The following is a 60948-nucleotide window of genomic DNA, read 5'->3' as shown; positions in this document are numbered from 1 at the left end:
CGGGGCCAGAAATACGGGGGCGGAGCAGGCCTAGGGAGCGAGGCGGGGCCTGCGTTCTGGGGCGGGGCCAGTGGACGGGGGCGGGGCAAAAAGAGAGAGAGAAGCCGGACCTGGAATGATCAGGGCTCGGGGTGGGACCAGATCACGAGGGCGGGGCGAAAAGAACGAGGGGTGGTCCTTGAGAGGACTAGCTGATTGGGGGCGGGGCCAATGCCCGGGGCGGGACCGGCGCGCGCAAGCACGTGACGGCGGTTGCCGGGGTGAAAGGTCGGCGCGCCGGCGGCACTCCCAACATGGCGGCAGCCCGGGCTGTGGCGCGCTGCCCCGAAGCTGAAGCGCGGCGGCCGCCCCCTTTCCGGGCCGCGCGGCTGCTCCTGCTGCTGGCGGCGGTGGCGGCGGTGGGGCCCCGGGAGGGCGGCGCGGCGCGGCTGTACCGCGTGGGCGTGGACGCCGTGTGGTTGCTGGACAGCGGCAGCGTGCGCTCGGCCACAGGCAACAGCTCGGCCGCGTGGCTCGTGCAGTTCCATTCGTCATGGTGCGGCCACTGCATCGGCTACGCGCCCACCTGGCGGGCGCTGGCGGCGGACGTGCGAGGTGAGGGTCCCGCGCGCCGGACAACGTCCCTTCCGCGCAACAGCTGTGCGGGTCGCAGCCTCCGCGGGGGCCGATGGCTTTGCTGAGGTCGCCAGCTCTCAGAACGCCGACTTCATCCTGTCCGCAGCCTCTTATGCTGGCCCCTCCCTGGCCAGCCTTGACCTTCCCCGTCCCCAGCAATTGCAGAGCCTGCCACCTTCTCCACTCTGGAAGGGTCCCCGATCTTGTCAAACCCCAACCTGGTTTGCTAGGTAACCGGCCATATGGTGGGCTTCGGGCCGAGAAACTTAGAAACCCAGACACTCTGGGGACTGCTCTGCAGAAGCAGAAAGTTTGCAAAGCGTCTTCTTGCTGGGCTTCTCGTTCACTACCCATAGCTTTTGAGAAATCCTGCCTTTCTTAGTGCTAAGTTACGTTTGCAGACCTCAGACCTCTTCCAGCAGCTCCCAAAAGTGGGATTTAAGTGAATGTCCAGTAGCTTTCCGAGCACTGGCTGAGGTTTGGCTCCAGCCGCTTACTACTGTTGATCTAACCTCTAATTACAGATCTCGCAGGGCAAGACAACAAATTGTTGCTCTTGCACCTTTGCCTTTAGGTCTGCTGTTGAACACTACTGTGTTTTTCTTCAACAGATCTGCAAAGAGCCTTTCCCAAGTACACAATTGCAAATGACTGTTTTAAGATGTTTACCTTATCTTTCCTCCCTGTTGGGGCACTTTATTTATTTTTTTTTTTAAGAGTTTCATAGTGTAACCTAGGCTGTCCTAGAATCCACTGACTTCCTGCTTCTTGAATGCTAGGCTTTTATTTTATGTAAAATCTAATGGAATTGTTCTCTTGGGTCTGAAGGTTTTCTTTTTCTTTCTTCCTAAAATTTATTTTGTTTTGAATTATGTGGGTGTAGATGTGTGCAGTTTTTCATGGAAGCCGGAGGTGTGGATCCTCTGAAGCTGTAAGATGTAGGTGCTGGGAATCAATTCCCAGTCCCTGCAAGAACAGAATGTGTTTTTAACCTCCACCTCCAAACCATTTCAAGTTTTCTTAAGTCCCTGGCAAGCACTAGCCGAAACTGAGACCAGTGACTGAAAAGACAGAGTTTATATTGGGGTTTTGGTTTTCACTTTTTTTTTTTTTTTTTTCAAACCACTGAGTAGTAGAGAGGACTTTCCTGTTCTTGATACTTGTCAGTGGACATGCAGGTGACCCTGGCAAGACTTGTTGGCAGCTCTTTTGTTTATTTCGGTTCTGACTTTCAATCTAATAACGGGCTTGTGGATGTCATAAGCCACACCATATTTTATAAGCGGGCCCTTCTGTAACCAGACCAGCAGCAGAAGGGGTTAAGATGTCCCTGGAACTTGAAAGGAAGACTGTTCCGAAAGTGCCACATAAACACCCACGGTTAATGCTGTGGTTGACTTAATGAAGTGGAGTTGCCTTGAAAGAGTGGCTGGCTGCCAAGAAGAAGAGCCTGAGACTGGCTCTAGGTCTGGGAAAAGAGCTGACTGGCAGGAACAGGTGAGAACCTGAGGAGGGAAGCAGGGCCCTCAGAGTATGTTCGAGTGTGAAGCAAGTCACCTGGGGATTTGGTAGACACCCATGTTATCGGGCTCACCCTAGGCTGCTGGGTGGGTCCCAACATCCTGTCAGCACAAGCTCCAAAGATGTCAGGTCACCTGTTGTAAGGGATCCTGCTAGATACCTGCAGAAGAGACAGTGTCCCTTGTGATGTCTGCCATGTCCCACTTCCTGGGAAGGTTTTGACTCTCACCCCTGTCCTCCTGGGATACTGAGTTCAGTTCCTCTTCTGTACCTTGTCTTGTGGGATTCTGTGCAGAATATGGGAAGCACTAGACCCTCTGTCCCAGCCTCCACTTGCTATGTTCCCTACCGGGGCTCCCTGCCTGGGTCATCCAGCAGCAAGGAGGATGCTTAGCCACACAGTCTATGGGCCTTGCATTGGGTTCTCCCCAGGTATCTTTTCCTGTCCCCTTGAAATAGCACCCAGTGGTCCATCGTCCCCCCCACCCCCGCAGCCCCTACCCCAGACTCTGGTTGGATTGGCTTTGCTGCCATGGGTGGGGATTGGAACTAGATAGATGGTGGCCTATGTCTGCTTTCCTGCCCCTCAGCTTATTCAATTGGAGTAAGCAGCTAGAGGTCTGTAGAGGGAGGGCTTCCCCAGCTATGTGTCTTTGGTTCAGGATGCCTTTCCCTTCCTCAGAAACTTACGCAGGTGTTTCTTTGGCTCTTCACAGACTTTTAGGGGGAAATAGTGGGTTTCCTTGTGAGAAATAGGTTAACAAAAGGTCTGTTCATTGGGCCCAAAGGCTGTTCTAGTACTTATGTGGCCCTGGCTTAGGCCTATCCCATCTTAAGTATTTCCCAGAACAAAACCTGCTCTGTTGAAATCATTTGTCCCAGGCTGTTGTGTTTGTCTCAATCTGGATTGGCAGTTGGCACCTGTGCTTTCTCTCCTGGCCACTGAAGGATTTGTGTAGATGCCTAGGAGAACAGGAATGTGCCTGAAGAATGAGCCTGTGTCCCTCTGAGCTCTTCTCTCCCCTTCAGTACACCTTGGAGAGCAGAGCAGATCTGTGTTGACCCTAAAATTCTTTTTTTTTTTTTTTTTTTGGTTTTTTGAGACAGGGTTTCTCTGTGGTTTTGGAGCCTGTCCTGGAACTAGCTCTTGTAGACCAGGCTGGTCTCGAACTCACAGAGATCCGCCTGTCTCTGCCTCCCGAGTGCTGGGATTAAAGGCGTGCGCCACCACCGCCCGGCGACCCTAAAATTCTTGGTGAAGGTCTTGAAGGGGAACAGGAGACCTGGCAGGTCATCATCACAGCATCTAGGATGAGTCTAGAACTGTTGGTCAGTCTCTATATTGCAGGTGATGGTACCTAGGTGACAGGCCAGGGCCGAAGTCCAGGCACAGGTGATTCCAGAACCCCATTGGCACACTTCTGTGTCTCTAAAGAGGACATTGGGAATTGAGAGTGGGAGGTCTTGGACAGATAGATGGGCACAGAGTGTGCCATCCACAAGTGGAGGACTGAGTAGTGCTCTGTCACTGTTGCCAGCAGTAGCTGAGCCTTTGTGCCTTCCCCGAGGTTCCTCATTCCCATGGTGTCAGGTGTCTTCTGCTTGCTTAGAACACAGGCTCTTGAAGATGACTGCTTAGTATTTATGGGGTGCCTGTTACCCATTTACCGAGAACAAGTAGAGAGGGACACTGGTGACAGTAATTGCTGAGGGGTGTGGCAGGACTGGCAGGGCCCAGAATCCTGGAAGCTACAAAGGGCAACCACTCTTTGGTGTATGTCACAGCCATCTGGTCATTTTACCATTAGCCAGGGCCAGTTGCCAGCTGGCTAGAGAATGTGCCTTTCCAAGGCAGCTGCAGTTAGCATGTCAGGGGCCTCAGCTGCTTGTGTGTTTTCAAATAACCAAGTGGGTTTTACTTAACAAGGCTGGCCATCCACTCAGAGGGCTGTCCCCACTGCATGTCAGGTCCCGGGCCGTGGACCGGACCCAGTCATCACAGCAATTCCTGCCTTGTCTCTCCAGTGTGTGCTTTACCATCTCACCAGCAGGGCTTGTTGCCCTCATCCCTGTACACCCTTGAATGCTTAGGGCCACATTGTTTTCCAGCTTACCAAGACTAAATAAACCAAGTGCTGAGAATGCAGAACCTTGAGACCCAGCCACTCCCAGTGAGGCTGGGGAAGAGTGATGGCCTGGTTCCCACGCTGGTCCTGGGTACTGGTGGGTAGCAAGTATCAGAGAGAAGGTTCTAGGAGTCTGGAATGTGGGCTCGGAGACTTGGCTGTCCAGCATTTTGTGAGGGTGAAGAAGCTGTAAGAGAGCTAAAACAGTCCTGCCTTGTATTTGAACCTGGAAGCTAATTCACTTGTAATCATTTTCTAGAACCAATGATACTTGGTCACAAATCAAGATTTCCTCTGCTTTTCCATTGGGACATGGCAAGTGATGGGGAAAGTTAAATCTGTTCATTCAGCAGTAGAATTACTTGACAAATAAATTTGAAATAACTTGGTCTACTGTGTATCATAATTATTTCAAAGATATTTCTAAACCTGTAGTACTAAAATAGCTAAGCTGAGTACAAGCCAGAAATCACTTGTAATTTAGTTATCCTTCCCTCTCGCAACCTCTGCCCTCCAGTGGGGGCCCCGTTCCCACAGAATGGAGCGGACAGGGACAGCCTGGCTGGTGCAAACAAGCAATTTGCATTCGGTTTCTTTTAGTATGGTGTCCTGGCTAGGCAAGGCAGGCACTGCTGAATGAGGCACACACCCCATAGCCAGCCTTTTCAGGGTTCTGAATCCCATTTTTGGTGAAGTAGGTGCTGTGTCTTTTGTTTGCTGTGAATACTGTCCATCTGCCAGCCTCAGACTTCAGGCTTCACAGTTTCTAACTGTCACTGCCGTCTGTTGCAGCTTCCGCAGGGTGCACAAGCCCAGCTGGGTTTTCCCTCATGAGATACCAGCACACATGCCCTTTTCCCTGAATGCCCTCCGTTAAGGGGCACTTTATCCAAGTGTGGCTCTGCAGGTGCCTTATCGGCTCACCAGGCTCTGGAGAAGCAGCTGGGCAGGTGGTGCTCGTATGAGCGTAGAGCTGAACTTTCAGCATTAGCAGTTGGCAGTGCTGGCTCTGAGCTAACTCTCACTCTTCACCCAGCACCGCTAGACTGAAGGGAGCAGTGCACAGTGCAGGCAGAGGGACATGCAGTTCTGAGAAAGTAATTGTAGGACTAACCTGTTCGTGCTAGAGAAGCTGGGTTGGCAGTTGGGGAAGGCTGGTGCCCTCTGAAGAGTTGTCCCTATGACTGACCACAGCAAGGACAGAGAGCCCAGGCAGGACCCCAGGTCCAGAGGACATTAAAAGGGTGGTGACCTGGTAAACTGCCCATCCTTCTAAATGACAAGAAACCAAAAACAAACCATGGTTTTATACGGCAGAGCAGAATGCTGAGAAGGTCTGGGTAAAAGTCAGAAAAAAACTGGAACCCTAGGAAAGGCAAAGTAACTCTTCGTACCCTTATTGATAGAGGACAGTAGGGTCATTGACCCCCACAGCCAAGGGTCTGGTTGGTGGTGGGGAAACAGAAGAAAGTTATACCTTCTAAGGTCAGCTCAGGGGCTTTGCAGCCCTTTCAGGCCTGTGAGGTTCCCTGTAGACAGAGCAGAGGCAAGGCGCATTCGTGACGGTCCTTTGCACTTTTTAATTGTAGAGGGAGGGATGATTTGTTTGATTGAGGCAAGATCTTCAAAGTTGCCATCCTCTTGCCTCTGCTTTTTGATGCTGGGATTCCAGATGTGGTGTGTACCAATTCACTCAACCAACTGTATAGATAGATTTGGGCCAATGGTTACCCTGAGGCAAGAGTAAGGAGTGATTCTTACAAGGAGACTTAATGACCCATCACATCTGAGCCCAGGGTATGGTCATGCTCCCCGCCTGGTCAGCTTCCGCCTTCTGGCTGCTTTCATCCTCAGCCACTGTGGGCCTCGGGTCCTTTCCATCTCATACTAGGACGACTTCAGTTCACATGAACTGGTCATCCAGGGGCATCTGGGTGGCTGCTGTTATTGATCACTAGCCCTGGCTACTTATGTGAACTCCACATTTACCCAGTCAGTAAGATGCTGATGGGGTAGGTCAGCACTGAGACAGCTTTGTCCTAGCCATGCGCTGTCCCTAGTAGTCTTGTAGTTTGATCCTCCAGTGTTCCTCTGCCCACACCTTCAGTGATCTACTAAAGGACATTGTTAGCATGGTGACATGGGTTCCCTCAATGAGAATCTGCTCTTTATCTCTCTCTTTCTCTCTCTTTCTCTTGATTTTTTGAGACAGGGTTTCTCTTTTAGCCCTAGCTATTCTGGAACTCAGTCTGTAGATCAGATTGGCCTTAGACTCAGAGATCTGCCTGCCTCTGCCTCCCAAATGCTGGGATTACAGCATGCACCAGCACACCCGGTTTGAGAGTCTGTTTTTATTCTTGGAAATTATGCTTTGGTGCTCCAGGGTGAACTCATGGTAAGGATTTCCATCACTGGCAGATGACCTTGTTACCGATTGTGTCTGAAGGAGATAAGCTTCACGCTCATTGCTCCTCAGTGCTGCAGTGATGGCTTTTTACCATGCTGATGAGTCACCAGACTGCTGAGACAGTGTGGGCCACCCAGGGCTTTCTCATTTCAAGCCAACGGTTGCCCCATATGGGACCAGGCAGCCGATCCCATATGATTGAAATGATTGTTGTGAGGCTGAACAAGAGAGAGCCAGTGGTGTCTTCATTGTAACTTTGTGTGACAGTTGGAACTGAGGAGGAAGACAGGGCATTTCAGGAGAAATGCTTGGACAGCCAGCTACAGTCACCACAGAGGCAGGGCTCAGAGCGGGCCAGGCCAGAAGTGGACATTGTGGTGTGTCAGTCCCATTGCACCAGCAACATGGGAAGGAGGGCTTGTTCCCGGCCCTTGTCTGTGATGCACATGCGCTGTGTGGTAGAATTTGCTCTTCTGAATCTCTGAGGTCAGAGGGCATTGTTATTAAGTGTTCTACAGATGCTTGGTAAGAAGACCTTTCTCTGACCTTAGAGAGGTCTCAGCCTTGCTTCCATGGGCTAACCATGTTGTTGTCCTGGGACAATCTGCAGCGCTCACCAGCTGATGACTGCTGCGCTGCTCGTGGTCCTCACCTTCACCTTCATGCACCTGAGTGTCGTGGATGCTGTAGTGGTATCCCCTCAGAGACCTGGAGGGAGACAGGAAGAGGACCCAGCCAAGGGAGCAAAGCAGGGTCCAAACCCAGGATGAGAGATCTGACAGAGTGTTGTGTGACCGTGGGGACCTGTAAAGACTGTGGTTGAAAGCCACAGAGCTCTGTGAGGTCCTGCGTGAGCTCCTGAAACTGTTTGCACAAGGCCATACAAACTTGTTCTGAGGAGCACAGCTGAGCTAAGAGTCTCCCTCCATCTTGATAGTATGGCTCACTGCGCCTTGCTGCTTCCCAGAGCCCAGGTAGTAGATTAGCACTCAGAAACATCAGCTTCCCCACATGCACTCCTTCCTTGTCTCTGTCCTGGTATCCTTGTCAGGAGAATTGGTTCTGGAGTTCCCTCTTTCTTCCTCATCATGTGGGTACTTAGAATTCAGTGTCCTCAGTACAGAGTAGGGCCGGGTTGAGACAGTGTGGATCAAAAACCCACAGCAGTGTTCTGTGCTGGTTACGCTGCAGGGCCAGGAGGTTGCTCGTGTATTTGGGGACAGAGCTGACCGTGGTGGTGAAATCTGTGAATCAGCGATGAGGCCTTGCACTGATGGAGAGCCAGGGTGCAGTTGTCAGCGAACGCTGCTCTGCATTCCTAATGGACTAGGCTCTCAGTGCCTTCAGTCTTCCAGATGCCGAGCCATATCAGGAGGGCTCCTGTGTTCAGTCTCTAGCGCTGGCCTATATTAACCAGCCAGTCTATGATCTCAGCACTCAGGAGACTGAGGCAGGAACATTTCAAGTTCAAGCCCAACCTGGGCTACCTAGCCAGAGCCTATCTCAGACAAAAACAAAGCAAATAAACAGACAAACTACAAAGCTGGCTCTGTAGTTTGTCTTGCTGAGCACTGTCCCCTGCAGCACTGGGAAACTGTCTTTTTCCGTGCCTTGTGTTGAAGTGGCCTTCTGCTTCAGATTCTGGAAGGCAGAATCTGAGAAACACAAAGCTAATACCCAGTACCAGCAAGCAGCTGCTGCAGTGCCAGGATCAGCCTAGAGATGTCCTCTGCCACTGAGCCCCCAGCCCCTACCCTCAGTTCTCCTGAGTATGCATGCTTAAGAAAAATCTGAAAAATGAAAACAGGACCAGACCCCACCATGCAATCCTAGGTGCATCCATCCCAGTTCTAGGTGGGTTTGGTATTTCAGCTGGCTGGGAGACTGGTTCCTGCATTTCACTCGTGGAGATTTTTCAGTTACACTCTTTCCAGGCAGAAGGTGCTTTTCTAGAACATGGAAGGAAAGTGTGGGTGGGAACACTCAGTGAGCAGAGTGAATTGGTTGGGTCTGTGAGTCAAATCAGGGTGGTGGAAGTGAGCTGCTGTGCCAGATGCAGGGCGTGAATCTGCCCTCGAAGCACCTTGAGCCTCAAAGTGCCTTCTGTGCCATCTGCCCCTAATTGGATGGGAGTATTAACTGTTCTTCCTCAGTTCTGTGCTATTTGAGACTCCAGGAAGCTATGCTTGTGATTCAGAAATACTGGAGTTCTCTTCTAGGCTTTTAAAGTGGCCTTGTGGCAGAGCTGGCTTTCCATAGCCAACAGTATTTATTTGGTTAGTATCTGTGAATGGCCTATTCTTCTTTCTTATTCTTATTAAAATAAAGAAAGGGTGTGTATTACAAGTCAGGGTGGTATGTAGGAAGGACACTGGGGTGGCTCACAAAGAAGACAGTCATTGACCTCTGGCACCTGGTGTAAGTGTTCTCTGACACTGTCCCTTCAGCACTGTCCCTTCAGCTCAAGTTAATCCCCATATGCAGCCTCTGAGGCTTTTGAACATTACTTGTCCTCAGAGGAATGGTTTCATGTGACGGAATAACACTAGCAACAGAACATGCAGGTCGCCTGTACCAACTGTATGAGCTCCTGCCCAGAAATCAAGCAACTTCCAGGCAGCTTATACAAGGTCACCCAGGTGGCTCTTCTGACTGTCTCTCATGCGTGTTCCCCCGGCCTACACTGTGTATCTGTGAGCTATGCTGTGCTGCTGACCATGCACAGGCCACCAAGCAAGCTCAGCACTTCTTGGGCTTGGGCCTAGACAGGACCCCTACAGGACCAGATGCCTGGAAGCATGCATGATGATGTGACTTAATACCCTGGAAATTATAATGCATGGCTCTTAGAAGGACCCCCAGTAGTCACCTAAAGGTACAGCTGATGCTAGTGACCAGAGGGTAAGGCAGAGAGAGCTACGCACCTATCTCTGTATTACCAGGAGAGTGTCCCTCCCCTGGGTGAGAGCTGAGGAAAGAGGCTACAGCCCTGATTTAATGTGTATTTATTCTAATAATGATGGAAGTGCCAAGCTCCCTCCCCACATGCTCCTGCAGAAGCACACTTCACTTTTTTTTTTTTTTTTTTTTTGTTCCTAGCTGTCCTGGAACTTGCTCTGTAGATTAGGCTAACCTCAAACTCAGAGATCCACCTGCCTCTGTCTCTGGCGTGCTGGGATTAAAGGCGCACCTGACTTACATTTCGACTTACATTTTGCTTATTAAGACTAATCCCAGCAAAAGAACCTGATAAAAATCTCTACCTTTGCCTCTTTTAAGGAGCTCTAGGGAAAGTGTCGAATGTGGGCAGGATGGGAGGAGATGTTCAACTAGGTGCCTAATGGCATTAGGAGCATGCATCATTTGCTATGGCCATGGTGGTGTGTTGGACTGAAAAAGACAGGAAGATTTATGATGGATTTGGATCTGAGGCTGCTTCCTGAGTTCTAGAACCGAGTAGGGATTGGGATAAAACATTCACAAGAGCTGGTAATTACTGACACCAAGACAAGGCACATGTAGGGCATTTACTCACCATGCATGCTATACTTGGTATCTCTTGTAGTGTTCCGTTACCATCTTTCAGACAATGCTTCCAGGTTCCTACACTTCCACCCATCAGGTGTCTTTTACTAGGAAATGGTGTATAGCAAGCTGCTGAGTGATTTGAAAATTCAATGAAAATCAGTTTTCTCAGTGAACAGTGGTGGAAGACACCTCTTGTTTTGGTTAAAATGTTACTCTGTTTTCCCAGCTCAGCACAGGCTCATAAACACTTAAAGGGAGGAGGTACATGGGTGGTTTCACTGCGGCGACTGGTGCTCATGCAGATGCTGCCTAGGATGGAATGACGTGGTGCTGGCAACTCTGCTCAAGGTCCCATTTCTTGCCTTGTAGACTGGAGTGCTGCCATCCGTGTCGCTGCTCTGGACTGTGCAGAAGAAAAGAACCAAGACGTGTGCCGCACATATGACATCCACTTCTACCCCACTTTCAGGGTGAGCCCCCAGCAACCTTGACTCTGCTCCAGTCCTGCTTTTTTTTTTTACAAGGGCTTTTGGGGCAGAATTCCTGTACCAGTAACTCCTAGGTTATCATTAAAAACTTTGTGCGAATTTGCATTCACACTGCCCAGAACACTGCCCCTTTATTCCTCATCTTGAGTTGCAGAAGGCTCTGATCAAGAGCCAGGTGCTTTATGAAGCCCCTGATCACACAGAAGCCTGTTGGGTGCCTATCTTTGTATGATATCACGCTGCTTGGTCCTGTTACTGGCAGAAGGAACCAGCAGTGTTGAAAGTGGCTTCCTCAGCACCTTGCTGCCTGGGCTGCAGTTGGGCCTGCCACCAAATTTGTACATATTTCCTCCACTAGAGGGCAGAGTTACTACCTGAGAACCTGCCGAAGGTCTGTCTGCTTGGTGTGTGCATGACTGTGTGGCCACATGTTTGCATTTGAACATCTCAAATTCATGGGCATCTCCAAAACCACATAGCCCCCCCCCATTCCTCCTTCTCCTTTTCTTCCTCCTCCTCTTCTTCCTTCTTTTTTTCTTCCTCCTCCTTTTCTTTCTTTCTTTTTTTTTTTTCTTCTTTATTTTGGAGACAGAAGGTTTCTCTGTGTAGCCCTGACTGTCCTGAAACTCACTTTGTAGACTAGGCTGGCCTTGAACTCAGAGACCACCTGCCTCTGCCTCTTGAGTGCTAGGATTAAAGGTGTGAGCCACCACTACCCAACTCAGAGATAATTTCTAAAAAACCTGTGACTCCATCTCTGCACTTCTGTCCTGCTAGTACTTTGCACTGTCAGAGGCAGACCCAGCCCAGTGGTGCCCCCTGTGTTTCCCCTCCCATTCACTGACTGGGCTTTGCTTCCCTATGACTTCCTATGCTATACATGGCTTCCCGGTGTAATGCTCTGTGGTACCAGCCCCAGAGGCTTCACAGGCCCTTGCTGCTTGTTCTCTTGCTTTCTAGCCTTGGGCTGATAATGTCACATGTATCTCTTTCTTACTTGACACTAACTGTATACCCTCTATTAAACAGTGCTGTTGGAAGTGTCTGGGCCTTTCTTAGACTTCACATGACTTTGCCAAGATTTGCCCATGGTGCTGGGCACTGCTGTGACTCATTGGGTTTGGCTGTGCAGTAATGTCTCATTGAATGTGATGGCCCTCTCTGCTGAGTGTTGAGGTATCTCCTGGATTTTATTATATGGACCAATGAGGGCCCCTACCCCCTTCATACACACAAGTTTCCCTGGCTGGGTCTGGGAAGAAGGCCAGAGGACTCCATGGGGCCAGCCCTTCCCACAACATGATGCATCTGCCCATGGTGCAGGACAAAGTGCCTGTGCTCCCTGTTTTCCTGGTGACGAGCGTGTCTGTGTTTTTTATTCTTGAGGAACTGTTAGATATCTGTCACTTTCCTCTTGAGTACGTCTGCGTCCCCCACTGTTATAGAATTCCTCTGCATGTCTCTGCACTATTTCTCCTGTGGCCTTTGTTGGGAATACTACCTAGCCTCTGCTATCATGATGTGCCCTGGTTGGAAGCTCTCCTCTTCTCAGAGGCTCTGGATAGCCCCTCTTCCCTAGAACCTGTGCCCTCAAATTGCTCTTCAAGGGATACCACCTTTGTAAGGATCCCGCCCTAGTGAGTTGTCTTGCTTCGGATCCTGTTGGACTAGAATGACATAGTGAAAGCCAATTGGTTCTTAGTACAGTGGTTCATGCATCCGCAGGAACATTGGTGTCCATGGAAGCATAGAACATGTCTTGTGCAGTCAGTATAACGTTGGGAGGGACTTGCCCAGAGCTCCTGTTTAGTCAGCAGTCATCTTAAGTATATGCACAATTCCCCCAAGCCTGTTTCTTATTTTTGTATGTGTTTTTCCTTTAGTATTTTAAAGCATTTACAAAGGAGTTTACAACTGGAGAAAATTTTAAAGGTAAGATATGCAGTATTCTATTCTCATTCCATAAACTGACTCCATCAACCTGGTAAACTGGATATGGTCCCAGCAGATGGAGCCCATGGGCCTCCTCTCTGCAGTCAACATATTTGCACCAGTACTGCCTGACTTTCTATTAAAAGCTCAGAGTTTTAATAATTTGTGTGGTAATAAGTTTTAAAAACTTTTTTTAATCATATGTGTGGTTTGTGTGTGCACACCTTGTCTGTCCTTGGAGGTCAGACCCCCTGAAACTGGAATTACAGGAGGCTGTGAACCATCTGTTATGGGTTTTAGGAACTGAATTCAGTCTTCTGGAAGAGCAGTACATGCTCTTACCCACTAAGCCATCTCTCCAGCCACAGAAAATTCTTTATTTTGTGCTTTGCCCTTCTTGGGAAATGTGGTAGTAAAATTTTTATTTCTTATTTATTTTATTTTATTTTATTTTATTTTTGAGACAGGGTTTCTCTGTGTAACAGCCCTAACTGTTTAGGAACTAGCTCTTATCGACCAGGCTGGCATCGAGCTCACCGAGATCCTCCTGCCTCTGCCTCCCAAATTCTGAGAGTAAAAGCATACACCACCACTGCCCAGCTAGTAGTAAATTTTTTATTACAATTTTTATTAAGCTTGTCCTTTGGCTATTTCACGCATGTATATCCTCCATTCTGGCTCTGCACCTTCCAGCCCTACCCCGGTACTTGCAGTCCTTTTCTCACTTTTATGTGGTAACAACTTTTATTGAGAAAGTGTCTAGTGTAGCATACATACATACACACACACACACACACACACAAGTATAGGGTTCAGCTCATATATTTTAGTGTGTGAGCCTGGCCAGGTGAGCAGTGCCCTAGTGAAGACCAGGTGATTGCTTCACAGGCTTGTCCCCCGGGAGACACCTGCCATTTCTGGCATCAGGAGTAGTTTGCCTGTGTTAGCAGTGTATATGAAGTTGTTGATGCGCCTGGCCACCTCTTACCACCATGAGCATGAGATTTGTCATTTTGCCAGGTATCCTGTTGCCTGTCACTTGCTCTGGGCTGTGTGATTTCCCATTGTATGCACCTGCTACTGATCACGCGACAGCCTGTCAGTGAGCAGCTGTACACAGGGTTGCGTGAATGGTGCTGCTGCCTTCACTGTCCTTGGACTCTGGGCTTGGGATGGCTTCTGAGGTACATATACCTGCAGCCACAACCATGACCTAGATTTGCTTTTGTAGGACCTGACAGGGAGCTGCGGACAGTCAGGCAGACAATGATTGACTTCCTGCAGAACCATACAGAGGGCACTCGGCCTCCTGCATGCCCACCCCTGGACCCTATTCAGTGAGTAGTTCCATTGAAAGATGGCCTGTGGGGCCTAGAGCATCATGGTGGTAGAGCTCAGCAAGTGGGAAGCCCTGGTTCATACCTCTTCCCAAGTTGCATGGTGCATATTGGGGCATGGTTTTTAAAATCTCTGTAAGTGACCAGGGTGCGTACACGCTGTGACATCTGAATATTATGGAAAGCACTGAAGGTTTTGCTTTCTCCTGACAGGCCCAGTGACATCCTTTCCCTCATGGACAGCCACAGTGGCCAATACCACGCTATTGTGTTTGAAAGCAGTGGTTCTTATGTTGGACGAGAGGTATTGTGTCTTGTATGTTCTGGGGCTGCAGCTGGCATGGTGGGGGTAGGCTGTAGTTAGTGTGGTGGGGGTAGGCTGTAGCTAGTGTGGTGGGGGTAGGCTGTAGCTAGTGTGGTGGGGGTAGGCTGTAGCTAGTATGGTGGGGATAGGCTGTAGCTAGTGTGGTGGGGGTAGGCTGTAGCTAGTGCGGTGGGGGTAGGCTGTAGTTAGTGCAGTGGGGGTAGGCTGTAGCTAGTGCATTGATAGCAACAACCAGTGAGCCTTGAGCTATCGTTAGTTATAGAGACCCAAGTCACTGGCGTATATAGCAAAAAATGCTGGAATGACAGGGCTTGCCTTTGAGGGTCCAGCCATAGCTTTGTCTTCCATCAGTGCCATTACCATACACTATTACAGATCTCCTGTGTTACCACATCAAGAGTCTGTAAGACCTTGCTTCTCTGTAAGATGTTGATGTCATGTGGGTAGTTCAGAAGCCTTTGGCTTTGGCTAAGTATCAGACCAAGGTACCAGAGACCTAGTTGATAATACCAGGATCCCTTGAAGACAAGAAGGAAGCCTCCCAGCCTGCGTGAGAATTCAGCACTGACCCCTGGGCTCTTCCCTCCTGCCACTTGAGTGCAGGCCTCCAGGTTATCTGGGTAGCTCAGGAAGGAGGAGATAGTACTACTCTCAGTAGGCCTTGGAGGGTGTGAGGCAGGCTCCAGACAACAGTGTGGCAACTCCATGTGCCTGCTGCCCTCCAGGACCTTACTGTCCTCCCTCCACGTTTGGTGATATGTCTTATCTTTTGCTTCATTGTTGGCAGGATTCTCAGTCAAAGGACTGAGAAGCAGTGGAACCCAGAACTCCTTCATGCCCAGCTCCTTTCTGTAACATGAACTGGGGGCCTGCTTGTTTGGGTTTCTGTCCTCCCACCAGGTCCCCACAACTGTTTAGCCCCAATCACACATAGGTCTCCATAAATTATAAGCTGATTGGCCCATTAGCTCTAGCCTCTCACTGGCTAACTCTCATATCTTGATTAACCCATTTATTTATTTATTTATTTCAAGACAGGGTTTCTCTGTGGTTTTGGAGCCTGTCCTGGAACTAGCTCTTGTAGACCAGGCTGGTCTCGAACTCACAGAGATCCGCCTGCCTCTGCCTCCCGAGTGCTGGGATTAAAGGCGTGCGCCACCACCGCCCGGCTGATTAACCCATTTTTCTGATCTATGTTAGCCATGTGGCTCAGTACCTTTTTTTCAGTGGGGCAGATCACATCCTGCTGCTTTGGTGGTCTGGGCAAGAGTGGGAGGAATCAACTTCCTCCTTCCCAGGATTCTCCTGTTCTCATTACATCATTTCTACTTTCTGTCCGGTTTTCCCGCCTATATTTCCTGCCTGGCCAATCAGCGTTTATTTATAACATGATTGACACAATACAGACAATCTCCCGCACCACCTTTCCCTACTGCCCAGAGCCACTGCATGCCAGATCTTCCGGGCAGTGCCCCTGTGTCCTTCGTACACATGTATACTTAAACACTTATAAACCAAAAACAGGACTTTGTCCCTGAGAAAATGGCTGAAGGCCCATTTTCTTGCCAGTTACCCTGTTCCCATAGTACCAGCACATCAGTGCCTTTGGGATCAGTAAGACCTGGCCCTCTGGGTAGTACCTGTAACCAAGGGTGTCCTAAAAATCAGTATCAAGAAGAACCATTGTGACCAGTGTGGTGTGACACACCTTTAATCCCAGCTTTCCAGTGGCAAATTTCTGTGAGTTTAAGATCAACCTGGACTACATGTGAGTTCCAGGCCAGTGAAGGCTACAAAGTATCTCAAAAACAACAGTAACAACAGCAACAGACAGAAGGACAGCCACCACCACAGTCATCACCACCACTATGATCCACCGCACATGCCTTTTCCTCATTCCTGGAAGGAACTGACTTTGTTGACATCTAAGAGCAGCAGAGACAGACTCCACCCACTTGTGGTGAGCACAGGAGGGGCTTTTTAGACATTGAGATGCCATAGCTATGGTCTCTCAGTCGCTAAGACCCACTGCAGCTCCTTCAGCCTAAGCAACGGGTTACAACTCCTGTAGGAGCCACCCCAAACCTCCTGGCTCAGAGCTGGAATGATGTTGAGTTTCCAGTTAGCCCAGAAATGTGGGCACACAATAGCCAGTGTGTTGGGAAAACAGGGCTGTAGCTGATGAGTGGTGGAGGCACTTACTCAATTCATGTAGATTCTATAGCAGACAAACTGGTTCAGAAAGGTAAAGTCTGGTAACAAATGTTACCTTTGGGTCTGGGTTACTTTATGATTCAGCCCATAAAGTGCTTACCTTGAAAGCCTTAGGACTTGAGTTCGATTCCCAGCGGCAGGCATACTGTAATCCCAGTGCTGAGTAGCCAGGCTAGGCACATCTCCAAGCTAATGAGAGACCCTGTCTCAAACACAAAGTGAATGGTACCTGAGTAATGACACATTAGGCTGTCCTCTGACCTCCACATGTGTCTACATACACACATGCACTTACACATATACATGAATGCATACACACACAAACAACAAATGTTATTTTTGATTATTTTGGAAAGTTGCTAAATGAGAGTGGGCGTGTGACTTGAAGAGCTGCTTAAAATGTAATAACAGTTAAGGTGCGTAGGATGCTTTTGATTGCAGAGGAATGGATGAGACTGACTGTGGTACTGTGCCTCAGCCTTGTGTAATCGGTACAGCACCACATGTCACACCACCCAGCTGTTTGCTGTGTGTCCAGGTGGACAGTGCTGTTCTGAGTAGTTCAGCACCTGCTGGGTGAGGGGTGACCTGTGAAGTGTGGGTCTACATACTCTGGGATGTTTTCCAGGAAAAGCATGAAGGTAACATGACTTGTTGTTCTGCAGGTGATCTTAGATTTGATTCCATATGAAAACATCGTGGTGAGCCGAGCACTGGATAAGGACAAAGCGTTTCTGGGGACACTTGGCATTTCTTCGGTTCCTTCCTGTTACTTGATTTACCCAAATGGGTCTCATGGACTGGTTAATGTGTAAGTGCCAGTTTGTAGATGAGTAGATGAGCACTCAGTGAGGTCTGTGGAGACTCATACTTCATTGGCATACTGAATAAAGGCTCAGAGTCCACATGACAGACTGGGTGGCCACGATGCCAGGCCACCTTTCCTGACCCGTGGTGACCATGTTCCAGACTCCAGGATCTGGGGTGGTCATTTCCTCTGGTTGTTTCTGTGGGTTTCTGCACAGACCTCAAGTGTAACAGGTGTCCTTCTATGCTAGTCTGGGCTTTGGGTTGTGTCTTTTGTAGCCAGCAAACCCCGTTTAGAGTGAAAGGTGGGGGTGTGCACTAGATACCCGGTCAATAAAGTGACCATGAACAAAGCTTCAGAAAGCAAAATAGATGGGAAAGTTAACCAGAGTTTTGAGGCTGCAGGAGAGCCTTCCCAAAGTCTCAGTTACACGTCATAATTCTTTAGCTGTGCGAAGGAAGGGTTGTGTGGCAGAGCACTTGGTTAGCATGCAGGAAGCCTAGGTTTGATCTTATCACTGCATAACTAGGCATGGTGGCAATACCTGTAACCCCAGCATTTGGGAGGTAGGCAGAAGGATAAGAAGTTCAAGGTCTTCCTTGGCTACATAGGGACTACATGAGATCCTCTCTCAAAAAGGAAAAGAAAAAATAGAAACCCAGGGCACCCAAGGTCATGGAGCTACTTGGGATGGGCCCTGAGCAGCTGGGCTGCCCTCATAGTTACCCAGTAACTGCAGTTGGGTTCTGAAGACAGATGTATGTACAGGTAGCACCAAGAGTGTCACATGTGCAGCCTCTAACACAAAGCCTTGGTAATACTTTACAATAACGTGACTGCATTCTTTGTGGAAATGACACTGAGCTCTGGGTGACTCCTGAATGGCAGAGAGCTTGGGATTGGCCAATCCCAGGCCTGGCCTCCAGATATGGTTCAGCTGGCTGAGCAAGCATGTCCTGAAGGCCCCTCTGGCACAGTGGAATCATAGCTGGGATGAAACTCGTTTTGGCAGATGCTCAAGCAGCTTTACAAGCATCTTGCTGTCCCAGAAAGTGTGGATGAGCTGTGGTACTTACTGTAGCTACGTCAGTGATTCTCTGGATTTGGTGTTCTGTCTTCTCATGGGAGGGCAGCTCCTGAGGCCCAGCTGAGGTGAGTGTCCTTCACCACCTCTGTCAGTGTATGCACAGGGTGAATAGCGTGTGAGGCTTGAACAGCTCTCCTCCAAGTTATGGCCTGGAGAGGCTGCAGGGTCTCGGAGGACAGCCATAAAATCATCCCCTCCTTCCTTTCACAGCGCAAAGCCTCTTCGATCGTTTTTCTCCTCTTATCTAAAGTCTTTGCCAGATGTGAGGAAAAAGTCACTTTCCTTGCCTGAGAAGCCCAACAAAGAAGAAAATTCAGAGGTTATGGTTTGGGAAGAATTTGACAGGCAAGTGTGAGTGGGACTGGGTGCTGCTGAGAGGCTACCCTCTGGGGCCGCTCCCTTAATCTGCCTCCCACCTGGGGATGGTGGTGGGAACAAGAGGGGTCTTGTACAGGATATCAGGACGTATCCTTCCTCACTCTTCACTGTTCCTCTCAGGGCCAAGCTGTACTCCGCAGACCTGGAGTCGGGACTTCACTACCTGCTGAGAGTAGAGCTGGCTGCCCACAAGTCCCTGGCTGGAACTCAGCTAAAGACATTCAAGGACTTCATGACTGTTGTTGCCAAGGTGCGGCTAGTTCTGCTCAGCCGGTAATACGAGGTCCCGTTTAGTATGGACTTGGGTCATCTGTCTGTTGATGTGGATGGTTGGCTAGCCTAGACCCCCTGGTATTGACTGGTATTTGCCTATGAGGAAGGGGCAAAAGAGGCTGAGAAGAGGAGCAGAGCACATTGAGCGCTGACTTTCCCACTTAGCTTGGGGCAGTCAGCAGGCTGAGGGAAACAGTAGGTGAGACATGAGGCATGGGTGGATTGTACAGAGAGCAAAGGTGGGGACCTGCTACTAGGCAGCTTCAGAATGGGGTTCTAGGAGAGTCAGGTGTCCAGGGAAAGGGAAAGTCATCACACAACACAGCCTAGGTCCTGCCATGCCAGAGTCAGGTTGAAGAGCAGCCAGCATAGCCATAGTCTCCCAGAAGTCATGTGAGGAACTTAGTTCCGTGCATAGGTGCTAAACAGGACTAAGGAGAAGATGAAGGAACACCTAACAAAGCTAATGCAGGAAGACCACTAGGTGTGTACTCTGTGGCCGTCGGCCCTGGTAGGAGGGCTCCCAGGGCTGGAAGAGAGATTCTGAGCTAGTAGTTTGAGGTGACTGGCTCCTGAAGGACAGGACTCGTGTGGTACAGGGTGGGCAGGTGCAGGTAGAACTCCAGAAGACAGGGCAGCATGCTCGACATTCTCGGAAGACCCCCTAGATGGGCTGGCACCACCTCCACCTTTAGTGTTGAGTAGTACAGGCTAACGCTCTGGGAGCTGGCAGGAGGGTGAGAAGTGTCAGACTTAGTTCTCTGCCAAATGTTCATCTTCAGTGCCCAGAGCTGGAGAGGAGGATTGTCCTGCCCTTTGGGAATGAACATGAGCCCTCCTGTTGGTTGTAACAGCCCCGTCTGGTCTGGCTGTGGTCCTGCTGCTTTCTGGCCTTTCAGATACCTCCACCACCACTATTGGCACAAGTGCAGTATTAGACCCGCCTTACCTTGTACTGTGTACAGAAGAAACAAGGTATTTTATAGGCCTTCTTTCACTAAATGAAAAGTTCCATAGGCCGGGCTCCAAAGCTACAGAGAGACCCTATCTCGAAAAATCAAAAAAAAAAAAAAAAAAAGTCCCTGATAGAACTGCTTTTGTCTAGCTAGTTAGATTGTAAACATTTACATTTATAGTGTAATTCAGAAAAACAAAGGAAGTAGGATTTCTATTTCAAGGAATAATGGGTCAGATATTTCAGTGAATACTGCTAGGTATTTAGCCCACTGTGCTGCTCAGGATTTGAGATGGCATTGGATGACTTTGTTCTTTAAAAGTGTGTCCAGCTAGGTTTGGTGGTACACACCTATGATCCCAGCACTCGGTTGGCAGAGGAAGCAGATCTATGTAAGTTTAAGAACAGTCTAGTCAGCCGGGATCCTGGTACTCAGGAGGCAGAGGCAGGTGGATCTCTGTGAGTTTGCAGCCAGCCTGGTCTATGGAACGAGTTCCAGGGTAGACTTCAAAGCTACGCAGAGAAACCCTGTCTTGAAAAACAAACCAAAAAATAAAACAAACAAACAAAAACTTAAAAAACAAAAAAGGATTGTCCACTCTTGAGTTCCACGTCAGCCAGGGCTACATAGAGAAAACCCTGATTCAAAACAAAAAGCTAAACTGTGTTTCACTAGACCTGCTACCCTGGAGTGACTTCCAGCCAGAAGACTCACCCAGGCATATAGTTGTGGGCTTACAGGAATTAACCTTGTCTCAATGGGTATGCCTCTCTGCATATTGCCCTCCTGCCCTTCTTTCAGCCAGCTCTGGTGTTTGAAGATGTGTGGTATGATGGTGACAGCTCCTTAAATCACAACAAAAAGTTACAGTTGTAAAATTTACTTAACATCTAAGAACAAATTCAATGCTGCTTAACTGATCTTGTTACTTTGTAAACAGTGCATAAAAATATAGCCAAAGAAGCCTTTATCTTTGCACATGTAATAAGGGAACAATATACTATCCAAAGAGAACAAAACCACCAGGTTTCTCTTAGCTACTCGTTTTCCAGGCTCCTATATGTCATCTCTGCCTGTGGTGGGTCTCTGTTCCCACACATCTGTAGGGCAATTGGTTAGAGACAAGAAGAGAAACTGTTGGAACTGAAGAATTGCAGAAAGACAGGATAAGTATGCAGGTGGTGCCTTCTAGGGGGCCACTGAGCCCTTGATGGCTTGGTAATATACCATACCCCCTGTCTGACATTGTGAAATAGCCATCTGCTGTCCCCTTAGTTCTTGAAGAACTCCCAATTCTCAGCTGGCCCTAAGGCTGAATCCTTTTCCTTAAAGAACTGTCTGAGGCAGGGCATGTGTGGTGTGGGGCTTTGACCCTGCTTTGTGGACTTTGCCACAAGATCATAGCTCTCCATACTGCTTTCAAACTTTGGGAGGAAGTGGCAGTTTTTCTCAACATCTTATAGGATGGGTTCTTCTTCTCTTAGCTGTTCCCCGGCCGACCACCAGTCAAGAAGCTTTTGGAGACACTGCAGGAGTGGCTGGCCAACCTCCCCCTGGACAAGATTCCGTACAATGCCATCCTAGACCTAGTCAACAACAAAATGCGGGTAAGTCCAGCCCTGGCCATGGCTAGTATAAATCCTGCCATTTTCCTTTACCTGGCAAGTCTCCTCCTCCTGCGCTGGCCTAGGACCCAGAGTCTACAGAAAGGAAGAGTAAATCTATTCGCCTGTGGTGTCTCCCTGGCTTTGTTGTCAGTGCTTGGTTCCCACAGCACAGGCCCCATCTCTCTGCTTGGAGATAGCCCCTCTCCCTGTATAGACAAGCCTGTGTGGAAAAGCCTCATGTCCCTAGGTAAAGAAGCCCCTGTCCCTCGGTAGAGATGCCTCATGGTTTTTGCTATTCCCATTTCTGTGATGACTTCATGTCCACTTCTTACCTCAGTAATACTGGTAGGTTATTCTGAAGGCTTCAATTTTAGGGCAGCTTGCCAAGAACACAGTGTGAGCGCTGCCCTCAAGCAGCACAACACCCGGGGCTTTTGGTTTCTATGTTGTTGTTTGATTCTTTTGTTTGTTGAGATTGTGTCTCATGTAGTCCAGGCTGGCCTCAAACTTGAGATTCTCCACTCTTAGCCTTCTAAGTACTGAGATTGTAGGCATGCAGCAAGAAGCTTTGATAAATACATACCCTTGTATGATCATCTCCCCAACCAAGGCCCAAGGCATGCAGCTGGTGTTAATTTTAACACTTGTCTTGTATTCTTTGTGGATGTTTTCCCTTCAGATTTCTGGAATCTTTCTTACCAGCCACATAAAGTGGGTGGGATGTCAAGGAAGCCGATTGGAGTTGAGGGGCTACCCATGCTCCCTCTGGAAACTGTTTCACACTTTGACGGTTCAGGCCTCCATCCATCCAGAAGCGCTGGTTGGCACAGGTAACATCTGCCTAACCGAACTGGCATAAATGGCCTTCTCTACTCACTGTCTAGTTCCAGTGCATGGCATGTGCTACCATAAGTACCTTCAAGATTTTGCTTTGTTGCCGGGCGGTGGTGGCGCACGCCTTTAATCCCAGCACTCGGGAGGCAGAGGCAGGCAGATCTCTGGGAGTTTGAGGCCAGCCTGGTCTACAAGAGCTAGTTCCAGGACAGGCACCAAAGCTACAGAGAAACCCTGTCTCGAAAAACAAAAAAAAAAAAGATTTTGCTTTGCTGTCTATGAGATGTCAGGGCAGGGAACATGTCAAGTCTGGAGGAGAGCATCTCAGAATTTAGACACCATGAGCACAGCCTGCCTCTGTGTGGAAGGCAGTAGGGAGAGTTCTATACCCTTTGCCACAACAGCTTTATAAAAAAGAAACCACTGAGAAGACAGACAAGCCAGGAATCTTTGTATGTAAACTCACCTTGCTTTACTCAGGAAAATTAGGCAAGTGAACCCTGCTTAGTGAGGTATTTGTCATTTGTTCTAGAACAATTTAGCCTCAAATTTAGCAGCTTAAAACATCCTACTTTGGGGCTGGAGAGATGAGTCAGCAGTTAAGAGCACTGGCTGCTCTTCCAGAGGACCTGGGTTCAATTTTCAGCACCCACATGGCAGCTCACAACTGTCTGTAACTCCAGTTCCAGAGTATATATGGGCAAAATACCAGTGCACATTAAATAAATAAATCTTAAAAACAAACAAACTCCTACTATTATAGTCTTACAGTTTGTGGGTCAGGAAATTTGACTGTGGCTTAACCTGGATCCTCGGCTTCAGGTTAGTAAGACCCATTTCAACTTGGGATAGCCCTCCTACCCTACTTTCTCAGTGTCTGCTGGCTGCTCTTCTGAGATCCACTCAAATCTTGGCAACTGGCTTAATAGAAGGGAGCCAGCAGAAGGTGACACTCAACACTTCTGTCATCTTGGTCTCACTGGGCCCACTCTGCTCCCAAGGGAACAAGAACCTGTGAGTTTTGAGTCTCAGAGGCAGGGACCAAGGACAATCCCAAAGGCTGCCTGCCACACAGAGTTGAAAACTACAAACCCGAGGATAAGGACTGCTAGCTGTCAGTGACAAGAGAGCAAGATGAGAATTACATCTGCTGTCTTCACATCCCCTGTGGATTGAGCCCTGGAGCTGTGGAGCAGTGTTTGTCTCTCAGCCCTGGTGCTTTAGTCTCTTCGGTCCACACTGCCACTCATGCTGATACTAAACCTTAGTGGGCTCCATGCGCTCCAATATGCCTTCTAGTAGCTTCATAAAATTCTTAAGACTGCGGTGTGGTCAAACACCCACTGTTTTACTTGCTCGTGTTTGAATGGGTCTTCTATTTCTAGGCATGGGCTTGTTTGTGTGGGTGTCTAGTGGTAGCTGGCCATCCAGGGCAGGGGGCTGGGATTAACTCACTCCTGAAGGCCACCCTCAGCTGGTGTAGGAGTTCCTTCTGTTTGTGTGTTGCTTTTATTGGTTAATGAATAAAGAAACTGCCTTGGCCTAGTTGATAGGGTGGAACTTAGGTAGGCGGAGAAGACAGAACTGAATTCTGGGAGGAAGAAAGCAGAGTCAGGAGAGAGATGCCATGGAGCTGCCAGAGACAGACATGCCAAATCTTTCCTAGTAGGCCACGAACTCATGGTGACATACAGATTAATAGAAATGGGTTAAATCAAGATGTGAGAGTTAGCCAATAAGAGGCTAGAACTAATGGGTCCCGCAGTAATTAATTACTACAGTTATTGTGTGATTATTTTGGTTCTGGGTGGCCGGGATGAACAAGCGGCCCTCTCTCCTCCTACACTCGGCTTTCTAGGAGGTGGGACCAAGATCAGGAAGGACCCTAAAGGCCTTGGCAGGTTGTCATTGAGCCATATCCTGTTTGTACAGACTGAACTCAGAGATAGGAAAGTGGACCTACCTCATCACAGAGGCATCTAAATCACTTTGCAAAAGGGTATGTCCAGGAGGGGAGAGGATTGGTTAGTCTCAGTCACATTCCCATGGGAATCAGGAGAAAGAGGAACACACACTAGGGAGAAACCCCAGAAGTAGTCCAGACACTGAGGTCAGACCCAGGGCACTATGTAATTTAAAGTGTCAGGATCACTAAAACGGGCTGACTCCAGAGATCTCTTGTCTATTTGGAGAAAGTTCTGTGGAAAAAGGAAATGAGTGCTGACCCGCCATGCTCCTGCTATGCTAGCTCCTCAGAGCACTGCTGATGTTGGCTCAAGGAAGAATGCTTTAAGACAGTTTGAGACAGCCAGAGACACAGGCCCTTAGACACACGCTTGATGTCTGCATGACAGACCACATTCAGGCAGGCATCTGCAGCACTCTCTCCTCCTCTTGACACAGCCTGACGCAGCCCTGAGGAGAGTAGTCTCCTGCCAATGGAATTGGGTCAGTCGAGGAGCAGGATTAAGTCTTCGATGTTTTCTTTTCTCGCTGCTGATTTAAACCCGTCTACTAAAGTGCTGACTACATGGTCTAACCCTCCCCTAGGTAGTGGTTTATGGTTCTTGTCCACTTTAAAGATTAGGACTGGAGCGAGCAGTGGTTTGGTGGGAAGGGGGGATTACTGTGATGTGAGGCAGATGTTTGGAGATCTGTGGGGAGAGGAGGCAAGGCAGACTGGCTACAAGAGCAGTAATGGCGTTTCACACCGGGCATTGCCCAGCTACACATGGGCATATTCAGAGCCAGCACGAACAGTGGTATGCCGATTTGTACATCCCAGATACAAAGGTTCTAGTGTAACTCCCCGTTGTCCAAGAACTTCTTGTTGACAGACACCTGGGTCAGCGCCTTTTGAGAAGCAGACATCCATGCAGCCTGCTGTGGATGGAAAGCCTCCCTCCCTAGTGGGAAATGCATTCAGTCACTGTCGTGCCTGTCTGTGATACTGGTCTGTTACTTCTGTGCTCATCTGCACTGGGATGCAGCCCAGCCTCATACAGTGGGGTTGCTTGGCTCAGGCTGCTTGTTTCTACCTTTAGGGTGAATTGCTTTCTGAAAATGCTGTATACCCTTCATATCTGCTGCTTCTATCTATGTCTAGAAACCCCTGTGTCACTGGAAACTATGGCCCTAGATGCTAGATGGTTGTATTTTAAAACCACTAGCAGCTGGGTGGTGGTGGTGCACACCTTTAATCCCAGCATTTAGGAGACAGAGGCAGGAGGATCTCTGAGTTTGAGGCCAGCCTGGTCTATAGAGCAAGTTCCAGAACAGCCAGGACTACTTAGAGAAATCCTGTCTCAAAACAAAACAAACAAAAAACTCCACCAGTTAGATGTGGTGGTTTATAATTCTATAATTCCAATACTCAGGAGGCTGAAACAGGATAACCTTGAATTCAAGGCCAGCCTGAGCTCTTTTGCAAGTCCTAGACCTGCCTGGGTGGTGTAGCAAGATGCTGTTTCCAAAAAATCAAAACAAACAAAAGAATAAAACTGTCACCATTTGGAGAGGCTCAGTACTGTGGAAAGAGTGCAGCCTTTGCCAACCTTTTCCCTGTTCGTCCTCCAGAAGGGAGCGCCAGCAGCTGGCCACCTGGTTACTGTTGCTGCCCATCTGATGAAGGAAGATTGTACATAGCCATATTTGCTCTTGGGCCTGGTTCTGTGGATTCTGAAGCAGGATGACCCTGGGCTCAGAGTGACAGCCTCATCTCCACAAGCAACTCTTGGAGGGGTTACAAAGCAGGAGAGTGCTGACAGCTGTCAGCTTGGCAGATCCTAAGGGAAACATACTCTTTGGAGTTAGGCTGCTCTTTGGTCATGAGGTCATGGGCAGAGACAACCAGAGGCATGGCAGAGGAATGTTAGAACATCCCCTTTAAGGCTTATGGGGATTGAGACGTCTGGATTATTGGGGCTTGTTTCTTTCGATATTGGCACCCATACTAGTGTTGTATGCCCAGTGTGATTTCTACTGTCCTCATGCAGTGGAAGCAGACTTCACACTCCCAGTTGCCCTTTGGTATCAGGGAACCCATGCTATGGGTCCTCTGTGGGGCCACACTTGGAGCCACTCCATGCTCCTGGATGCTACCTGAGTCTTCCTGTTTGAGCCATGTGACAGGTCCAGGGTTTGGTAATCTGTAGGCTTGCATCACTGATGGCCTTCTTCCTTCTTCAGGTTTTGAAGATGACCCCCAGGCTGTGTTGCAGACCATAAGGAGATATATTCACACGTTCTTTGGGTGTAAAGAATGTGGTGAGCATTTTGAGGAAATGGCTAAGGAGTCTATGAATTCTGTGAAAACCCCAGACCAAGCTGTCCTCTGGCTTTGGAGAAAGCACAACATGGTGAACAGCCGCCTGGCAGGTACGAGGCCTGCCACTTCCTGGCTGTTCCGACACTAGCCAGCACATACCTTGAGCCTGGATTTGGAGGGTCCAGCCCACTTCAAGGCTGCCAAGGGTGCCTGATCAGTGTATTTGGGTACAGCAATATTGTTCCCTCTCGCCACTGCTTGTTCTGGGTGTCTCAGGCCACTGTATCCTGTTGGCTTTGGGGTTCTTTCAACCATATCTCCCCCTCTCTCTTACCCCTCCCCAACTTTACCACTCGTAATTCTGAACTCTGGGAGGAAAAAAGGCTATAGAAATTTTGCTGAACGTTTTTAGTGTCTTTAAAATATGTTTCCAGGGGCTGGAGATTTAGTTCAACTTGTAAAATTCTTGCTATGCAAGCATGAGGATCTTAATCAATCTCTTAAAAAATCTGCGCCAGAATTTGGGAGGCAGAGACAGGAGGATCTCTGTGAGTTCAAGGCTAACCTGGTCTACAGAGGGAGTTCCAGGACAACTAGGGCTACACAGAGAAACTCTGTCTCACAAAACTAAAACCTGTGTGCAGCAGCACATCTATAATTCTGGGGCTAGGGAGGAGACAGCCCCTGGATCTTGTTGGCCAATCTAGCCCAATCAAATCTGCAAACTTCAGGTTCAGTGAAAGGCTGTGTCAGAACCTAAGACCCTCAGGGAGTAACTGAGGAAGACCTTCTACCAGAATGTGTACACACTGACACACACAAGTCTCAAGTTGTTAAGCAAACGTCACAAAATGATTTCGTTTTAAGAAAACTAAATAGAGGGCACTTGGAGTCTGTCAGAGTTAAGTAATTCCTTCTATTCCAAAATCAGTGGCAGATTAAAATTAGACTTAAGAGTAATTCTACTGAGAAATGAATTTAATAGAGATGAGCGGAAAATGTCACTAAACTCTTGGTTTTTGTTTAATCCGCTGTATTATAAAACATATTACAACTAAAGCACTAAAGAAAATTGGTTTTTCTTGGCACCAGAAGCAGACGGTGCCTTTCGTGTGGCGGATTTGCTTTGTCTCAAGGCGCTGCTGCGTGGCCCTTGTAAAGGGATTTCTCCCTAATGCCCTCCCAGCTCCCTCCCGCCCCTCCACCAGCTGGGCCTGCCCAGTCCAGGGCCCTGCTGTCATTTGTCCCCAACTCCAAGTGCCCACATCATGAGGCCACAGTGGAAAGGGGCTGTGTAGCCTGATGTGATGTTGCTCATAAGATTCCTCACCTGCTCCTCGGTCTCACCACCAACCTGGGGTTTGGGCTCCAGGACAGCCAGGGCTGTTATACAGAGAAACCCTGTCTTGAAAATACCAAAGGGGTTGGGGAGGAAGACACACAAGGGAGAACTTCATGGACCCATGAAAGAGGGAGGGTCTAGGCAAGTTACAACAGAATGCAGGGTCTCTCCTTTGTGTGCAGATGTGGTCGCTTGCCAGAGAGAAGAGGCATGCATTGGGTACCCAGGAGCAGGGGAAGGAGGAAAACAGGGACACAGCTAGTGGTGGATGGGGTGAGGCCTAGGATCCTATGGCTGAAAGGTTTCTCTGTGGTTCTCTCCTTGCCTCCCACCTAGGCCATCTGAGCGAGGATCCCAAGTTCCCAAAGGTTCCATGGCCTACTCCAGACCTCTGCCCAGCCTGCCATGAGGAAATTAAAGGTCTGGACAGCTGGAATGAGGACCAGGTGCTTGTGTTCCTGAAGCAGCACTACAGCAGAGGCAACCTGATGGATACCTATTCTGTGGACCAGGGCAGGCCTGGTGACAGGGAGCAGGAAGAGGGCGAAGGTCTTAACCCCTCAGGGAAGCCCTGGGGACGTCAGGATGCTAAGAGTCTCCGTCCACCCCACATGCTGGGCCCTAGGACTGACCTTTCCAAGAGCCTGCACCACAGGCTGGATCTAAAACTCCAGAGCCCCCAGGGGCTCCAGGCACTTGAAGAAGCCAAGGCAGCTGTGCCCTTCCTTGGGGTTGGCTTCTCCAGCCTGGACATGAGCCTCTGCGTGGTGCTCTATGTGGCCTCCTCCTTGTTCCTGATGATTATGTACTTCTTCTTCCGAGTGAGGTCCAAGCGATGGAAAGTTCGGCTCTACCACCCAGCTGTGTAGAGCACCTGGGACAGCCATGGACACAGAAGAACCCTTTGAAATCACCCATGTACCTGCAGCTTTAATGTTGGGATCAGGGATTTTGGAAATGTGCCCAGCATGGTGCCTGGAGGAGCATGTTTTGTTTTGTTTCGTTTCGTTTCGTTTCGTTTTGACTGGAACATTTTGCCTTGCTGGTACCTTGTCCTCACCTTCCCAGCCTCCATGTCAGCCTTGTGTGTATTTGCCCTTGTAGGCCAGAAGGAGGCATCCACGTTGCTGCTCTCTCATGAGGCCTCTCGTCTACAGTGGCCAGTGATGAACAGCCAAAGCACAGAAGTCTCCAGACTTCACACACCCTGCCACAGATGTGAGCTGTGTAGCTGTTCCTTCATAAGCCTCAGGCACTTTCATGGGAGCTCAGGGTCCTCTGAGGTTGAGCGGGGAGGTCTGGTCACCTTGTGGGATTCATGTCCTAGAGGCCACTGAGTTGTTTCGTAGCTTCTCTATTTCTTACGAAATAAGGTTGGGAGTGAGACACTTAGAAGCTCAGAAAGGGAAGGGTGGTGACAGTAGATAGGAGGGCCGTCTCGATCAGGCTGTAGTATAATTCTGGTCCTACATGGTGGGGTTCTGCCCAAAGCACAGTGGTGAGCATTGACTGTTGGGAGAGTTTCCATCTCTGGGAAGCCTCGAGAGCCCCTGTCATGTCTCATGTACACTGCAGAAGGCACTGGTGGGGGCACAGGATGTTGGGCACATGCAATGGCCCCTACATACAAAGCTTCCTGGCCTTTAGGGTGACTTTAAAACAAACCAATTAAAATTAAACCACTTAAATATATTATTTGTAAAATCCCAAAACACTGAAAGGTAAACTTGTGCCTAAAGACTTTTTTAAAAACATAGACTAATACTACATTTATGGAGACATTCCTGCTGAGGCCTGTCATGGCTCAGGAGTTTCTTTTTATTTGGATAAAGCAAGCTAGCTGTGTGTGTGTGTGTGTGTGTGTGTGTGTGTGTGTTTGATGAATGTGTACTTCTGTGAACCCACAAGGGTATGACTTGGTTAGTTAAATATACATTCCACTTTGCATAATCCATATTTTATATTTGCGTCCTTCCCAATGACAGCTGATCACATGGGCATCATTTAAGACCCTGTATTATCAATGTTTCTGCTGCCACTTAAAAAAAATGGACAGCTGTCTCCTTGGTCTGTTGTTACCCTCCTTCCGTCACATGGGAGAATCAGTTCTGAGAGCCAGGCCTCCCTGTTGGGGCAGGTGTAGCCTGGGTCCAGCCACTTGAACCTCTTGCTTCACTTCCCTGTGTCAGGAGGTTTCTTTGAAACCTGGAATCCTGTGCTTTTAAAAAACAAATGAAAAAGAAAAAAAACATGAACTCGTCTCGTATTGGTAGCTGTGTGTCTAGGTTGTTGGGACACCATTGGTCTGTCAGCTTTAAAACCAGGCCTGTGTAAGCACAGCTCCAAAGAGAAATACTTTGGGGCCATGTTAAACTGCATCTGGGGACATTGCTGAGAGGGACTTCTGTAACTGTGACCCCAGGGCTGCCACAGTAGCACACAAGGCCTGACATGCTGATGCTTGAAGAAGCCCACACTGGGCAGAGCCTACTTTCAGCTGCTCTTGTAGAGTCCCAGGTCATCCCTTCTGGGGGACAAACTTGCCACATCCATCCCTGTTTGGACTGTCCATTCTGCGGTGAGAAGGTTTGCATTTCTCCTCCAGTACCCTGCTCAGCCCTGGGATCTACCTTTAGACCAGGTGTACGGTCTGTTCTTCTACGGTCTGAAGTATTAAGAGATGTGTTGCAATTAATGGATATAATAGTTAAGTAATTTAAATGTTTATTTATTTTTATTGCAAAGATTTTGATTAAAAAGCCAGTTGGCATGAAAATGTCAATGAAATTTCTTACCTGCAAAGAAAGGGTACATTTTGTATTTAAGTAAACTCTACTGTGCACATTTTAAGAATAAAGAAATCTGACATTTAATAAAGCTGTTAACAGTTTTTGTTTTTTATTTTATTTTTTTTAATTTGAGAAGCTTTATGTTAAGCTGAATTCAGGGAGTGCTCTAAGCCCTTTGCTCCCTTCTAGTTTGCAGTCCCAACTCTGAAATTCTAGAATTTCTTGTGTGAAAAAGCTAGAGGCTTTGGGGCAGACAGCTCAGAGGCCAAGAAAAAATGAAGAATGAGAATGTAGTGTGGCTGAGAGTTGCAGGATCCTGCATCCTTGTTAACAAAGTACAGAGATGAGGGCAAGTGCACCCTCACGCTGATTCTGAACCCACAGAGTTCCTCCTAACTGCCAGAGCCTGGGGGGACCAATCAACCCAGGAGCTGCTGAGGCTCTCACCAAGTTTCCCATCTGCTCCTTGTCCCTGCCCTGTCATCCTGGGGCAGCTTGTGCATAGGAGATTGCCCTGCAGGGATCCGGGAGCTTCTGTGAGGAGCCTTGCAGTAGCAGGTGGGTTTGCACACATGACCGTTTTCTAGAGGTGGGAATTGGAGAGGAGGGTCTAAAATCTGCAGAGTACTGGATACAGGTGGTTGAGTATGGAAAGTTCAAAAGGCCACTAGTAGCAGTTGGAGGCCTCTGACCTGTGCCTGTAGCAAACAGCCTTTGGACCTAGCGTCTACTCCATCGGAGGAGGACAAAGCCCCAGGCTAACAGCCCTGAGGCTCCCAAACCCGTATACTGCGAACTCTGCGCCTCCAGCCAAGGCATAGAGCAGAGCAAGTTGGAGCCGCTAAGCTGCTATGTGGCAGGTAAAGGGAGGTCCTGGAAAAGGGCTACCTCATATCCTAGACTGGTCAAACCCAGCCCTGGAGTGACGCCAGCTTGACTCCGCCTGCCCAGACCTGAAAGGGGCTAAGGGCGGGGACAGAGGAGGGGCGGGGCAGGCTAGAGAGGGGCCCCAGCACGCTAATGCCTCCTTCAGCACCGCGGACAGCGCTGGTCCAGTGCGTGGGCCAAGGCCCGAAAGAAATCCAGCCCTCCAGGGAACACCCTGCACCAACCTCTGGATTAGTGACTGCCATGCTGCTAGAAGCGGAACTCGATTGTGACCGAGAGCAGCCTGGTGCCCCCGGAGCTGCTACCCTCTGTACCTTCAGCAGGGCTCGAGGTAAGAGTCATTGCAACCTAGAGGCCTCCATGAGAGGCGGGAAGGAGAAAAGAGAATTCAGAAGAGTGGCATAGGAGTGACTGCAGAGAAAGAAAGTACAAGGTGATAACCGGCAGGGGGTACAGGGAGGCCACAGGGTCAAAACTGACCCAGGAATATCTGGGGCTGGTCTGAGATGATGTCAAGAGGGGCAGAATAAAGAACATCGAGGACCCTAGAGATCAAATCTCTCTCAGCTTCCAGAACTGTTCTGGCTTACAGCAGGGGTCCCCAGGCCAAGTCTCCCGCCTGAACTCTGATCCCCAAGGGCCATTTCATTGCCATGGACGTTAGAAAATAATGGAAGCATTGTTGGAGGCAAGCCAGATGCCCAGCAGTGTGGGGCCGCCCTTCCCTAGTCTAGCCACACAGGCCCCCGCCCCACAGCCTCTGTAGCAGCTGACACTCAATGGCTCACATCCCAGCTCACCCAACGCCCATTTTACTCCAAGCTGGTGGTCTCTGACCTCCTTGCAACAGGAAGGGATGAATGCAGGCACGGGGCTCTTGCCGCGGCAGCAGGTGTGCTGCTGGGAGCAGGTGGGAAATCCTGGGTTCTTGCACTCACCCTTCCCACCCCTGGCTCTGAGAGTTCACAGTCTAAGGGACAGAGACAGAGCAGGGCAAGCAGAGGAACCAGGAGGGTGGCAGGAACCTGCTGATTCCTCAAACACTTTCTCAGTGCCCCTGACAGTCGTCAGGGTCCTACAACCTACTGGGTTCTCCTGACTGGGTCCTGTGAGCCCTCAGTGAGGGTACATGCAAGGATAGGATGGGGTCTGGTGGGCTCACCTGTTCTGACGGGGCAAGATGTGGAAATCCAGCAGCAGGGATTGTTCTAAGAAGTGAGGCTAGATTCCAGGGTTTCCACACCCCAGCTCTCTTCCGACCTGGAGTCTTGGCTCTGTGTTCCCACAGGGAACACCGGGCCTGAGGTCCTAAAATTCCTTCCTTCTCCCTGCACTAGCTCCGGTAGGTAGTTCCAGAGGTGGGGTCCGGAAGTGTCAGAGGTGGAGAGGGGGCATCAAGTCGGGCTCCTGGCAGCTCTACTGTGGCTTCTTTGTAGCCTTATTCCCTCGGCGGTTATCAGGTTGCCCTTCGGCTGACCAGGTGTGGTCCCCAATGCTTTCCAGCTCGGGCTGAGAGACTAAACATGAGCAATAGGAGAATGCGTTTTCCCCCTGACCCTTCTCTCAGGACCTCAGCCCTCCTGGAGCCTTAGTGAACTTGCTTCGGGGCAGGGACGAGCATCTGTGGAAAGCAGCCTTGACTGGGTTACAGCGCTGTGTCCATCCTCGGGAAGTGCAAGCCCATCGGCTTCTGGGCACCGAGGGTTCCGGGCTCAAAGGCGCACAGAGCCTGCAGTGGCCTCGGGAGCGTCTCTGCGACCCCGGCCCAGCCCCGCCCCGCGGCCCCGCCCCCCGCCGCTCCGCCCTCCGCGGGCCCGTGGCTTGGCGCCCCGAGGCCTCCCGTGGGCACAGCGCCCAGCAGCGACACGAGTCGCTCCGACGCCAGCTCGGAGTCTCTGCAGCGGTGGCCTCGCCAGACCCAAGAGAAGTTCAGGGTCGGAAGGCAGCAGCACCCGGCCCCGGCCCCATGGAGGCTCGAGGGGAGCTGGACCCGGCCCGGGAATCGGCGAACGGTGACCTGCTGCTGGCGTTGCTGGCGCGGAGGGCTGACCTGCGCCGAGGTGGGTGCCCGACGGAGCGGCTGCACCGACAGGCTCAGATGTCCTCGGGTTTTTTTTTTTCCCCTGGCCTGTGCGCGTAGGCCGGAAGAAGCCAGGGCATTCAGGAAAGGGTTCTGGCCCGGCTAGGCAAAGGCTCCTCAACCTCCAAAGTGTGTGGGGCCCCCTGGTACAGTGTTGTCCTGGCATTTGGTCCTCGGGCTCGGGAGCCTTGATGACTCAGAAACGGTTTAGGAGAACCCAGCTCTGAGCTGGCTGAAGCCCTTGAGCTGGAGAGAGCATATGAAGCAGTTTCCAAAAGCCCAGGAATAAGGGAGCAAGAGTGTCTCCAAGGGAATTGCGTTCACCCAGTCCCTCCCCACTTTTCAGAGGGATCAGGGCCAGGTCATGCTGAACCGCACATCTCCCCTGACTTGGGTCTTGGTGGCTTCACCGGCAGCTTAACAAATTAGGCTGGTGGCCAAGACCTGTTTACAGGGGAGAGTGGGACTTGTCTGGGTCCCCAGTTTTTTGGTGGTACCAAATCTCTTTGCAGGACTTTGGTTCTGGGGAATAGGAGCGCTTCCCGGGTTTTCGGGTTATTTGGGATACAGGATGGGAAAAGGGGCAGTTAGACTGGCAGAAGGTCGGAGTAGGCGGGAAAAGGATTCTATCCCGTCTGGGGGTCGGATATGACCTACTTGCTTCTTTATTTTCCGATGGTTTATGGGGAGGGGTTGACCGCAGGGGCTGAGAGGAAGAGGTGGGAGGGGAGGAAGAGAAAGGGAGGGGAGCTTGGTAAGCAAGGCTCCCGAGCTCTGGGAGGCTTGCTCAAGCGCTGGTGGCTCCGGAGGCTCCACAGGGCCCTCCAACTCTGTGCAGGAAATTGTGCGGAGGCTGGAGTCACCATGCAACGTAAGCAAGCGGAGGTTCAGGGTGGCTTCTCTGGGAGGCTTGACCGTGCGCGATGGCTTTTGTAGGAAGCGGGGCCCCGTGGGCTTCTTGGCCGAGGCGCTGTCCGTCCCTGGGTGCTGAATAGGCAGTGCCTGTCCTGCCACCCCCACTCTTTTCTGGGTATCCTTGCTGCCCTATGATGGTTCTCGTGGTGGTGATTCTGATATACTATAGACGATCTCCATGTCCACTCTTGAATATGTGGTTTTGTTTAATGCGGGACAGCATCCGTCGCAGGCTCGTGGCCAGTGCTGGAGGGTGGTAGGACACTTTTCCTCCTTTTCTAAGCCCTCCCACCAGCTGGAGGCCAGTCTGAAGCTAGCTGTCTGTAGGCAGAGAGGTAAGGACACTGGCGTGGTGGGTGTGACACGGTTCTATGAGTGGGTCCTAGGTCCTGCACATGGTTCTCCCTTCTAGAAACCGTTCCTAAATTATCAGGGATTCTTCATCCCATGAAAATGAAGAAGCCCCCCCCACACACACACACAGGGTTTCCCTGGCTCCTGAAAAGCAGCTTTGGATTTCTCCAATCCGATTCTCCTGAGGCCGGAAGTCTGGTGGGGGTCGGGGATCAGAACTGAGGAGAACTTAGGTGCTGGAGGAACTGATGGTGTAGAGGGTGAAGCCACCTTATGCATGTCAACTCACACCTGAGCAGAAGAGCAGCAAATCTACTCATAACAACGTAGCCAGTCACTCCTAAACACCTGGAGCCACTCAGGGTGATGCCAGTGTTCATTTATTCCTCAGAGGCTGCAGGCAGGGGCCTGGGCTGGACAGCCTCACTTGCTGGAACTCTGTGGAGTGAGGCCAAGGCTCTTTATTGAGAAAGTCACAAAGACAATAAAGTCCCGTGGGTGGCCTTTTGCCCTTGCTAGTAAGAATGTTTCCTATTTTCTGTCCCAGATTTCCAGATCACCCAAGGGGCAGGATTTTCATTTGAGATGAACATGCCCTGTCTGGTACTGGGGACACCTTGAGGAATGGTCATTCGGCTTTAGGGGACAGCTTGGTCAGTTTTTCTGTTGCAGACACATTTCTAAGCCTATTTCAGTTTTCTTTGAAGGCAGCGAGGCCTAGGGGTGCCGCAGGATACAGTATCCTTCTGTTGCCCTTGATAGCCTGTAGGGGAAGGTGTGCAGCCCTGAAGTCTGCAGGTCTGCCAACTGGTTCCAGCCAGTGAAGGGACCATCACCCATCTTTGTGGTCCCATGACCTGGGTTATTTTGTACCCACAGAGATCCCGATGTGTGCCGGCTGTGATCAGCACATCTTGGACCGCTTCATCCTTAAGGCTCTGGACCGACACTGGCACAGCAAGTGTCTCAAGTGCAGTGACTGCCACATACCTCTGGCTGAGCGCTGCTTCAGCCGCGGGGAAAGCGTCTACTGCAAAGATGACTTCTTCAAGTAAGCTGCCTGCCCAGCCGGATTGCTCTGCAGCATGGGGGGGAACGGAGAGGGAGGCACGGCTGGCAGAAAGAGGCTGGGAGCAAGTTTCGCGATAACTAGGTCCCTGAACAGGTAGGGCACCCTGCGGTCTGGCTCAGCTCAGGATGGGGCTCCCCGTGATATTTTTAAAAACCGTTTTTATTTTATTGTATGTGTAACAGGCCACATGTACGTATTATGCATTACGTGCATACCTAGTGCCCTCAGAAGATTGAGGAGGGCACCAGATCTCCTGCAACTGGAATTAGAGATGGTTATGAGCTGCTGTGTAGGTGCTGGGAACTGAACTCGGGTCATCTGGAAGGGCAGCCAGTGCTCTTAACCCAGCCCAGCGGAACCTCCAACTCCAGCATTACTTTTTAGGGTTTGTTTTTGTTGTTGTTGTTTTTTTTTTTTTTTTTGCAAATCTTGAAAAGCAGTTGTTAAGTTAAAAAAGAAACAGATTAATCCAAATACAGTTGTAGAATTGTATGAGACATACTCCCTCTTAAAATGTGGTTTTGTTCTTTAAGTATCTGGGGAGTGGGAAGTTGTGGCTTCTTGGAGCCGAGGGTATTGACCCAGGTAAGGAGACGGCCCTCTAAACAGATCTTTCCCAAGAGCAGGGAGCAGGCTAGGCTACCCAGGGTGCTGTGGCTCCGCGGAAGATGTAGGAGTCTTCCTGGCCGTCCGCGGCTTTGCGACCCGCTCCAAACGAAGGAACTGCTGTACTGCTCCACTGAGCTGCACCCTGTGCATCCCGCAGGCGCTTCGGGACCAAGTGCGCCGCATGCCAGCTGGGCATCCCGCCCACGCAGGTGGTGCGCCGCGCCCAGGACTTCGTGTACCACCTGCATTGCTTTGCCTGCGTGGTTTGCAAGCGGCAGCTGGCCACGGGGGACGAGTTCTACCTCATGGAAGACAGCCGGCTAGTGTGCAAGGCGGACTACGAAACAGCCAAGCAGCGAGGTCAGTGGGCGGGGAAGGCCCTCACTGCAGCTGAGGGAAACTCTCAGTCCCCAAGGCTAAACGGGAATTGGTTTGGAGGCTGGGAGGTGAGGCGACCTGAAGCCCCAGGCACTAAGCAGGAGTCTCCCGGAGCCCAAGTAGCAATCGGGTCGGCGGGAACAGGAGGTTGCCCGCTTTGGGAGAATTAGCAGCCTTGACCATGAAGAATTTAGCACCTTTGACCACGAAGGCCTAACTCACACAAACTCTTAGAATAAGGGGGCAAGGACCTTGTCTGGCTGCGATGCGCGCCACGGCCGGCGGGTTCTTAATACAGAACCCATCTGCCGGCGCTCCGCGTTCCGCGAAGCGCTTGGGGCCACCGGCAGCCTTTGCCTGGGAGCCAGAGCACCATAGGCATCCGGAGGGCGACGCGGTGCTCTTGGGGTGAGGCTGGTGCGACCGACCAGAGAGGGTTGGCCGGCCTCACAGTCTGTCCCGCTTAGAAGCCGAGGCCACAGCCAAGCGACCGCGCACGACCATCACCGCCAAGCAGCTGGAGACACTGAAGAGCGCCTACAACACTTCGCCCAAGCCGGCGCGCCACGTGCGGGAGCAGCTCTCCTCCGAGACCGGCCTGGACATGCGCGTGGTGCAGGTCAGCGCTCGGCCGCGTCCCCCACCCCCCTCCCGGGCCCGCAGGAGAGAAGAGCCATGCCCTCCAAGGGCAGCCGGGGTCCACTCACCATCCCTACCCCCCAGGTGTGGTTCCAGAACCGCCGAGCCAAGGAAAAGAGACTGAAGAAAGACGCGGGCCGGCAGCGCTGGGGACAGTATTTCCGCAATATGAAGCGCTCCCGCGGCAGCTCTAAGTCCGACAAGGACAGCATCCAGGAGGGACAGGACAGCGACGCCGAGGTCTCCTTCACTGGTAAGCCCTCCGCGTTAACTAGTTGTGGGCTGGGACTCTCACCCCACCCCAGCCCACGCCTCGGCTGTCTTCCTGGGGAGGATCTAAACTGTTCTTGAGGCAACGGACTGCAACTTTGGAGGGCAGAAACTTCCACCCTCGTCTGTGGAACCCAACCTTATTTCTTACACCAAGAACACTGTTCCTATCCCTTAATATCCCCTTCTGTGTGGGGCTGTATTGTGACCTCGGGTTACTAACACAGGTCCTGGGGCCCTAAATTTCCTCCCAGCATTGCCTCATCCTGGGTTCTGACTGGAATAGCAAGCCTCTGATTGAGATCAAAGCCTCCCTTGGAGGATGCAGCCTAAAGCGCTCCTGGTCCTGGTAGGGGGGTGGAGGAGGAGCCAAAGGCTGTTCGGAGTTTCAACAGAGCAGGAGAGACTTTCTGACTGCTTCCTTCTTTACTTAGAACAGTCTCCCTTACTCAATCCGGGTAGCACACTGCAGGAACCTCAGACCAAGGGCTGAGCTTCTCACCCGAGCTCTCTTTTCTATTGCAGATGAGCCGTCCATGGCTGACATGGGGCCTGCCAATGGTTTGTACAGCAGCCTCGGAGAGCCCACCCCTGCCCTGGGCCGGCCTGTAGGAGGAGGCCTCGGCAGCTTTGCACTGGAACACGGAGGCTTGCCAGGTCCAGAGCAGTACAGAGAGCTGCGCCCAGGAAGCCCCTATGGCATCCCCCCATCTCCTGCAGCCCCCCAGAATCTTTCCGGTCCCCAGCCTCTCCTCTCTAGCCTGGTATACCCAGACACCAACTTGGGCCTTGTCCCCTCAGGGCCCCCAGGTGGGCCCCCACCCATGAGGGTGCTGGCTGGAAATGGACCCAGCTCTGATCTGTCCACGGAGAGCAGCGGTGGTTACCCCGACTTCCCTGCTAGCCCTGCCTCCTGGTTGGATGAGGTAGATCACGCTCAGTTCTGACCGAGGCCCCCAGTTCCCCTGGCTCTAACCCAGGGGTCTTGGTGCTGGCTCTGGGTGGGCAGCTAGCCCTACCCCATCTTGTCCATTCCATGGACCTCTGAGGGGAGGACAGGGTTCCCAAATGGGAGATTAGGGACTGCCCTACTGCCAGGCTCCCTGGCTCTTCCCTGGGCCTGAGGGGTTCTATAGCCCTTCCTTGGCCACAAGGGTGGCCTGCCTGGTGGCTGCCCACAGGCCAGTGACTCTTGACCACATTTTGTAAGCATTTCTCTCCCTTTACGAACCAGAAAACAATGGTGACAACTTGTTTCATTGCTTTGATGGAACTTGGTTGGGGACCATGCTTGTGTCTTCCCCTGCCACTGACAAAACCTGGGAGCAGACCTCGGCTGGCAGCTCTCCCTCCCTGGAGTCTCCAGATCTTTCTGCTCTGGAATGCATCGAGGAAGAGGAGCTTTCTGAAGTCCCTTCTCCAGGGTGGAGTCTTTAAATGTGAGAGCAGTTCCCTCTTCTCCTAAGGCACAGTCTCTCTCGGGAGCAGAACAGAGTCGTGCGCCAATGACAGATATCATTGCCAAACACACCGTGACCCTGTGCAGAGGGATGGGGTGGGATGACTCTGCCAGCCCAGACTGGGAGGTCTCCCGGACTGGAGGAGGCTGGGCTGGGGGTCCTGGGAATCCAATCTGTCTCAGACATAAAGCTTGGTCGTGTGTAAGTCAAAATCATTCCTGAAAACCAGGACCTTGGCCACCTGTTGGTTCTGTAAATGTCCCGTGACTTTTATTTATTCTCTGGTGATCCGCTCTTTCCAAGACTTCAATAAATTTGTCAGTTTCAGTGCTGGAAGGCCTGTGTTTCTGGTGAGCCTGGAGGGTACAGCCCAGGGCATTGCAGCAGTAGAGGACAGAACGGCCTCTGAAACCTGAAGTGTGGCCGTACTGGAGGGGCGGAGGAGGGGCTGTTAGGGACTCGCTGAGACTGGCCCTCGCTAGGAATTTGGCCTCCGTTCTCCCTGAGTTTTGTCTCCCTGGAAATAGGCATGGGATTGTCTGTCCATTTGTGGTGGGATTGGTGGGGAGCCCTAGGGTCTCACCATCTCAGGCCAGGCTGGGATGTCCAAGGAGCCTCATCAGGGAACTGGATTTCGATCCTAACTGCCCTGCTAACGTGCTGTGTAACAGAGAGCCAGGGACTTGACTTCTGGGAACCCTAAACAGAGATAACAAAGGTTTTTGTTTGTTTGTTTGTTTAGTTTTTCAAGACAAGATTTCTCTGTAGCTTTGGAGCCTGTCTTGGAACTAGGTCTTGTAGACCAGGCTGGTCTCGAACTCTGAGATCCGCGTGCCTCTGCCTCTTGAGATTAAAGGCGTGCACCGCCGCCGCCGCCACCACCCGACTGACAAAACTTTTGAAAGAGATATTTCAAGTAAGGATCAAGGCCAGTGTTCCAGCCTGTCAGGTTATGTTCCTCAGAGGCTAGTGAGGGGGTCGGCATTGGGAACACACACTCCAGATGAGGTGGACTGGAGTCTGGACAGCGTCCTCAAATTCTCAGAGGAGGAGGAAGCCAGGTTGGTTGCTCTTATGAGGACTGAGCAAGTGGCTGTCGTCGGTACAGAAAATTGTTGGTGTGTGTGGTCAGGGGGAGCTGCTTGAAACTGGAGACCTGAGCTCCCTAGCTAGGCTCCCCCACTCCTGAGCCTTGGGTCTCTTGAAGGGACATCAGCTGAAGCTGTCAACACTGGGTGTTTTAAGGCACCTGTACTTCTCACTAAGGAGACAGCCCTAAAAGGGAGGGAAAGAGAGACAGGCATGGGGAGTGACCTGATAAATGGGTCAAAGGGGATGAGAGGAATCTTAAAGGGCTAACCTCTGGCATTCACAGGGCATTCACAGACAGTCGTGAGCCAGGATTGGGAACTCCCATTATACTGGGTACCTGAACCCTTCCTCCTCTCACTGATCCACAAGGCTCACAGGGAGTCTGAGGCCCAGAGTGGAAAGGGTTTATCCTGGAGGGGCACCTGCTGTGGTGAGGGAAGAGCGGGGCCTGCTCAGTGCCACTCCCCAGCCCTGCACCTCAAGCCTGAACTGCCTGGGACTTGGAAGAGGCTGTATCATCTTGCCATCCAGTAGAACTTGCAAGAAAGAAGGCTTCCATCACACCCCTACCCAGAGGCAGGGCTTCTCTGTGTATCCCTGACAGTCCTGGATCTCTCTCTATAGCTCAGGCAGGTCTCAAACTCAAAGATCCACCTTCCTCTGCCTTCCTAGTGATGGGATTAAGGGTGCGCGGCCACCACACCTGGCTTGAAAGAAGGGTTTCTAAAGAAGTACAGTAGTTGCGCGGGGGCGGGGCGGGGATGCTGACCTGAGGAGGGTGTTGTACAAAGGGGAGAAAACTGAGGTGCGTGGAAGAGAAGAATTTAAATTCTCTTTTAGGATGATGGCCACCGAAGAGACAGCAGCTGATTCAGGATCGGGGAAAGGATAGATGAACGTGGCTGCTCTCCAGTCAGACCCTCAAGCCCCGCCCATCTGGCCAGCCTACAGCCCCTCCCCCAGGGCCGCTTGGGACCTTTTAGGCGTTGACAGGTTAATGAAGTGCTAAGCGTCCCCTTGGGGGCCCTTCTCTCCTCTGCTGAACCCCGCCGGCTCTCTCCAGCTGGTCTTGTCGATAACTTTAGCCCCGGAGGAGCAGGAAAGGGGCAGTGCTGAGGGCCAACGGCGGACCCCGAGGTATGGCCCACCTATGCAGGTCCTGAGTGGGCTCATTTGAGTAATCTTGTTTGCCTCAGTTTCCCTACCTGAACATCCCTATCAGAACTGCCGTCTAATTATCCTCCCCAGCCCCCCAAAGGCCTGGAAGTAGCTACTGAGTGCGCAGTAGCCAGGATCGAAATGCTTCCCCACCCCACCCCACCCCGCCCCACCCCATCCTCATCAAACTGCAGGGTTTGAATCCAGACTCAGACCTCACAGTTAAACCCCGACTCACCCTGTCAGCCCAACAGGTGTCCAGGGAAGTTCCAGACCTGGGGTAGAGAGAGAGCTTGGGCTACCAGCTGTCTTCAGGCCCTGGCAGGAAGAGATGAAGCCCTGCCCAGTGGTTCCAGGTGGCATAGATCTGCAAGGATTTACTGTGGGTGGTGTAGTGTATGAGGTACCCATCTGAAATTTGGGATCCCTGCATCCCATCTCCCCAGGGCCTTGTCATCTAGGAGACTCCGGCTTCAGGGGCTTTCGAGAACCCTGCTGGAGGAAACGCTGCAGACAGGGACTAGATTGAGGGAACTGAGACGGGAGTGTGCAGGGTCCCCGCATCCCTGCCTGTGCATCCCTGCCTGCCTTTTGAATGTATCTCTTGATTGATCGCAGAGACGCCCCTGCCCAGGGATGGCGTGGGTCAGCCCTGTGCCCATCTGCTCATCAGCCATGACGGGAGTCCCATGGGCTTTGGGGGGGGGATGTCAAAGGAATGGCATAGTTTGGGGGTGGCCTGAGATCACCCACTTGGGCTTGTTAACTTTTGGTCTCGCAACTATATCTTTAAATGGAAGAACCCAAATGATTTAGGGTGGGGGAAGCAGCAGTTTTAGCTGCTGGTTTGGGGCACCGCTTGTGATCCTAGCACTTGGGAAACTGAGGCATGAGGATCAGGAGTTCAAAGCTAGCTCGGTTTGAGGATAGCCTGAACCACGTGAAACCCTGCTTAAAAGGGGTGGGGGCAGTTAATTTTAACCAACAGACACATAAAAAATGCTTCTCTCTCTTACATTGTGAAATTCATACTGGCTCCCATGACTTAGGACCCCTTCAATCTAGGGCACCTGGGGACACACTCCTCCCCTTTCTCCCTCCCCACCATCTGCCACTGGATCAACCCCCAGGCTGCTCAAGAAGGGTATAGCGGGGAGAGTCCAGCTCCAGGGCTGGCCCTGTGGAGTAGCCACCACGATAAATCAGAAGGGTTTTCAAAGGCTTGTGTGGAGTGCTGAGTCCCAGGGGCTATAATGATCAATTCTTTAAGCCCATAATTGTTCAAATTACTCTGAGCAACATAAAACATTAATTTTAGGGAATTTAATAGAAAAAAGCTCTTTAAATCCACCGCGAGATAAATGGCACCCAGTATGGCCACCTTCTCCCATACCTTGGTGACATTGAATGATCTGAAAGTTATTCACAGTTTCATTCTCCGTGGAAAACGTTGACAAGCTCTTGGCCACTGGTGAGGTCTGCTTCAGTGTGGGAGGACCCCTCCCCCCTAATTAATAGGGGAGCAGTGACTTCATAAGCAGAGTTTTCATCCATCTGCCTGGGCGACCTCAGGTGATGGCTCCCACCCTCCCGAAGCAGATGCAACTGCGGCTCATTTTTTATCATAAAAATATTCCGTCCTGACCTGTGATCCCCCTCTTGGCATTTCAAAAGTGTGTTTGACACCAGAAAGCAGCCGCCATATCTGGGCCTATGGGTTGAGTCCAAGATCCTGCCTGAGAAAAGTGCAGGTTCTGCTGCCCTGCAAAGGTAGTGGGAGTGGAGCTACCCTGATGCATTCATTCCACAGGGGACACTCAGCCAGAGTCCTCAAGTGCGAGTTCTCCCCCACCCCGCTGTCATGGGGGTGGGGGGCATCTCTGCTAGACTGCAAGAGTCAGACAATCTCAGGGTTGGAGCAGGGCAAGAGGGGTATGGTGGGGTGCTGGATGCAGGGTGACTTGCCCTGGGTTCCCTGCATGTCCAAGGGTTTGTTACTGATGGAGCTGGACATACAGCTGCAGGGTGCAACCTTGGGACAGGTTTTCCCCTGTGTGGGAGGGGATGCAGATGTGTGATCAGGGGAAGTCCTAGAGAAGGAGAGGAAGTAGTTCATGGAGGACTCTGGGTCTCAGCTCGCTTTTGGTCCTCTCTGAGACCCAGCAGCCCCTGGGCCAAGCTGGTAGCAAACTAGACCACAGCAGGATGCCATCCATACCTATGGAGGTTGTACCCAGTGATGTAATGTAGCACTCTAAAGTGTAGCACACTGGAGATTTATTTGTTTGCATATTTTATGTACAAGAATGCTCTGTCTTCATACACACAAGAAGGCATCATATCCCATTACAAATGGTTGTGATCTGCCATGTAGTTGCCGGAAATTGAACTCAGGACCCCTGGAAGAGCAGCTAGTACACTTAATCACTGAGACATCTCTCCAGCCCCCCAGCATAGTGCTCTTTCAGTACCGCAAAAGCAAACAGCAAAACCACCACAAATGTAGGGAAATTGAGCCCCTGTGTGCAGTTGCCATGAAAAAAAGATGGTGCTGCCACTGGGAATAACAGTACGAAAGTTCCTTTAAAACAAGTAAGTCTCATCTAGTCCACTCTAGGTTCACACCTGAAGAACTGAAAAGCAAGAGCCCTAGCCTATACCTGCCCGTAGGTGCAGCAAGCACTACCCACTGTGGGCAAACAGAAGCAGCCCAGGCATCCACCAGTCAATGAATGGATAACCCAAACCCTGGTCCTCATCTCCGAGGGGATGTTTCCAGCCACACAGAGAGAATGATGCAGCTTGGGGTCCACATAGGAAGAGGTTTTAAAAGGCGCATGACCCCTATCACATGAGAACATGAAATGTCCAAAAGATCTAATGCAATGTCCAAAGAGGACCCCCAGGGTAGTAAAACTTGAGATAAGGAAAAAAGGCTAAGGGACATAGGTTCTGTTCTGGGTGATGGGATTTCATGGAACCTGGTGTGGGGGAGGGAGTTTAGCATTCACTTTACAGCATCTGATGCTGTTACACCGCTCTCACCTCCTTTAAAAAGGAAGGCTCCCTCTCTTTGCCATGGGAACCTGGCTCCCAACAGATGGGCAAACTAGGGGGACTGCGATCTGCAGAGTCCACCTTAGCCTCTCCTTAAGGTGGACCTGGGCCCTATGGAAGCAGGCAGGGGGCTCGTTCTTTCTATTTCGGGGCCCTCCCCACAGCCTGCTTGGCATCACCCTGGGCCTAGGCTCCAAGCCATTAGTATAAGGGATATACACTCTTCTCACAAAGGAAGGCTAGAGTCCCCACAGATTTGCCTTGACCTTGGAGTGCCCTTCTTGGTGAGGAGGGCCAAGGGACCCCCAAGCAAATGACCTAGTGATTATTTATAAAGTGGCTCTTTTCTGTCCCCTGGTATTGTCCCCCGGCTGGCCTATCCTAGTCACTAACCTTATCTGACCTCTCACAGGTCAGAGGTTGAGTTCTGACATAGGGACGCATGCTCTTTCACCTGCTGCCTCCCTATCATCTCTCTTTGCTTAGGGAACAACAGGTAGCATCCACCCTCTGGAGGGGTGGGCATGGCAGTCACCTGCTCGAAGGGACAGCATTCCCTGGACCCTCGCCATGGAATGCTCACTGAAGACACCGAAAACCATGGGGCCAATCTTGTTGGAAGGGAACCAGCTACTGTTGCTGAACCTGGACATCCGAGACTGAGGATGTGGTCAGCCGCCTTCTGACCATCTTGTCTCCAGGATAGCACCTGTAGCAGGCATGGCCCAAACTGCCTCAGGAGTTGGGGGATGTGGGGCTTCTATAGTTTCCACAAGATTCCTGTCTGAGCTAATCCTCCAAGCAAGTTTGCTCCCAAGATTCATGCCCTCTTCCATGTGTCTGGTGGGACGGAGTGAGCCCCCACCTCACTCCTCTGGGGGAGTACTAACGGCCCCTCCCGCCCCTCCTACCCCTCAGGGCTTTGTTCAGACCTCTAGCTAATCCTGGGAATGACAAGGTTTAAAATTTAATTAGCAGGTTTCTCTTATGCAAACTCTCCTCATTAAACTAAGTGTCCCATTAGTTAAAATGGAGTCTGGTGGGGGCGGGGTGGCTGCAGCGGAACTAAAGCCAGTCGGCGTTCTGAGGTGTGGCACTGGCAGGGAGCTTTATGAGTGGGCAGACCCCTTTCTCACCCATCCCAGGCCTTGGCTACCTCTGGATGGTCAGAACAGAATTGATGTCCTTCAGGGGACGTTAGTAGGACGTTCGTTCGGGACAGAGTCAGGCTGTCAGGTGGTAAGAGGTTGGTGTCTAGGACCTTCGACCCCTACCCCAGATGACAGTGTGGCTGGCAGGGTCATGGAGTCTAGACACCACAAGGCATTTAGAAGTGGGGTGGGGTAGGTAGTGTTCCCCCTCCCATCCCCCACCTGCAGGGATTCAGGACCAGGACACCGAGGAGCCTAGTGGCCCCTGTGCCTAGGACTCTCACTCAGCTCCCTCCCCTACAGTTCCAAATCTCAGTGGCAGAAAGAAGGGGGCAGGGCTCAGTGTCTGTAGGCCCCTGGAGTTGGCACTCCCTCCGGAGAATTTGGAAAATAGAAGGTCTTGCTTAACTCATATGTTTAACTCTTGTACTCAGACCCCCCCCCCACTGGTGTGTGTGTGTGTGTCTGTGTGTCTGTGTGTATATTCTGCCCAGGGAAGGGTTTACCTCAAAAATTCTGCCTCCTAGCTGGATGTGGTGGCGCATGCCTTTAATCCTAGTACTCAAGAGGCAGAGGCAAACCAGTCTTTATGAGTCTAGGGCCAGCCTGGGCTACATAGCAAGTTCCAGGAAAACCAGGACCACATGGGGAGACCCTTTCTCAAAACAAAACAAATAAAACAAATAAAAAAAAACAACTACACGGGGCTGGAGAGATGGCTCAGAGGTTAAAAGCATTACCTGCTCTTCCAAAGGTCCTGAGTTCAATTCCCAGCACCCACATGGCAGCTCACAACTGTCTGAAAATCCAGTTCCAGGGGATCTGACACCTTCACACCAATGCACATAAAATAAAGTTAAATAAACCATAAAAATTAAAAAAAAAAAAAGAATCTAGGATCAGGAGTCAAGGCGGCAGAGCTCGAATCGTCCAGGAACCCGGTGATCCTTCCCGCAATTTGGGCACACATAGGGGCTCAACCGTGTTGGTCCTCTGGTGCAATTATGGGGATAACGTATTTCTTAGACCCAGATGTAACTTTGAATAAGGCAGCAGAGTCCCTAGGGGGACAGAAATGTGGCCAAGCTGGAGCAATCTGTTTGTTTGCTTTTGGAGACAAGATTTCTCTGTGAAATAGCCCTAGCTGTCCTAGAACTCAGTCTGTAAACCAGGTTGGCCTTGAACTCAGAGAGATGCTCCTGCCTCTGCCTCCCAAGTGCTGGGATTGAGGCATGCACTGTTTGCCACCACTGTCAGGGCCTGTGATACCTTTTAAAGCCACAAATGCAGACTGAGAGTACATAGAAACGAGAGGCATGGCTCAGATGCTGAGAGAGGATCTGAAGATGCTGACACTCAGGGCTCGCAGCTGTCCTGGTTGTCACTCTTGCTGCTAAGTTATGGTGCCAACCTGTTTCTGGCCAGCCAGACTTCACAGGCAGGTTTTGGGGATCCTTCTCTAGATTGCCTTCATTCCTGGGAGACCTGTAGGCCTCTTTGGATCACATGTATTCACCACTGGCTCACTTAGCCCTAAACACAGGCACTTGGCTTCATTGTACCCATGAAGCAATAAGCTAATGGGAGACACGAAATGGCCTAGAAGTTGACTGTAAATGATGGACTTGCGTGGTGGCCTACACAGCAGGTGGAACCTGGCCTGGGACCCCAGGTTGCAGCCAGACTCTATCAGAAGGGCAGGACCCCTCAGTTGCGTGTCTTATCCACCCCACACTCATCTAGTGGCCAGCGCCTCACACATCTGGCTTTCCATCTGACCCTTTGCATGTGGGTAGTTGGGGAGGGTCTAGTCTAAGAGGATCAGGTTACTCTTCCCCAGGTCTGGCAGTCTGACTCCTGTTTCTGGTCCTTAACAAACTCACTGAGGAATTTTCAAAAAGTATTCTCTCAGGCAGGCTGTGAGAGAGTCTAGCAGGCAGCTGTGAGGGACAGGAGAGCCAAGACGGCAGAAGGCCCTACTGTGACCTCCTTCTATGCTCTTGGGAGCCCCAGTACCCCCTGCTATGTTACTATCTGGGTTGACTGCCCCCAATAAGCATACCCAGCCTTTAGGCAGTCCAAGGAAAGACTAAGACAGGAAAGTCGGACTTCGCCGTTTGGACCTTGCCTTGGAGGTTAGCAATGAGAAACTCTGCTTCCTGTATCTTGGGGAAACAGCACAACACCGTATTGATTCTTTAACAATATTGCTGTGGGATTTGGCTCTTGGGGTTGGAGAGAGGATGCCACAGTTATGAGTGCTTGCTGTTCTTGCAGAGGACTCAGATTTGGTTCCCAGCACTCACAGGGTGGTTCACAACCATCTGCAACTCTAGTTCCCGGGGACCCAAATCACTCCTCCGGCCTCTGCAAACAAACAGTAGACATGCATGCATGCAGGGGGAATACTCATGCACGTAAAATAAAAACGAATAAGCCTTAAGAAAATGTTAAGCACAATTACACTCCAAAAATGTTAATTAAAAGTTAGGAATTATATACAGGGATGTTTATATGTTTAAGGTTAAAAGAATCTGCATTTTGCTTGCTGTTTTTTTGAGACAGGGTTTCTCTGTGTAGCCTTAACTGTCCTGGAACTCACTGGAGACCAGGCTGGCTGCTTAGCTCAAGTTTTTTTTTTTTTTTTTTTTTAGACTTGTTTTTACTACTTTTTAACTGTGTGTATGTGTGCCTTTGTGCAGATGCCTGCAGAGGCCAGAGACGTTGAATCTGCTGGAAGTGGAGTTGCAGGTGGTTGCAAGCCACCTGATGTGGTGCTGGAATCCAGCACAGGTCCTCTGGAAGAGCAGCAAGTGTCCTTAACCACGGAGCCACCTCTTCAGCCCTCCCTTGTTTTTCTTTTACGGTTTTGTCTGGGTTAAAGGAGCTTGTCCTTTAACAGCCAGCCATCCTGAGATTCCACTAATGTATTTAATGAAATGATGGGGCAAATTCAGCAACAGCCAAGGCACCCTGCTTGACAGTTGTGTTCCCTAGAGGCATAAGGGCTCTCCCTATGTGTGTGGTTCAGGACAGTGAGCCTTTTCTTTGTAGTGTAGAAATAATTGGCAGACGTGGAGGCGTAGTCTATAATCCCAGCATTCAGGAGGCAGAAGCAGGAACATCAGGAATTCAGGGCCATCCTTGGCTACACAGCAAGTTTGAAACCAGCCTGTGGTAACACGAAACCCTGTCTCAAACAAGAAAACAAATGATTTAACTGCTACAAAAGTTCCTTACCATTGTTCTTCAAATCTAAAACCTTAAAGGAGAATTCCTTTGTCTGTGCGAGAAGGTCCTTTGTGAAGCAGGATGGCCTGTGTCCTAGGTGCTACCTCAGCCTTTAGCTTACAAGTCTGGGATGCCACGCTGAGGTTAGAGGGTCATTTTTTCAGTGTTGTTATTGTTTATATAATTTATTTTTATTTTATGTGCATTCAAGGTTCTTTTGTGTGTGTCTGTGTGAAGTGTTGAATCCTCTGAAACTGGAGTTACAGTTATGAGCTGCCACGTGGTACTGGGAATTGAACCCTGGTCCTCTGGAAGAACAGCCAGTGCTCTCAACCGCTGAGCCATCTCCAGCCCTTGTTATTGTTTTTATATTTTTCCATTTTTAGCTAATTTTTTAAGCGTACAAAGTGATGAGTTTCTACTACAGTTTCAACTAAGTTCTGGAAGCACCAACTAGGGGTGCAGAGATGTGGCTAAGAGTGAGGGCTGCTCTTGCAGAGTACTGGAGTTTAGTTCCCAGCATCCATTTCTGGCCCCCAGATTGGAGGGGTCCTAAGTCACAGGAGCCAAATAGGAAATTTTCATATAAGAGAAAAAAGCATTTTTAATATGTCTGTTGGTTTAATTAAATACTCCACCCCCATTTTAGGCAGGACCTCATGTAGTTCAGGCTATCCTCGAACTGAGCTGGGTTTGGGCCCCTGATCTTCATACCTCAGCCTCCCAAGTGCTAGGATTATAAGCAGAACCACCAAGTCCAAGGGTAAAATGTCTGCATTTTTAATCATCTGGGTTCTTTGTTTAAAGATATAATATAGTTGCTCGACTCAGAAGTTGACAAGCCCAAGTAGGTGGTCTCAGGCTATCCCCATCTCTCAGTGAGGTACAGTTGCATGGAATAGAGACAGAAGTGGGGTGAGACACCACCCCGGGGCTTCACAGAGTATAGCAGAGCCTGGGCCGATTTTCCCTCTGAGCCAAGGAGGGAGCAGGCTTACCGCACCTGAGCCTGGGCTGGAATACACATGAACTGTTCAGCTTGTAGCCCTCATGTCTCCAGAATAACTGAATTGCCCAGACTGACTCCCTGCTGGAGTTGAGGCTCCCAGGACAGCGGTGTGGGGACATGCAGGTCCCTAGTTGGTACTGAGAACATGGTAGAACAAGTTCTCAGGGAGCCAGCACAGGTGCAGAGCAAGCCTAGAAGTCCCCCTGTTCCTAATACCTGGGTACCTTCCCCTGCCTCCTGCAGCCGTGCTGCCCCGCAGCCTGGGCATAGTCTGTTGCTGCACCTCATGCCCAACAACGCCCCCCCCCGCAACCATCTATCGCCTTCTCATAACCTGACAGGGGTGGGATATGAGGCCCTTGGCCCCAGTGACCCTGCTCTGGCCTCCCAAATCCGACAATATTACAAAGGATTTGTGTCCCTGATGAATAATGCAGAGTTAAATTACATCCGCTCTGGCTTAAATTTTCATATTCCTGTCTCTCATCTCCATAAAGAATTTCCACTTGCAGCTTCATGGGGTTGCCTCTGCCAGCTGCGCGGCGTCCCTAATGAAATTATTCCTGCGGCAGGCGAGGAGGTGGGCTTCAGGGCGGCCTGCCCACCGGGGGAAAAGGTAAAAAGTCAGAGTTCAAATTATTTATCTCCCCAATAGCTTAACAGAGCATATGTATTATGTGTCAGAGGATGGCAGCTGTCGGGACCTCAAGCAGCCCTGGCAGCAAGCTGTGAGGAGGCAGGAGTTGAAGTCACCACCAGGGCACAGCGGGAAGTGGCAACCCTGACAAGGGCTGGGAGAAGGGGTCCCTGAGTTCCAGCTCCACACATAGGATAGGGGTCGCAACCTCCTGTGGGTGGTTGCACCTGTACCCCTTGCTGAGTGCAAGGGCTCCCCAGAGGCTGCCAGGAGCTACCAGGGCTCAGTATCCACAGGCTTCCTGCCTAGGTGCTCAGAAAATGAGCAATGAAGGAAGTGGCCCAGCCCAGGAGCAGGGCAGGAGTTCTGGGAAGAGGAAAGCCTGCCCTCAGGGACATAAGGTCCAGCCAGCCAGGAGGTGGGATCCACGGCAGCATCAGAAGAGGTCCTGGGAGACAGCTGCCCAGACAGCATCAGTGGGAGACTGGGAAGACACCCGAGGCAGACAGCCTTTGAGCCCAGAGGAGGCAGAGGCTTTGGAAGGGAGCAGCCAGGAAGAAGGAGGGCAGGGCTAAGGGTCCTGAAGCACACACCAGATGCAGACCCCCTTCTGGGTTAGAGGCAGTCTGGCCCTGGCTCTCTTCCCCCAGACACTTCCAGCCTTCGCCGGCCTCAATAGCCATTTCTTTGGGCTCCCACATGTCCCAACTGGGCAAGGTGAACAAGAAGAAACTCCAGCCTTAGCCCAGCTCCTCAGTTGGCCCTTATCCTGCATCTTGGTCCATGGCCCCCAGACTGCAGCCCCTCAGGAGACACCAATGGCCCCCTGTCTTGTACTTATAGCCACTTAATCTGTTTGAGCGGATGGCCCCCAATATATCTCCAAATATTGATCAGCGTTGGGCTGATAGAAGTTCAAGCTCACAAGGTCTCGCTCTTTGACCCCCAAATAGGGTATGAATCTCAATCGAATAGACTGATATTCACACTTGGCTCCTCCACACGGGCCGGAGGCTGCGGGAAAAATCAATGAAGAGCGCTGAAGACTCACGATTTATAGAACACCTGCCATTTTAATATTAGAATAAATGTTATATCGCACAGGGGGAGGGGGTCACGCGAAAATATTTCTTAGAGAGCTGTTTCTGTTGGAGAATGATGTGCGTGGGATTTTATGAAGTTAAATTTATAGACCTCATTTGGGCTTATAATTTAAAACTCTTGATGAGAAAGACATTAAGTAGAGTGCTTGGGTGGGGGGAGGGGCTGGACAAGTGGGTGGGCCAGAGCCAGAGTGAGTGCTGGCTGGGGCATGGGGCCAGGAGGCCATCTCTGCCAAGACCTATGCAGCTAGACATGGGGTCAGGGCAGGCTCAGAGAGCTGGACTGGGTGAGGGCCAGCAGGTCAAGTGACAGAGCAGCCCAGGTATCTCCTTCCTAGGGCCTCAAGACTCCAACCCCAGAATTCCTGGCACGGCAGACCCTGGAGAGTGAGCCCACTTGTAGAGATTCTTACACACACAATGTCGATATATCTGTGAGTGTGCAGAAATCCACTTGAGGTGTCGTTGTTCATTCCGAGTGTGAGTGTGTGTGTGTGTGTGTGCGCACGCATGCGTGCACGCACATAGTTACAGATTGTCCATTTGTATGCATACATGTGTATAGATAATGCATGAACACACATGCTCTAAATATACACGTGCGCAGACATGTGCTCACACTGAGTGTGTGCCCAAGTACATGCTCACACACACAGGAGCACCCAGACATTCATATACGTAGTTATGCAGGCATTCACTTGCTTGTGCATGCATGTGTGTGCATGCACACACAAACACAAGCACATGTGCCCATTTTCTGCCTGAATATCCTCCGGGTCTGAACATTCTCCTGTTGCTCCTCAGGGACCTCATGTTACACCTCAATGCTCTTTTTCAGACAGTCTTCTAGGAAAGGGGCCTGGGCTCTGGAACCAAGTGCTATTTTGAAGGCCACTGAGGGAGTGAACCGTTAGGGATGGCGCTGCCTCAGAAGGCAGCAGACTTCTACCAGGACAACATGGAGACCAGACTGTCACAAAGGGGATCCACAGTAGCCTGAGTGAGGAAGAACTGCGCCTGGGAGGTTGGTCCAGGGTCCCAGAGGGTCTCTTCGGGACATTTGTCCCTTTCATAGCCCATTTCTCAGCTGGGATTAGCCAGGGCCTTCTGTGAACCCTCTGCTTATTTGTGGCTCTGAATACAGCCCTCACCCTCAAGCCTGTTTCCCCACATGTAACTGGAGAGGTTTAGCTGTCTATCCTTCTGTGCCTGTTGGTCTGAGAGTCTAGAACTCCGGGCCCAGTGTCTGACCTGGAATCTCCTGAGGGCTCAGTTCAGACTCCATCCTGCTCCTTTGAAGATCCTGCAGGGTGCATGCTAGAAAGCCTGTGTCAAGTTCTAAAACAGAGATTCTCCAAAAGGGTGGCTGAGAGCCAAATCTGGCTTCTCCAAAGGAGTGGACGATAGCCAAACCTGGCAGGATTCTGGCAGGACCTAATGGGTTAGGAGAGCCACAGACAGGGTAGCCACAGACAGGGCAGCCACAGACAGGGCAGCCACAGACAGGGGAACCACAGACAGGAGAGCCACAGACAGGGGAGCCACAGACAGGGGAGCCACAGACAGGACAGACACAGACAGGGGAGTCACAGACAGGGGAGCCACAGACAGGGGAGCCACAGTCCGTTCTCTTTCATTACCCAGAAGCCATTTCAAAAGTCTAGGCCCAACCTGCTTACCTACCTACTGTCTTCTGTTAGTGCCACACTTAGAACTAAAAGGGAAGTCCAGTGCTCACACCTCATTGCCACACTTAGAACTAAAAGGGAAGTCCAGTGCTCACACCTCATTGCCACACTTAGAACTAAAAGGGAAGTCCAGTGCTCACACCTCATTGCCACACTTAGAACTAAAAGGGAAGTCCAGTGCTCACACCTCATAGGAAAACTACAGAACCATAGGACAGAGTAAGCCCGGGAGGTCCAGCCCTGGGTTGGAGGCAGTAGCCTCGACTTGAACTACCTTCAGATCAGCTCCAACTTGGAAAAGGCCACTCGCTGCCTGCCTAGCTTATCCATGGTCCTGCAAGTACTGGCCACTTTCCCAGTTTGGGGGACCCACTTCAACTGCCCAGCAGGGAAGTCTGCATCCACACTTGGGAAGTGGACCCCTCACCACCACACAAAGACTTCTGCCCTCTTCTGCCAGTCTGCCCCAATGATTAGGTCACTCTATCGTGTGACCTGCAGGCACCCAGGACAGCAGGGCAAGGAAGAGAATGGGGGTGGGGGTGGTAGGAGTGTCCCAAACAACAACTGGGTCCCAGGACTGCAAGGGGCATGCTTTGAGTGGAGTGTCTCACACGGGACCTAGCTGACTCTCTGAATACAACCCACATCTTCCCAACAGCATAGAAACCCACAGTGCTGTTTTTATCCTTCCTCCAAATGCCACCTGCCACAGGTTCCTGCATCTGGGAATGTCACCTCTTCTCTGGCACTGTTTATAGGTGACCAGCTGCTGTCTTTGCTGCGCTGCAGCCCCGGGCTCCAAAGCCCCTGAGGTGTGGGAACGGTGCCTCCCCACCCCCATCCAGCGCTGGGCTCTCTAGGCGGCTGGTAGCACTTTAATCACAAGCGCTCTGGCAGTGGCCTGAGCCACATCTCCCTCCGTAATGAGATGAGGGCTCTGTCTTGTACTTCCGTCTATAAACCCTGCCCACTGCCCACAGCACCGCACGGGGTGGAGCAGGCATATTTTACATTTTCAACTTTATTAAAGGAGTGGGTTGAGCTGGGGAGACTGCCCCCTCTCTCCGTGGTCCATTCTGCCCCTGGAGGCGATAAATCTCCAAGCCTGTGATTTGTGGCTCTGAGCTCCCAATAAATTAAATCTTTCTCGATGAAAAGGTTGGCGCTCTCGGCTCAACACAGGTCACAGTATTCGTCCAAAGTCAGTGGGCTGGGAAGCAGGCACGGTGCCTAATCTGTACTGTCCCCGCCAGTGCCAGTGCTCTCCCAGAAGCGAGTAGCTTACTCTGGGTCCTGAGGGAAGAGGGGTGAAGAATTATTCAGATCATGGACAGAGCTGGGTCCTCTACACCAAGGGACGCCCAGACAGGTCTAGGGTTCCCCCTTTAGACCTTCACTACCAGGGGATATTTGGTTCTTAGTCTAAAAATTCTAAACTCAATCCTAGAGATGAAGTAAGCTGTTGTTGCCAGCAAAGAAGGTAAGGGCCAGACAGGCGCCCGGGGAGAAGGATGCTGCGCTCAGGCAGTTCTCAGAAGAGTAGCTTCCCCCAGCACTCTGTTCTCATCTGTGAAAGGAAGAAGTAGCCACCCAGGGAGCTGGCACCATGCCCTAAGTACAACCCTCACTTGGGGCCATGTTTAAGGCTAGGACCTAAGAGGATGAAGCTGTCAGAGAATAGAGAAGGCTTGAACCCCAGCCTCTGGGTCTTGCTGCCAGCTGGCCCTTGGCTCACTAGTGGGTGTCAGTGCCCAGGACAGGTTGGTGCTAAGCAGCAGAGCTCCTCTCAGACCAAGAGAAGCCCATGCCCGTCAGAGCTGAGCTCCCTGCCTTTCCAGGGAGGGGCAATGAGGGCTGGGGGCTGGTGATAGAGATTTCACATAATAATATAAGACTTTAAACACAGCTCCCCAGTGTGTTTAAACTTCAAATTGGTGTCAGCGACCAAAAGGTCTGCATTTTGGGACAAAAAGATTTATGGCCCTAGTTAACACCTGACCCCCCAGGAAAGTGCCCAAATCACTCTGTACGGAGTAGCCTTGCAGAGTCTGAGGAAGCTGGGGCCTTGTCCGGGAGCCAAAGTCAACACTACTGGGCCCTGGTGCTCCAGTTTCAGGTGGTGGGATTGACTGGGGTCCGGAGCTCACATTCTTGATGGGCAGGGGCTTAGGCACTGGCACCGGACACAAAAGCCTTAACCCCAGCTTCCTGGACTCAGGTTGCAAAACCATTACGTTGATTAATCTAACCGCTTGCAAAGCTCTGGCCTCTTTGGCTGATTGCATTGGGCGGCCCCCCTGCAGCCCCCCTCAGAAGTCTTGACTATTTATTCTCCTTTGATTGGAGGAGTGAGGGGCTGGGCCAGATCACCCTGCTTTGGGGAGGGTCGGTGTGGGAAGGAGGAAGAGGCCGATGGACACTTAATTGCCATACAAGATATCGGTATTGATCCTCAAGTGGACAGAACAGACACACCTTGTCTCCTGGTCTAGGCCCCACTCAGGGAGGGAGAAAAGCAGGCAAGAGTCTGGGTCAGGGGACTTTGTGCTCAAACTCCAGAGAGCCAGGGTTGTACTTCCTGCTCACTTAGTTCCTGAGCCAGCCACCTGGACACACACAGAGGGGAGGCTTGGGAAGGCCTCTCCCCGGATTCCATAAGCACAGGTTTTTCCTGCTGTCTTTCCCATCTGAAGTAGAATCAGGCCAGCCTGCACCAGCAGCTGGGCTCACAACTGGCAGCAAGTCTCCAGCACACTACAAGGTCCCTGCTGCACGCTCCTCCCGCCCTGAGTGTCAGTCTGTCTTCCGTATGCACTGCCCACGCCCCTGCAAACCTGCTCTTTTCTGAGACCACCCATCTCCATGCCTGCTCTGCCCCCAAGGCTCACCCCACTGGGGTCACACAAGGGGGCTACAAGTCTGTGTGTGATCTCGTAAGTCAGGACAGGAAAGGGTGGTGAGGAACAGAGGGAAGCTGGCATGAGTCAGATGGCAGAGCCAGGCTGGGGGTGGGGATCAAGAGACTGTTTGATAGAGAAACCCTGTCTTGAAAAATCAAAATAGAAAGAAAAGAAAAGAGACAGACATGGGTTTCAGGGTCACACAGGAGGTCTATGTAACTAACGCCACAGTTACCCCCATTATGGCTCAACCTAAAGGGAAATATTAGCCCTGGACTCAGAAGTCAAAAGCCTGGGTGTGGTGGGGCCGTGTTCTCTGAGTTCGCCTCTCCCGGTTCCCATGGCTCCACTGTCCCTTGACTGTGGCCAGGTCATCCCAACCTCTGCCTCTGTCATCACGTGACAGCCTCGCTGTGCTTCTCTGAACTCTTTCTTCCTCTGCTGCCTGTCCCTTTAAAGACAGCTGTCATCAGATAAAGCTCGACCTGATCCTGAATCTCATCCACAGAGAGCCTTTCCTAAACAGGGGCTGGGGTAAGACTTGGACAAATCTTGGGGCACAATTTAGCACACTGCTGTGGGAGCCTCTGTTCTGCTGTGGATCTGCCTAAGATTTTGGGGCTCCTTCCCACTATAGTCAGGCAAGCCTGGGACAAGGAGACCATGGGCTGTGGGTACATGCATGTATCCACTCTCCTAAGCAGACTTGGTCTCACAGAGCCTTGCTCCAGATACCTTTGCTGGCCCTGAGTCCCTCTTCAGGTGGGCATTTTTTCTTACTCAGTCTTCGTCATCGGCACATAAAAAACTGGGTATGTGGTTCAGCTGGCAGAGTGTGCCAAATGAACATGAAGCCCTTGCTCTGATCTCCAGCACTGTACAGTCAGAGTGTGGTGGGCACTGCCTAGACCCCAGCACTCAGGAGACAGAAGCAGATCACACATTCAAGGTCATCTTTGCCTTCATAGTGAGTTCAAGGCCAGTCTGTTTTAGAAAGGGGGAAGGCGAGGCAGATCATGGAACAGATACTCTTTTTGGGTTTTGGTTTTGATTTTTCTGAGACAGCGTTTCCGTGTGTAGCCTTGACTGTCCTGAAAATCACCCTGTAGACCAGGCTGACCTCAAACTCATAGAGATCGACCTGCCTCTGCCTCCCAAGAGTTGGGATTTAAGGCGTGTGCCACCATTGCCCGACAGAATGACTACTCTTTTTTTAAAAAAAAAAATATTTATTTATTATGTATACAATATTCTGTTTGTGTGTATGCCTGCAGGACAGAAGAGGGCACCAGACCCCTTTACAGATGGTTGTGAGCCACCATGTGGTTGCTGGGAATTGAACTCAGGACCTTTGGAAGAGCAGGCAATGCTCTTAACCTCTGAGCCATCTCTCCAGCCCCAGAATGACTACTCTTAAGTGTCCTGTCTGCCTCTTGGGGTCATTAGTAAAGTACCAGGTAATAATATGTCTTCTCAGGCGTGTAGGCTGAGGCCTGCCCCAGCCAGAGGAGCCAAGGACCAACACATCCCCACTGTGGGCTTGTGGGGGGGGGGGCTCGCTTGCCCATCAGCCTTCCTGCTCCTCTTCACTCTGCATAATGTATAAGGTCAGAGGCCACCTGGTCAGCCATGAAAGACTGAGAGAAAACCTCAAACTCTCTCCAGCAGCGCTGCACCAAGGCCTCCCCTCAAGCTCCTGGGAGCCTCCACAGCTCTGGCCTCACTGTTGGCAACCTGGAACTTCTTGCAGCTTGGCAGGGTCCTCTGAACATCTGTGCATTGGGGGCCATGACCTGTTCAGTGAGTCAGCTGAGCCTCAGAGGCCAGGCAGTTTGCTCAAGGCCACATGGCACTAATGTCACAGACCTGTTTGCCTTCCTGCCCTACCTCCCACACCCACAAGTGAAGATCAACCACACACAGGTCTGGAGCCATGGGGGCAGGGGCCTGACACCTCCTCAGAGATCCCACTAAGCCTGAGGCTGGGGAAACAAGTTCCAGGGTGCAGGAAGTAGATTCCACAGACTTCTGCACACCATGTACAGAAGCAGGCAAGCTTCCTCGACTTTCATCTTGGTAGCACCTCCTTTGGGGGGGGCGGTTGGTGTAGGTGATGGGCGGGGCTCTGAGAAGAGTGGGCCATGCCGATCCAGGACTGGCAGGGGAGAGGAGGCTGCCAAGGGATTTCTGGTGGCATTGGGTTGCACAGCAGGGAAACCGGACCCGAAAGAGCAGCATCTGAGAAGGGCAGAGCCTTTGTTTGCTCCGGGGGTGAACTGCAGCCACTGGCCTCACTCTGCCTTCCTGCTGACTTAAACCTGGGCTTTTGTCCGGGAAGCCCCCTAGCAGGAATTACCTGGGCTTTGGTTACAGTTCCCGGGCCTCAGCCCTGCTAATGAGCTCAGGGACGGGACAGGTGGTGAGGGCAAGCAGGAGGCTGTTTCCGTGCAACCCTGGGAACTTTCCCATGAGCCCCGCTCCTAACTCTGAGAGGCTTCCTGGGTGCCACCCTCTGGGCACTCATGAAGAGTGGGGAGGTGTGTGCTCACGGGTGGATCCCTGTTGGCAACCTGGAACTTGCAAGCTTGCAAGCTGGCAGCCCAGCAGAGAAGGAGCCACAAGACCGGCAGATAAGTGCTTTATAGACACCAGATGTGGTCCTTGTTCCTTGTTGAAGGCCTCTCCCTCCCTCCCTCCCTCCCTCCCTCCCTCCCTCCCTCCCTCCCTCCCTCTCTCTCTCTCTCTCTCTCTCTTTCTCTCTCTCTCTCTCTCTCTCCCCCCCTCCCTTCCCCCATCCCTTTCTTTTCAGCTGAGCGAGCAGAGGGCAGGCAGGCATCAGTCTTTACAATGAGACCTGCTCAGTGGAACACAAGCCCCAGGGCCACTCATCCAAGGAGGAAACTGAGGCTCAAACCGTATCCTGGTGACAGAGCTGGGGATCCACCTCAGCTCCTGACTGAAATGACTTCCTAAGAGTCCCATATCTGGCTGGTGACACTGCCAGGCTTCCAGAAGGGTAACACATCGCTAGACAGCCTCTGCTGCCCCCTGGCTGTCACCCTGGCCAGGGACATCAACTGGGACGTTCTCCCTTCCCGCCCAACCTGGGGTCCTGCAAACAGATTCACAAAATTGTCAATTAAGTGGAAATCAATTCCAGGCCATTTATCATAGGCTGCCGGGGCTGAGCACAGGATGTCATTGATCGGGAGGGGGCTCCCTAGGGAGTGATTGAGGCCAAGTACAGCCCCACATCTGCTGCACTGGAGCAGACACTGCGATCCATCACCTGCTGAGGTTACTGTGCTGCCCCAGGTTCCCGGCCTCCTGGAGGGAGGGCAATGTACATTTAGGCTCACGAGGCTCTCAATCCTCTGACCATGATGCTAAATTCACAGGCCCCTTCCTGCTCCAAGCCCTTAGAACCTGCATGGGACACTTTGTAGTCTCTGTCAGCAGGGACCATGGTGATGATGTCATGGCTGCAGCTGTGGCTGAACAGCAAGGGCAAGCAACCATCCCTGCCCCACTCAGCCTCACCTCCAGAGGGTGTTCCCTATCTCCCCACTACCATTGGCTCCAGCCCTGGGCTCAGACATGTTCCCCTAGGCACTCCCCCTCTCTACCCAATGAGCCTTCTGCAGTGTCGGGGCTGGTGAGGTTCCAGTCAGGAGGAGGTATGGCAGCAGAGTGGGGAGGCTCCATCAGGACCCAAAGGCTCCCCACTGTCCCCTCCAGGCTCTGCACACAACCTAGGAAATCTGCATGGTCCAGAAATGTCTGGGTTTCCACAATTCCCCCATATTCCAGGGCATTGTTGCCACTACCACTAAAGGAAATAAAACGCCTGCTCCTGCCTCACCCTGAAACTGTGTGCTCCTTCACGCCACACCTGAGGCTCAGGGAGACACTGCCCACAGGGAAACAAGAAAAGTGACAATGACCATGCAGCAGGGCTAGAGGGGCGGAGCAGTGGTCAAGAACACTGGCCAAGCCAGGCGGTGGTGGCGCACGCCTTTAATCCCAGCACTTGGGAGGTAGAGGCAGCCTTGTGAGTTCGAGACCAGCCTGGTCTACAAGAGCTAGTTCCAGGACAGGCTCCAAAACCACAGAGAAACCCTGTCTCGAAAAACCAAAACAACAACAACAACAAAAAAAAAAACCACAAAAGTTTCCTGGTTATATGTATGTGCGTATATGTATATATGTGCTTGTTATATGTGTGTGTATGTATATATGTGCTTGTTATATGTGTGTGTATGTATATATGTGCTTGTTATATGTGTGTGTATATGTATACGTATGCACTGGAGACAAGAAGAAAAAAGAACTACATAACCTGCTAAAGTGGAACTCCGCTGAGTTTGAGAAGGAATGTAGAGGCAAAGACACAGAAGGCAACACAAGAACCAAGGACCCA

The 60948-nt window shown here is 51.1% G+C and overlaps 2 protein-coding genes across 3 annotated transcripts; both read left to right on the top strand.

Annotated features, from left to right (window-relative positions):
- Positions 1-254: 254 nt before the first annotated feature.
- Positions 255-30935, top strand: Qsox2 (quiescin sulfhydryl oxidase 2). Its single transcript, XM_057755745.1, has 12 exons — positions 255-594; positions 10567-10667; positions 12569-12617; positions 13849-13954; positions 14168-14258; positions 17159-17304; positions 18599-18733; positions 18887-19016; positions 21480-21602; positions 22282-22432; positions 26625-26813; positions 28382-30935. The coding sequence occupies exons 1-12, from the start codon at positions 294-296 to the stop codon at positions 28912-28914; spliced, it is 2055 nt and encodes a 684-aa protein (XP_057611728.1). The 5' UTR covers positions 255-293; the 3' UTR covers positions 28915-30935.
- Positions 30936-31965: 1030 nt separating this feature from the next.
- On the top strand, positions 31966-38986 carry Lhx3 (LIM homeobox 3). Of its 2 annotated transcripts, none has more exons than XM_057755723.1 (6): positions 31966-32053; positions 35951-36122; positions 36910-37112; positions 37598-37749; positions 37854-38022; positions 38565-38986. In XM_057755723.1, the coding sequence occupies exons 1-6, from the start codon at positions 31966-31968 to the stop codon at positions 38984-38986; spliced, it is 1206 nt and encodes a 401-aa protein (XP_057611706.1). The 2 variants fall into 2 exon arrangements, with proteins under 2 accessions (XP_057611706.1, XP_057611705.1); XM_057755722.1 differs by lacking the exon at positions 31966-32053 and adding an exon at positions 33689-33782.
- Positions 38987-60948: the final 21962 nt, after the last annotated feature.

Source organism: Chionomys nivalis, chromosome 22 (genome assembly GCF_950005125.1).
Source record: "Chionomys nivalis chromosome 22, mChiNiv1.1, whole genome shotgun sequence".
In the NCBI taxonomy this organism is placed as follows: Eukaryota; Metazoa; Chordata; class Mammalia; order Rodentia; family Cricetidae; genus Chionomys; species Chionomys nivalis.
The sequence above is the reverse complement of the archived record's forward strand: the minus strand, read 5'-3'. Positions and strand labels throughout refer to the sequence as shown.

Excerpts from the sequence above, each read along its gene's own strand:
- Qsox2 (XM_057755745.1), top strand. The coding sequence starts at position 294 with ATGGCGGCAGCCCGGGCTGTGGCGCGCTGCCCCGAAGCTGAAGCGCGG. Across the intron at positions 13,955-14,167 it reads CCACCCCTGGACCCTATTCA|GCCCAGTGACATCCTTTCCC; the intron begins GTGAGTAGTTCC and ends TTCTCCTGACAG. Across the intron at positions 19,017-21,479 it reads TCATGACTGTTGTTGCCAAG|CTGTTCCCCGGCCGACCACC; the intron begins GTGCGGCTAGTT and ends TTCTTCTCTTAG.
- Lhx3 (XM_057755722.1), top strand. The coding sequence starts at position 33,689 with ATGGAGGCTCGAGGGGAGCTGGACCCGGCCCGGGAATCGGCGAACGGT. Across the intron at positions 33,783-35,950 it reads GAGGGCTGACCTGCGCCGAG|AGATCCCGATGTGTGCCGGC; the intron begins GTGGGTGCCCGA and ends TTGTACCCACAG. Across the intron at positions 36,123-36,909 it reads TGCAAAGATGACTTCTTCAA|GCGCTTCGGGACCAAGTGCG; the intron begins GTAAGCTGCCTG and ends TGCATCCCGCAG.